This window comes from Malus domestica, chromosome 07 (assembly GCF_042453785.1).
Source record: "Malus domestica chromosome 07, GDT2T_hap1".
Classification (NCBI taxonomy): domain Eukaryota; kingdom Viridiplantae; phylum Streptophyta; class Magnoliopsida; order Rosales; family Rosaceae; genus Malus; species Malus domestica.
The window spans coordinates 31,470,834-31,542,178 of record NC_091667.1 but is presented as its reverse complement, the minus strand read 5'-3'; the positions used below and the strand labels follow the sequence as shown (position 1 = coordinate 31,542,178).

The 71,345-nt window shown below is 37.4% G+C and overlaps 4 protein-coding genes, 4 long non-coding RNA genes and 1 pseudogene across 14 annotated transcripts; 5 read left to right on the top strand and 4 right to left on the bottom strand.

Annotated features, from left to right (window-relative positions):
* Window positions 1-591: 591 nt before the first annotated feature.
* On the bottom strand, window positions 592-3,187 carry LOC103439570 (metacaspase-1-like). Its single transcript, XM_008378130.4, has 5 exons — window positions 2,580-3,187; window positions 1,651-1,981; window positions 1,412-1,532; window positions 1,098-1,301; window positions 592-949 (listed from the first exon to the last, which is right to left on the bottom strand). The coding sequence occupies exons 1-5, from the start codon at window positions 2,962-2,964 to the stop codon at window positions 890-892; spliced, it is 1,101 nt and encodes a 366-aa protein (XP_008376352.2). The 5' UTR covers window positions 2,965-3,187; the 3' UTR covers window positions 592-889.
* Window positions 3,188-12,604: 9,417 nt separating this feature from the next.
* LOC139197465 (uncharacterized) lies at window positions 12,605-13,673 on the bottom strand. Its single transcript, XR_011582908.1, has 2 exons — window positions 12,788-13,673; window positions 12,605-12,652 (listed from the first exon to the last, which is right to left on the bottom strand). It is a non-coding gene; the product is annotated as an uncharacterized lncRNA (long non-coding RNA).
* Window positions 13,674-18,351: 4,678 nt separating this feature from the next.
* On the top strand, window positions 18,352-23,413 carry LOC103428564 (DUF724 domain-containing protein 3-like). 3 transcript variants are annotated; one of them, XM_070824913.1, is made up of 8 exons: window positions 18,352-18,957; window positions 20,177-20,581; window positions 20,714-21,094; window positions 21,724-21,784; window positions 21,994-22,062; window positions 22,170-22,238; window positions 22,354-22,410; window positions 22,480-23,413. In XM_070824913.1, the coding sequence occupies exons 1-8, from the start codon at window positions 18,454-18,456 to the stop codon at window positions 23,193-23,195; spliced, it is 2,262 nt and encodes a 753-aa protein (XP_070681014.1). In that variant the 5' UTR covers window positions 18,352-18,453; the 3' UTR covers window positions 23,196-23,413. The 3 variants fall into 3 exon arrangements, with proteins under 3 accessions (XP_070681014.1, XP_028961838.1, XP_028961835.1); XM_029106005.2 differs by having other exon boundaries at window positions 21,721-21,784; window positions 22,357-22,410; XM_029106002.2 differs by having other exon boundaries at window positions 21,721-21,784.
* A 229-nt stretch (window positions 23,414-23,642) lies between these two features.
* On the bottom strand, window positions 23,643-25,773 carry LOC103439569 (putative casein kinase II subunit beta-4). Of its 2 annotated transcripts, none has more exons than XM_070824914.1 (5): window positions 25,504-25,773; window positions 24,635-24,856; window positions 24,417-24,526; window positions 24,113-24,290; window positions 23,643-23,912 (listed from the first exon to the last, which is right to left on the bottom strand). In XM_070824914.1, the coding sequence occupies exons 1-5, from the start codon at window positions 25,640-25,642 to the stop codon at window positions 23,782-23,784; spliced, it is 780 nt and encodes a 259-aa protein (XP_070681015.1). In that variant the 5' UTR covers window positions 25,643-25,773; the 3' UTR covers window positions 23,643-23,781. The 2 variants fall into 2 exon arrangements, with proteins under 2 accessions (XP_070681015.1, XP_008376350.2); XM_008378128.4 differs by having other exon boundaries at window positions 24,113-24,278.
* An 8,729-nt stretch (window positions 25,774-34,502) lies between these two features.
* Window positions 34,503-36,225, top strand: LOC103440056 (uncharacterized protein At1g28695-like; annotated as a pseudogene).
* A 1,124-nt stretch (window positions 36,226-37,349) lies between these two features.
* On the top strand, window positions 37,350-39,911 carry LOC103440057 (putative pectinesterase 63). The gene is made up of 4 exons (XM_029106000.2): window positions 37,350-37,881; window positions 37,965-38,171; window positions 39,384-39,625; window positions 39,711-39,911. The coding sequence occupies exons 1-4, from the start codon at window positions 37,384-37,386 to the stop codon at window positions 39,874-39,876; spliced, it is 1,113 nt and encodes a 370-aa protein (XP_028961833.1). The 5' UTR covers window positions 37,350-37,383; the 3' UTR covers window positions 39,877-39,911.
* A 16,527-nt stretch (window positions 39,912-56,438) lies between these two features.
* Window positions 56,439-57,146, top strand: LOC139197886 (uncharacterized). Its single transcript, XR_011583264.1, has 2 exons — window positions 56,439-56,806; window positions 56,922-57,146. It is a non-coding gene; the product is annotated as an uncharacterized lncRNA (long non-coding RNA).
* Window positions 57,147-61,649: 4,503 nt separating this feature from the next.
* Window positions 61,650-64,332, bottom strand: LOC139197463 (uncharacterized). 4 transcript variants are annotated; one of them, XR_011582905.1, is made up of 3 exons: window positions 62,611-64,332; window positions 62,522-62,575; window positions 61,650-61,932 (listed from the first exon to the last, which is right to left on the bottom strand). It is a non-coding gene; the product is annotated as an uncharacterized lncRNA (long non-coding RNA). The 4 variants fall into 4 exon arrangements; XR_011582906.1 differs by having other exon boundaries at window positions 62,522-62,660; window positions 63,494-64,314; XR_011582907.1 differs by having other exon boundaries at window positions 62,522-62,635; window positions 63,494-64,314.
* A 4,553-nt stretch (window positions 64,333-68,885) lies between these two features.
* Window positions 68,886-69,611, top strand: LOC103439568 (uncharacterized). The gene is made up of 2 exons (XR_011582903.1): window positions 68,886-69,267; window positions 69,383-69,611. It is a non-coding gene; the product is annotated as an uncharacterized lncRNA (long non-coding RNA).
* The last annotated feature ends 1,734 nt before the right edge of the window (window positions 69,612-71,345 follow it).

The following is a 71,345-nucleotide window of genomic DNA, read 5'->3' as shown; positions in this document are numbered from 1 at the left end:
TCGTTCGTTGGATTTCCAACTGCTAGTTTTCTGGGTCGTTGGATTTCCAACAGTAAAAAAAAATTGAAATTCAAACCAAACGACTAGTGACGTGGCACAATCTGGACAGTTCGATTTTTAGATCAATGATCCATATTTTTCGGCCAAAAAACTTAAAAATAAATAAATAAATAAAATGTCATAAATTAATAATATTTTTTTATAAATAAAAAAATGTCAAAGATTAAAAATAAATAATATTTTAATAAAATTAACTAGGCTATTTAGTTTTAGAAGTGAAGATACATTTGACCAATCACAGATCAATTACTATTCATTTGGGTGGATTAAATGGTCTTTGAGCCAACTTATTTTTTCGGGATGGAGTTGCTCTTATATATTCCAAATTTCCAATGTTGTTAAGATGCCCTTTGCTACAATACTTTGCATCTTGTTCTTCGATTTTATTCTATTCGAGCATACGTTGAAAAATGTCGCCGCTCATTCAAAACCATTCACATGTTGAATTATTTGAGATGCCACAGCTTTTGACTCCGTCTGATGGAAGAAAAAACATAGGGTTTCAACTCTTAACAGGGAAAAAGACTAATGTGGTTCGAACTCCTGCTTACATTGTTTACTAGGTGCAGGTTATACTTGTTCCAGTGCAAGGAAGTTTCAGATACAGATTTTATCGGTTAGGGTCTTGTTCGAAATCGGATCTACACAGCATACCTAACACCCATCGATCAACATCCAAGAACAAGGAAAACACAGTATTGGTAAACAATACATTAAACACAAGCAGATACAAAATTGGGTTTCTCCGGGAACTGTATACACGAATAGGAGGCTTGGGAATGATTAATGAATGATTATGAGAAATAAATTGGCGATCCTGCACCAAAACTTACAAGAAGAAAGGCTTTGCATACACATCAAATGCTTGATGGGCAGTTAACTGTGGTTCCTGCAGCAAAGACCGTTCAAAGGAGAGTTAAAGATGCTAATCGAAACCAGCTTAATTGATATATGATCAAGTTTATCAAGGGTCACATAATTTGGCATGCCATTTCCAATCAAAATACTGCTAATAAACATCAGATTCTGTATCATACCTGTCTTAACCCGCCAAGACTCCCTCCTGTCAAAAGCATGGAGATAAGAGATGTCACAATACCACCTCCAACACCATTATCTGTGTTACGGATGGTAGATCGCATTGCATTCAATATGTTCCCATATGTAGTTCCATGTCCACGCTCGATGGCTTGGATGAAAGCATAAGTCATGGCACCAGTCGAAGTAATCTTGGACAAAGCCTGCACATGTGAAGCGTTAGCTTTGTTTCTTTTAACGGCCTTATGTTAGAAAAGGAGACATTGCTGCTCTAGCATAAATAACAGTTTAAAATTTTTGTCAAAGACTTTACTGAGGTATCGGCAGAGGTTTGATCATCATCACAACCACTAAAGGAAATGGCCTCTCCACCGTTTGTTCCTTTCCAAACACCTGATCTAGGGCGATGATCCTCCCATACATACTTCCCGTTTCTAGATCCACACACCAGAACGAATAAATAAATAATACATACAGCAACAATAAGCACAAAACAGATTGCTGGAGTAACATTATGCACATAAACATAACAGAAGATTGAGCTGTAGTTACCTGTCCATCCTACAGAGATATGGTAAATCTAGCACAGTACCGCTATGACAAGCGTCCACAATTGCATGAAGCCTTGCCCCAGCAGGTAGAGGTCTGACAATTGTCGCATTGATCTCATCATCAACAATCATCCCTTGAGTCTCAAAATCCGAAGGACAAAGCGTTTCATCAAATCCATCCACCTCATCCCCAGTGTAGTTCCTCTGTTGTGATCCATGACCAGAATAATGAAACACCAAAGAATCCCCTGCTTGACAACCTTGCACAAGCCAATACATTGCCATTCTCATATTTTGCTTGGTTGGGCGCCTATAAGGATCAACTTCTTCTTCTGCAAGAAACACTCCACATAGAGATTTAGATTAAGGTCAGAAGTTTGTACATTACGGTTTTAGGAACATTGTACCAATTACATTCTAAAGAAACCATAGTGCATTATCAAAGCAAGTTTTTACTACCATTTCTCAAAGCAGGTTTTTACTACCATTTCACAGAAACACGATTTAGATACGAAACACCAAGTAATGATTTTGAATTCTCAATTGTTATTGTTTTTATACGAGCGATATTATACTCAAACTAATCTAAAATGTGGACGGGAATTCGAGCTTGGGTGTTTAAGGGGAGCACATCCGCTCAAGCTTAATCGTACCTAACCACATAAATGGTAATTGCACAACTGTTCATACTGTAGAAAAAATACCCACTTGACAAAAAAGATCGATGCTTTACAGAAAATTTAGAATAATTCAATGATTTGCAACTCTAATCTATGGAAGATAAGAACGCAAGAACTAGTCTTTGCTGAACCATAAGTTGAAATTTAATTAAAATTAAACAGATAAATACCCATATAATTCAACTCATACGCAACATCAAAAAAGTTTAAACTTTGAAGAATCGAAGAAATGGGAAGCTCAAGAGATTACCGGTGAGCATGAGAATGGAGGACTCGGGAAAGTTGAACTTGTTGACCAGCAAGTACTTCATACACTTGGCGTCGTTAATGCAGCCCTTGAGTTCGTGCCGGGACCGCTTATACGACACGGCGCATATGACGGCCCGCTTCCGCCCGTGCGCCGACGGCGAAGGCACCGGCGGCGCGTGGGTGTAGGGAGAAGGGGATGGAGGAGGTGCGTGGTGGTAAGATGAGGAGGATGAGGAGAAGGAGGAGGAGGAATAAGGGGGAGGAGGAAGAGCGCGGGAGTCGGCGATGCGAGTGACGGCGTGGCACAGGGCGCAGCGGATCGTCCGAGCGCCGGGCGGCAGCTGCAGCGGCGTGTGGCAGCCGGAGCAGTCTACCAACAACAACATGGTGGAAATTGAATTGGATTGAAGGGGAGGATTGTTGTATCGCAGGGAGAATGGAGAGAGAGAGAGAGAGAGAGAGAGAGAGAGGGGGATTTTATTGACTTGGTGGAATGGTTGTGGAGTTGGTAGACTTTGGGAGGAAGGTGGCGAGAAATTTGATGGGAAGAGAGATAAAGAGAACGGGGGAAGAGGAAATTGACAAATTTGAGTTGCTTTGTAATTTTCAATTACACCAATCACAATTTGCCCAATGCCAACAAATATTATGTTTTTTTTTAAAAAAAATATTATTATTGAGAGAAGGGAAAAGTTCGAAACTAATATTATGTTCTTAATTTGATTTTATGTTATATTATACTCTCAATAACCAAAATGCATTAGAAATATATGTATATTGGGGAAGGTAGCTTTCGGTAGAGGGGGACCCGCAGGCTTTCTGAGTACGACGTTCTTTTCTCTTTTAGAAGAAGGTTGGTATCTCGTCTACAACTTTTGACGAAAAGCTAGTTTCACATAATCCTTCTTTGCAAAATTTACTTAATAAAAAAAAAAAAAAGTTAGGTTTCATTTTTCATGTATATTTTGCAATGTGTCTTTTCTCCTTTTTAATTTAAAAGATGGGAATTGAATACTACAATTTAGTGTTATTTTATTTTATTTTTTCTAGTTTGTAAGTGTAGTTTTATATTTGACTTATGTGGATGGCGAGTTTAATATCAACTTATTATAAAAGATGATTCAAACAATTGCTTATAGCGGAGTCTTCTGCAATATTTTTCTTTTTATATCTTCCACTTTTTATACATTACTGAATAAATAAATAAAAAAGACAACAAACTTTAAGTGGTTTGCAATGTTCCCAATTACTCACCTTTCAACTCAAAAACATGTAATTACTCTCGAAATGTAATTTTTTTTATAAAAATATAAAATCAAATTGTAAGTTAATGAGGATATATAAATTTCAAAATAATAAGTTTTATAAAGCAACTATAGAGTTAGTCAAGTTAACTAAAATAATATCATCAACTTTATATAACCAAATTGGAATCTTTTTACATATTTAGATAAATTTAATATTCGTTTATTCATTTTTCATTTAGGATCTCAAATATAAAATCTCACGCAATGAACAAAGATAACATGTCCAACCTTTTGAATTATATAAGCATCATGAAATTGTGTAGAATCTTCCATGATTGGATGATGGAGTGGTTTGGATGGAGTTGGGTTAGTTGGAGATTGGGACATAAAACTCTGCTTTTATTTTATTCCATTTGTGTTCATTTTTTTGGTAAGCCACATTGCATCGACTGCTAAACTAGAAAGACAAAGTTTACACCGTTTAATTTACAATGGCTAAAAACAAAACTCAACAAAACTACGAGACCTAAGAATGAAATTTGGACCTTAGAAGTTAAGACTAGTCATTACGGAGCAAACATTCACCATTTCGCTTCAGATAGTGATGAAAAAATCCACAACAAAAACGACAAAAAGATCAAAACTTTTTCTCTCCTCACAAACTCAAAATACCCCTTCATGTGAGGGTCTCACGAAAATTGACAACAATTACAAGTTACAAACATTAAAATAGAAGACGAAATTGTTGCAATGGTCTCTCAATTTTGACTCAATATGGTCCCTATCCCTTAACTCCTCAAAATATGAAGCTATTGTCATTTTCGTTAACTCTGTCAAAACGAGTCATGTTGAAAGAATCACTGCTATAATTGAGTTCAAGTTGAGGGATCATTGCTCAAATTGGGCTAAATTAAAGAACTATTGCTATAACTTTTCCAAAACAAAATAACAAAATAGACATATTTAAACTACGAGGGCAAAAACCGAACTCAACAAAATTTTGGGGGTTTGCAAATGTGAAATAAATTTGGTCTTCAAACATATACGACCCGTAGTTTCATAGAGCAAATAGTATTTTGCATCAGATAGTATTTTACGACGAAAAGATGACAACTTTTTCCCTCCCCCCACGCGCAACAAAATAAAGGGGACGGGCGGGGGGTTTTTCGGTGCAGCAAACATTTTTTTCTTCAGAGGAAGCTTAGGTGGTGTAGTTAAACTAAAGATTTTAAAGGAAAGTGATAGATTTTATAGGATTTAAGAGGATTAAGGACTCCTACAAAATTCATATGGATTTTAAGAATTTGAATGGATTGTGGTGCATTGTGGTGGAAGGATTTGAAATCCTAAGGGGTGAGGTTGAATTCTTTTTAGTCTTGGTTATATATATTTTTGGCTCTCAAATCCCATAAAATTTACAACTTATTGAAATCTTCCAAAATCTTAATTTTTTTAATACACTTAGATTTAGATGAATTTTAATCTTTTAAAATGTTTTAATTGAATACACCTAGATTTGAATGGATTATAAAATCCTTTAAAATCTTTTAGTTGACTACACTAGGATTTTAACGTCTTTTAAAATCATCTCAAATCCGAATTTGACGAAGAGATATGTCCGTCTAATCCTTCTATACAAAAGAAAGAAGGTAGGTACCATTCCTCATGTATATTTTCCAATGTGTCACTTCTCCTTTTTAAATTAAAAGATGGGAACCGAATATAACGGTTTGGTGATATTATTCTCAATTTGTAAGTGAAAAGTTTTATATTTGACTTATATGGATGACGAGTTTAGTATCAACTTATTATAAAAGGGGATTGAAATAAGAGAATTTTAACGAAAAACTCCCGATGCTGTTATCTTTAAAGAAAAATCACATTTTTACATTAAAAAATCAATTTTAGTACTATTCATTTTACCCTTTATTTTATTTTTATCGTTAAAACTCAAAGTTTTCAAATCATTTTCATAGGTTTTCATTTGAAATAATTGTTTATTGTCAAGTCTTCCCTGTTGTAGAAATGAATGTCCACTCAAATAATGGGCAAGTTGCCCTTCCACTATTTAGCATGTGATTTACTTGTATAAAAACAAGCCTTATGAAACACAACAAAGGCATAGATAGATGTGAGAGGTTCACGGGAGAGAAAGGAAGGAAAAGAAAGAGAGAAATGAGAGGAAGAGGAGAGGAGATAATAGAGAGAGTTATCTTTGTACTCCTATTATTTCAAATTATAATGAAAGCACCACTGCTGCCCCGAGGACGTACTCCAGTCACACTGACTGTAGAGGAACCTCGTAAATTTTGTGTTTTGTTTCATTTATTCCACTGCACCCACAGTCGATTTTACAACACGTTATCAGCACGAGAAGCTCTCATGTCAGTGGAAAGCACAACGCCACAAATCCTGTTCACCTCCTTCAGCTGGAATCTCATAGATAAGAAAAAAAAAATTTCATTTCATCTTCAAATCTCAGTACAATTGATTTTCTTGAAGCAACTATATATATTGTTATATGACTGTATATCATCCTTTGCAGAAACAAAAGAGTAAAAGACTCAAAATTTGTAAGAGAATTTGACAGCCATGTAAATAGCCTCGGAACTCCAACTTGCGGACCTCGGATTGAAATACTTTCTTCTTGAAAGTTGTTCGTCTGCTCAGTATCTACAACATATCAAAATTTCAGAAAATGTTAATGGTGCGATCGTCGCAGATGTCTGAAATACCAAACCCGTTTCCAATTTCCGCAGAAAACTGGGCAGCCACCTTATGAGTACCAAAACTCCATTTCGGTAGTTCAAATCGAAATTGTTTCTTCACGAAAGTTGTTTGGTATCCTCTTATCCATATCATACTAAATTTTGAACTAAATCTAACGGTTTGATCTTCTCATAAGTTGCAGACACTCTTGACTCCAAAACTTATGGGAATCGTTTCGACTTTTTCGAAACTCACCGGAGGAGGAACACCAATTAGAACTTATTGTTACTATTATTTACTGAGTAACCAAAATGACTTCGAACTGTGAAATAATAATAAAAATAAAAGGGATGAAACAAAAGAAGTGGCAGACCAAGAAAATGAAAAAGCAAAACATGAGGACTTAATCATTGCATTTTCTGTTTTGGCATATTTATGTGCATGGTGTTGGTTTAAAGCCCATGTCACAAGTTCTACTTATTTAAAGCAATTTATTTACAGTGGGTAGAATTATTACCCTTTGTTTTAAAGCTTTGATATTTATGTAAATGGTGTTGAATCAAAGCCCTTGTCACAAGCTTTATTTACTTTAAAGCAATTTATTTACCATGGACGGTTTTACCGCCTATTGCTTTAAGTTTTAATGGTGCTGAATTAAACCCTTGTCAAAAGCTTTATTTATTTAAATGCAATTCATTCATTATGGCTGGAATTACCGCCTATTGCTTTAATTTATTTATTGTACTTATCTTTTGTTACAATGAGTATATATAAGATCCAAAGTTCCTTGATCAGATCAGAACCTGCAGTTTCTTGATCCTCATCATATAAAATGATTGGACCCGAAGTTCCATCATACTAAAAGATCAGGCATGAAGTCCTTTGATCCTGAAGATCAGGACATTCCTTGATGAGTACCGTAAGTTTAAAGTGCCGCAGTGCCTCAACTTAACTATAATAAAGGACATAAGAGTCTCAGTTCACAGACTATTAAACAAGGACCAGAAGTTCCTCATGTCCATACTCAAAATGGTTTAGCAGAAGCATTTATTAAGTGGGTGAAATCAATTACCAACGCTCTGCTCATGAAAACGAAATTACCAGTTTTCTACATGGGGACATGTCATTTTACATGACGCATTATTAAGTTCGGATGAGACCAGTTTCCAACCATCAATATTGCTCAGTACAACTCGTGTTTGGGAACTAGCCAAACATTATACATTTACGAGTTTTTGGTTGTGTTATCTATGTGCCTATTGCACTGCCACAACGTACTGAAATGGGCATTGATGTTGAACATCATCTATCATTCAATATTTAGAACCCTTGACTGGGGATATATTTACCGCTTGGTTTGCGGACTGTCATTTTGATAAGACAATTTTCCTGCCATTAGGGGGAGAAAATGATATCGTTCCAGAAGAACGATGAGAAAATATTATTCCAAAAGAATGATGAGAAAAGACAGTTCCAGAAGAACGAAGAGAATTTGTCTTATTTTGATTCACGAAGCAATCAATAAGAAAATGAAATATGAATAATTGAATGACGCAACGAAAGTGATGAAATCATATATACTTACTGCAAATGTGCCTACAAGAATTGATGTCTCTGTTGGATAAAATAATGAGACATTAAATGATTTATCTGTTGCACGCCTGAAGCGTGGCAGATTTTTAAACTCAAAAGGTTCAGTTATTCGAAAGAAGAATAATATGGCACTACTAAACTATTGCATTCCCGAAGCATAACTGTTGCATGCCAGAAGCATGACAGTCGCCGCGTGGATACACGTCCCAGATAGGACAATCCACATACATGGGAATATTGATGTCTCATGCATGAAGCATGATTGACGTATAGGTTCTAAATGACTCAACTCTTGGAAGTGGAGATTAAAATCCAAGCTCTATAACGCTCAAGAAGAGGTTATGATCCGCATTCTCTAAACTATGACTATCCTGGAAGAGATAGTGTAATGCCCTTGAAGAGGCAATGGATATCCAAAGAAATGAAATGCTTTTATGCATGCGCATGCACATGAGAATATGGGATCACGGATTGATGATAACCAATGGTAATTTTGGTTTTTACAAGTAGCTACTAAATTCATCAATGAGCTGTGTTAATATTGAGTCACGTTCTTTTGTTCGTCGACAAAAGGAAAATTATTGGCCAAAATGGAGAAAGGCAATTCCATTACAATTTTGTAAGAACGTGGAAAAATGGACCTATATATTTGAATGTAATACAAATATCCAAAAGATGTTGAACCAAGGAGGTTATATATGGGCATTTGTAATACAGTGTAATACACTTACATGATATGACACAAGGTTGTAAACGAGTTCATATAAATGGAGAATTATATATGAAGGGTTGTGAGTCACCCACATCATATCTCCATAAGTAAATCCCTCAAATATACATGGGAGCAAATTGCTCTGTATAAATTCCAAAGGAAAATGTGTCATGAAGTGTAGAAATCCCTGAAGGATCCAAATTGCTTGAAGTAAGCCCCCGAAGGGTAAAGCATAAATTATGAACTCAATATCAATGGATGATATAAATTGCTTTAGTGAGTACTATCATTATGATATTGTTGCAACATACTAAAATCTCTTGCAAGAGTCAATGACATTAAATTAGAACTCTTGAAGAGTTGATGATATTAAATTGGGACTCCTGAAGAGTCTAGAAAAATTATAAAGTGTTGAAGGAATTATTGTCTCGAGCTGCAGATCGAACAATCTACCAACACGAATCTTATCCATGATATTTATGATATTAAAAAAAAACCATATGGATTGAAGATTATGAGTTGAATACTCATATGATGAAGACACTAAAAATAATCATTTATCTTCGTGAGGGTAAAGATAAATTAATATTTGGTCCAGAAGTACCACATCTTAGTGAAGTATATGCTTTATTATATTTGGCACAATACATTGAATGAAATAAAGCTTATTTATTAATATCTCCAAGAAATTACAGATATATACATACACATGAGTTAAAACAAACAAACAGGATGGAGCCTTCACAAAGGTTACTCATGTGCAGCCTCAGTACTCGAAAGTACCCCAGAAGGGGGAGGCACTGGAGATTGATCATGTGGCACCCCAGTACTTAGCAAAACACCAGAAGGGGAAGGCATAAGTTGCTTTCGGAATCTAGCAACGAACCTCTGGTGATCACTTTGAATCCGACTTTCGGATTCTTGCAGTTGGTCGAGCTTTCTTTTCATGCTCGTAGAGTAACTATTTGCAAGCACGTGTAACACCCTATTCTCGTGCTTGAGCCCTCTGATCTCTTGTTTAAGACTTGCCACCTCCGCCATCAATGATTTAATTTGGCGAGTTTGAGCAAGTAGGCGTTGGCCCATATTGGAAACAGAGCCAGCACACTGAACACTGAGAGCCAAGGAGTCTTGAACGGCCGACTTTTCAGACCGTTCTGAAAGGATCTTGTTATCCCTTGGAGTGAGAAGATTCCTAGCTACCACAATAGCAGTTATGTTATTCTTCATCACAGAGTCCCCAACCGTAAGAGGACCATTAGAAGATAAGAATGACGGGCGCCATATATTATCATGATGCTGCTCGTCTGTATCACTCCTAAGACTCAAATCTAAGCAAATGTTAGATGGGCAAGTCATTTTTCAGAAATGATGAAGGAAAAACAGAGGTCAAATAAAATTTCAGAAGTGCAAGATAGAGGAAATTTCTACAGGCAGCAACTTTCTGAGCATACTCTTGAACACAATTGATGTCTCTATAAAAGAAGAGGCAGCAGAGCCACTTGTTCAAAGATCGAAGAGGCACCGCTCTCCGAATTTCAAAAGCCAGATTTTCCTGAATAAAGTTCGTTGGCATTTTTCAGACGTAATCCCAGCTTTTTCAGATGTCGCGTGCAATTTTGTCAAAGATCTCTGACAAAGTTGAAAACGCGTAAATCTTACTGTTCTATTTACACCACAGTTGCTGACAAGAGTAAAAGCACAGCACCACACTTGCTATTGAGAAATCTCTATATATGTCGACCTCTGTTCTCCATAACAAGGCAAATCTGCAACACTGCAAGAATACCTAACTCTTCCTCATCTCCGAGAATGCATCTTCAACATAGCATCTCGAAATACTCAGTTTTCTTCCTCTCCGAGAATACCTCTTCAAACATGTCACACCAGAGCAAGATTATCACATATCTTCAGGGACCAGAGCAAGATTATCTCATATCATGCAATCTCCCTGTCATTTCCTTTGTCCTTGTTCTTACCTGCAAAGACAAGGATAAAGAAAACAGTATGTCGGAACCTCCACTCAAACTCCAGGTAAGGAACAGACTGCCTGGAACCTTTCCTGATTGCTTACCTAGTATTGCTCTCGAGTAGTCATCTTCAACTGTTGTTGGAGCTGGGTCTCCAGTCACCAAGAAGTGATGAACCATCCAAATGCAAGGGTTGCACTCCACTCCGGCATCAGAGGGCAAATACTGCTGGAGAAGATGCCACACATGCATGGGGGAAAAGTAGGGAAAATACTACTTAAGCAAGGGGAGCAAGTAAGGAAAGTGAAAATGATACATTGAAGCATGTGGAGACAAGCGCAACAAACGCGTGCTGATTCATCCCTGACAAAACTGAAGATCACTTGCCACATGAAGCTCCTCATGGTCCAATTTCATTCAAGATCAAGCATCGAAGGTCCTTGAAGAAATCACAAGTCCGATTCAAGATCAAGTGTTCACTACTCTTGAATCAAATTCCGCTCCAGATAAAATGAGTAAATTCAGACCTTTGGATGCTAGTCTAGCAGAAAGTCCTACAACCCAGTTCAAGAAAAAGCCTGTGGAAAGTTAACAACAAGTAAAGCAACTCTTTCAGCAACTCTTCTTACTAAGAGACTAAAGCAGAACAATTAACAATCAACCTAAATGATTTGAAATCAGGGGGAGATACTCATCAGGGGGAGCATCCAAAACAGATCAAGATTTTAACGAGTCAATCGAAGACTTGTGGCCATCCAATGGGGAGTGTTGTAGAAATGAATGTCCACTCAAATAATAGGCAAGTTGCCCTTCCACTATTTAGCATGTGATTTACTTGTATAAAAACAAGCCTTATGAAACACAACAAAGGCATAGATAGATGTGAGAGGTTCACGGGAGAGAAAGGAAGGAAAAGAAAGAGAGAAATGAGAGGAAGAGGAGAGGAGATAATAGAGAGAGTTATCTTTGTACACCTATTATTTCAAATTATAATGAAAGCACCACTGCTGCCCCGAGGACGTACTCCAGTCACACTGACTGTAGAGGAACCTCGTAAATTTTGTGTTTTGTTTCATTTATTCCACTGCACCCACAGTCGATTTTACAACATTCCCCAATATTTTACTTTTTATATCTTCCACTTTTATACATTATTGAATAAATAGAAAAGAAGACAAACTTTAAGTGGTTGGCAACGTTCTTCACACATATGATTGATGTAATGACTCACCTTTCAACTCAAAAACATGTAATTAGCAATTACTCTCGAAATGTAATTTTGTTATAAAAATATAAAATCAAATTGTAAGTTAATGAGAATCTATAAATTCCAAAATAATTATTTGGGTAAATTACATAGTATCGCTTGAGGTCTATTACAACCCCATACAACATCATTAAAATATTTCACTTTCATACCTCACGTATTATTTTATTTCAAAATAATACATTCGTTAGATTTTCTACCCATTGTTTCGTTAAGAGCTGACGTGGCTGCCACATTTATACCACGTAACTACCACATTTGTGCCACGTGGTAATAATAATAATTTTTTATGAATTTAAAAAAAAAATTAATTACAAAATATATATAAAAAAAACCCTAAACCCATCTTCCCGACTCACTTCTCCTCCACTCTCTTCACCTCCCCTCCCTTCTCTCTCCCACTCCTTCCTCTTCACCTCCCCACCACACCCGCGGCCTCCTCCTTTCCCTCCCACCCCACCAAACCCACCTGCCCAATTTGGGACATCGAAAAAGGGGGTCGTCGAGAACTACTCATACTCGTATATCGTCTTGAAGAACAGAGAAGCACTGATTTACTCAATTGCTTTGCACCACCTGCAAAAATTCCCAGAAATGTCAAAAGCCTTCCCCAAATTCACAAATTTATGCCACTTTGTTTGGAATCCGAGAAAGTGCTGGAAAAATACAAGAAATAATCCAAAACCACGATCTGGGTTCTTATCAGATTACCAAATCACACAACACTTCAGAAGTTTTCAGTGAATCTTGCTCTACTTTTCTTCCCCTTCTCTCTCAACATTTTCTCAGCAACCAAACAACAGAATACAGAATCCATTTGTTCAAGCCCCAAGAATTTTAAAAACAAATTTGAGTAGCTAATTAAGAATGGGGGATTAATTAAGAGATCGAAACACACAATTACAACTGACGGGAACAAGAGGAGCTGAAGCAGTCAAAGCAATTTGTACAATCGAAGAAGTTCAAACAAAAATACACCAAACTCCGATAAGTGCTGTTTGTTTGGGTGTAAAAAAACTTAAGAAAAACAGATTAATCAAGTCGTTTTAATCTGTTGATTTGAGCACGTTATTGTGCATCCAAACATGCCTGGCTACTTGCAACTACAAAGCTGCAACCAGAGTTATTGGAGTTGAAGCTAAAACAAAAGCTAAACATGGCTTTGACAAGCAAAGTTTAGAGAGCCAAGAAAGGAGTATATTCTGCTTCCAATTTGGGACATCGAATTCTTGGTACCAAGAATTTCATCGATCTCCGACAATATGCGAACAAGAACAACGAACGGCAAGTTTCCGTGATCTGGTGCAGCATGTAGGTATTGGAGTGGGTTGGTGCAGAAGGAATTGCAGCAGGATGCGGGTCCGATTTCAGGCAGCAACGACAGGCAGGAGGCGGCTTGGTGGCGCATATCCAGCTCGGCGACTCGACGACCCCCTTTTTCGATGTCCCAAATTGGGCAGGTGGGTTTGGTGGGTTGGGAGGGAAATGAGGAGGCGGCGAGTGTGGCGGGGAGGTGAAGAGGAAGGAATGGGAGAGAGAATGGAGGGGAGGTGAAGAGAGTGAAGGAAGAAATGGGGGAAGATGGGTTTTAAGGTTTTTTTTTTTTTAATTTTTTTAATTAATTATTTTCAAATTTATAAAAAAATATTTTTTTTGGCACGTTATATAAATGTGGTAGCCATGTCAGCTTTTAACGGAACAATTGATGGAAAATCTGATGGATATATTATTTTGAAATAAAATAGTATGTGAGATATAAAAGTGAAATGTTTTAAAGATGTTGTATGAGATTGTTATAGACCTCAAATCTGAGGGTACTATGTAATTTACCCTAATTATTTTCATAAAGCAGTTATGGAGTTAGTCAAATTAACTAGGGTAAATCTCAATTTACTACTCTCAAGTTTCGTGATTTTCAACATTTAGTACATAAAATTTTTTTCGTCCCAGAGTCATACCTAAAGTGTTAATTTCCGTTAGTCTGGCTGTTAAATCTCCCGTTAACGGATGACGTGACACTTACGTGGACAATGATTGGATCCTACGCATCAATAAGGATCCCACGTGAATATTAAAAATAAATATAAACATTAAACATTAAAAAAATAAAAAAAATTACAAAAAAAATGTGTCTTCTTCCTCAACCCCACCCCCGCCGACCTTCATTCCCTTCTCTCCTTTGCACCTACCCAAGTCGCCTCCGCCACCCCATCCCTGGTCGACCCGGCCTACCTCATCCAGGTATGCATCATTCTCTACCAGCAACAGAACTAGCCCGAGTCACGTCTCCACTCGATCCTCAACTCATCTGCCTTCCAACTCACGCATGAGTTCTTCCTTCAGGTCTACAACTCATCGTTTGGTGAATCGCAAGACTTTTCTGATTGCTTTTAGGACGTTGGCCAAGGCCAAGGAGTTGAACTAGTGTGTCGATTTCTTTCACGCCATGAATGGGTTTGTATTTGGGTACAATTTGGGGATTTTGAATGTGGTGGTTGAGGATTTGTGTGGGTCGAAACTCGTTGTTGAGGTGAGTTTTCTGGTTTTGAAGTTAAAGGAATCGATTCAGCCCGATGGGTTTACTTACAGGTGTTTGATTCAAGGTTTTTACGATGTGGGTGATTTGATCGAGGCTTCAAAGATTTGGAATTTGATAGTGGATGAAGGGTTCGACCCGAATATTGGTGCCGTTGAGAAGATGATGGAGACCATTTTCAACACGAATCAGTACGTTAAGGAACATGATGGAGACCCTTTTCACCCACAACAAAATGCTTAATGTCATCGGCAAGTCCAGGAACATCCAACTATTCTGGGACACCCTCCATAAGATGGGGCGTCGTCGGATCCGGTCAAGGTCGAGCTTAATTGGCTCGATCCTCTGCTTTTCTCCAGATTTAGGGTCGATTTCTTGAGATTTGCCGTCAAATCTGGTAGGTGAGGCACTTTCCTTTGAGCTCATAGGGCCGCCGAAGAGGATGAGGGTTGAGTGGGTAGAGTCGAAGACGGAAGGGGAATGATGGAAGTGCAGAGATTGGGTAGGTCCATAGGAGATAAGAGAGGGAGAAGGGATGGGGTCGGGGGTTTGAGGAAGAAGACAACTTTTTTTGTTTGTAATTTTTTTATTTTTTGTAATTTTTTAATGTTTAATTTTTAATATCCACGTGGGACCCTTATTGACATGTAGCACCCTATCATTGTCCACGTGACACCACATTATCAGTTAACGAAATATTTAACAGCCATACTAACGGATGTATGAGACTGTCCCAAAATTAACACTTTAGGTATAATTATGGGACGAAAAAAACTTCATGTACTAAATGTTGAAAACCACAAAACTTGAGAGTAGTAAACTTAGATTTACCCAATTAACTAAAATAATATAGTCACTTTTATAGGGATTTTACCACCTGTAAAAGTAGGGATAAAAACACTTAAAAATACTTGCAAGAGAAACAAAGTTATTGTAGTATAATTGGCTCAAGTAAGATCGTTCTCTACAAGGATTAATTTAAATAAATTAACGTAAAATCAAATCTCAACTAAGTATTTAGAATAAAGTTTTGGAAAATGATGATTTAATGACCTAAATTAAGAAAAAAATGAATTTAATTTAAAAGGTTAACTAAAATTGCAATTTTTAAAGAAGGAAAAATGAAATAATTTTTAGAATTCAAAGTAAGAAGGTAATAGGGTTTCGCCATCCTCTTAACAATCCTACGTAGATTTACTAATTACTTATGAATTATTCATGTAACTTTGAAGGTTAGGTTTTCCTAATGCATATTCTACTCGTGGTATTCAAGCTAGAACGTATATCAAACATGCAATCCGTCTGTGGTATTCAGATCAAATATAAACATGCATGACTCATTACGTTTTGTGAAAACCTCTTGAAAAACCATGCAACCTCTAAGACGTAGTATTCATCATAGGTGAAATTACAACTATTAATCACAAGAAGCAATACTCAATTCCCCGGTGGTATTCCAACCAAATTGCATCCAATTACTTATCTAAATATCCTAATGATCGCGTATCATTAAGACACAAAGATAGTTTAAGCACATTGATTAATAATTCAAAGTATGTATGCATAATATCATAAACAATTAAATAAAAACTACATATTCATGCTAAGGCTCAAGACATCGCCCTAGCAAAAGAAAATTAGTTACGCATATTCATAATTAAAATCAACATAATTGTATTCAACTAAAAAAAGAATGAAAACACCTTGTAGAATAAAGTCTGAAAATCTCTAAACTTTGTCCCAAATCTTCTCTCCAAAGAATTGCATGCGTTCTCTCTAAGAAAAAGCCTAGGTCTGCCAAAAGACTTATTTATACTACTCTAAATAAAATCCTCCTAATAAAAGGTCTTAGAATAAGACTAGGAAACTAAATAATTTAAAATAAAATAGGAAACATAATCTTAAATTGACTAGGTAAATTCGTCCAAAAATCTGCACAGCCACGTTTTGGACCCAAATCAGCTCCAAAACTGGTCCAAGATAGCTGGATTTAAAGCTTTGACTATTCTGAACACTTTTCCAGAATACCACGAACCCATCCGACGTTATATTGGGCTCAAAAAACGCAGTTTAAGCCTAGAAACGTTACTTTTCAACAACGCGTACTGCTCCTTCATTTAATCTCCAGAAAATAACCACTTGGTAGAAATTGCTGAGATTTTGACACGAACAAGCTAAGGAACACACGAACGTTCTCCAATTTGAATCACTCCAAAATTCGTCTATTTGGTCACGTTTTGCTTCAGAGGAAGTCGAATGTATTATGTTGAAAATATAAAGCAAAGTACCAAAATTTTACCAAAATAATTATCAAATTATACTAAGAATATGGTGAAATATATAATATAATTTTGACTCATCAGTTGGGTAGGTGCAGAGGAGAGAAGGGAGGGAGAAGGGAGGGGGGTCGGGGGTTTGAGGAAGAAGATAACTTTTTTTTTTGTAATTTTTAATTTTTTAAAGTTTAATTTTTAATTTTTTAATTTTTAATATCCACGTGGGACCCTTATTGACATGTGGCGCCCTGTCATTGTCCACGTGGCACCATATCATCAGTTAACAAAATATTTAATAGCCAGACTAACGGATGTATGAGACTGTCTCAAAATTAACACTTTAGAAATGATTTTGGGACGAAAAAACTTCATGTACTAAATGTTGAAAATCACGAAACTTGAGAGTAGTAAACTTAGATTTACCCAATTAACTAAAATAATATAGTCACTTTAATATAACTAAATTTGAATCTTTCTACATATTTTAAATGAATTTAATATTCGTTATTCCATCTTTCGTATAAATAATCTCAAATATAAAATTCCATACAATAAACAAAGAGTAGGAGATAAAGGTGACAAGCTTTTATACGAAACTGAGACGAAAGTCCAATTCGAAATTCAAGATAACATGTCTAATTTTTCAATTATGTATGCATGAAGAAATTGTGTAGAATCTTCCATGATTGGATGATGATGGAGTGGTGTTGGTTGGAGATTGGGTCATAAAACTCTACTTTTATTTTATTCCATTTGTGTTCATTTTTCAGTATGCCACATTGAATCGACTGCTAAACAGTCTAAACTAGAATGACAAAGTTTACACAACTTACTTTATAAGGACTAAAAACGAACCTAGACAAAACTACAAGATTTAAAATTGAAATTTGGACTTTAAAAATACGACTAATCATTGCGGAACAAATATTCACTATTTCACTTTAGATATTACCCGGTGATGAAAGAAATCTACGACAAAAATGATAAAAAGATTATAAAAAAAAAATTTCAATCCTCACACGCTCAAAATACCCCTTCTTGCGAGGATCTCACGAAAAAAAAAAAAGGTCGTACCCAGTGCACAAGGCTCCCGCTATATTCAGGGTCTGTGAGAGGTGAATGTCGGCTAGCCTTACCCCCATTTATGGAGAGGCTGCTCCCAAGTCTCGAACCCGAGACCTACCGCTTATGGGCGAAGGCACTTGCCATCGCACCAAGTGCGACCTCTCACGAAAATTGACAAAAATTAAAACCACTAAAATAGAATAACAAAATTGACATAATTCAAACCACAAGGGCCAAAAACGAACCTCAACAAAATTTGGGAGGTGGTTGTGCAAATGTGAAATTTGGTCTTCAAAATATACGACCCGTCGTTTCAGCCGAGCAGATAGTATTTTACTATTTTGCGTCAGCATTGAACAGTGATGCAAGAGATTTACGACGAAAAGATTTCTCTTCCCCCCACACGCAACAGAGTAAAAAACCTTTGACTGATTGAGACCCTACCACCCTCTCCCACACAGTGATTATTTTCTCGGGAAAGTGACGGAAAACAAAAGAAAATGGTGGTCAAGAGAAGTCAATCATCAACCCATTTGAGCAAGGATTCAAAGGTGGAGGTTTGCAGCAATGAAGATGGCTACAAGGGTGTTTGGTTCCCCGCCAAAATCATCGACCCGGACCCCCCGATTCCGGCCACGAGGAAGAAAAGGAAGAGCCTTTCCGGCTGCAGCAGCAGAAGCTCATCCTCCTCCACCAAGGCTCTGGTCCAGTACGAGACTCTGCTCTCCGACGATGACCCGGACAAGCCCCTGACGGAGCTCGTCGAGGTGGGTTTCATCCGGCCGGTGCCTCCGTCCGACATTGACGACAGGCCTTTCGAGCCCGGTGACAAAGTCGACGCCTTTCACCTCGACGCGTGGTGGCCCGGGGTTGTGATCAAGCTCGAGGAGGATGAGTACACGGTGGGGTTTCTGGACCCGCCTGATCTGCTTGTGCTGCGGCGGTCCGATTTGCGGTCGCACTGGGATTTCACAGACGGCATTTGGGTCGGAGCTAAGAAGGAGGTACTGGTTCTGGTTTTTTGGTAATGCATGTGGGTTTTGTTTTCTGATACATGATTTTTCAGGGTTTTTGCTTGCATGGATTTTTTTTGTGTTTATTTATGATTTTTTTTGAAGATTTTTTACCAGGGGTTTTCATGATTAAGAACATGCATGTTGTTTATTGTACATATTTGGCTCTGCCTTTTGTTGTTTTGGTTTAAAAATTCAATTTTTTTCATCTTTTATTGCAATTTTTTAAGAGGAGCTTGTTAAAATGGCTGTTCATGTTTTAATAATCCAAATGTTGTAGTATTGTATACTTCTCATGAGTTCATCGGTTCTCTTGACCACTCTGTTGATGATTTGCCAACCAAAGTTGTTATTTTTATTTATTGCGGATTTGATAATAGACTCTAAGAAAAGGCATGGAGTACTCGGAGCTAATGGAAGACGAGCGCTGTGACGTTCTAGGACTTGTATAGCCGACTCCACTTAGTGGGATAAGGCTTTGTTGGTGGTGGTGTTGTTTTTGCAGATTTGATAATGTGTTGTGCAGACCAGTAGTTGATACTGTTTGTGATTTGTAATTTCTTCTGGGATTACTCTGATAATTTTGTGTTTCTTAATTAAGTTTTCTCCACCTTGAATGCTCGTTTTAGTCCCCAAGTTCATTGTATCTGTGGCTCAACTAAAATTGTATTTCAAGGAGCATTTTGGCTTGCTAAGTTATACAATTTTATTGTGAACCGAATCTTTTACCTTTGAATCTGTGATTCTTATGAAGTTTTACAATAAACAGATAAATTTAGTAATCTGCTTATTAGTATCACATATAGAAAGATCCGGGGTTCTGAGTTTGCTAACAATTTATTTTTGAAGAAAATAATACGCACATTACAACTTGAATGATTATAAGCGTGTGATCCCTTTTAATAATAAGTCCGTGCTATACATGGCCAAGGATGCGATAACCACAACATTTAAATCTGCTGCAGTTTGCTTTTTAATGTAAATATTTATCTCTATGATCCTTCTTTCATTTTTGGTTTTTTAGAGTTTAAGGTTTTGATTTATTGAGTCCTGTACGTATTTTTTTCAATTCAAACCTTTCAACTCATATGTTAATCTCTTTTGCAATAATCTGACTTTCTTCTAATTTTGGGAGAGGATAGACATTTTGTATGTACTACATATGATTGTCATTGACAGAAAACTGATATTTTTCACTATTGGTTCATAGACGATGACAGGACCAAATTTCATTCCTGGGACAGCAGTTGAAGTGAATCCCAGCAAAGTAATACCTTTTTATGCTTGGTTTCCAGCAATTTATCTTGGGCAGCTGGGGATCGACTCTTTCTTGCTTCAATATAAGAGATCAAAGAACTGGGATGTTAAAACTGTAGTGTGTCGCCATCAGATTCGGCCTCAGCCTCCACTGTCGGATGAAAGAGATTTTAGCTTGTTGGATAAAGTGGATGCATTCCATGACATGGGTTGGTGGGTCGGAGAGATTACGAAAGTTCTTGAAGGAAACAAGTACGTGGTCACTTTAAGCTGCACAAGGCAGGAGATGGAATTCAGCATTTCAGAATTGAGGACTCACTTAGTTTGGCACGATGAAAGATGGAGTAATGAATTTGCGGTATGTACATTTTCCTCTTGTTTTATAAAGGGAAAGGTGGGGGGTCCTTACATGTTTCTTATGGGTATGATGGTAAACATGTTTGAAACATTCTGTGTCTTGTGTGACTAAAATTTTGGCAGTTATTTCCAGGAATCTCACTTTAGAAGGGATTCTCAAGTACCAACAAAGCATTCATGTCAGAGTTCCAGAAGTGATTACGAATTACAATCATGCAAGAGTTTTGGAAACTCTGAGGTAGCTACACCACTTCGAAAGAAAACACCTTGTTCTAGGATTTCATTGAAAAATCAATCGAAGCACTTGAGTCCTTGCATGGATAAATTACCTTATGTAATGACGAAAAAGAAATCGAAAAAGTCTCAGCAACCTAAAGATGATGAAACAATTGCATGTTTTTCCAAGAAGTTAAAGGGTGGATACTCAGAAGACTCCTTATCGTTTGAAAAATCAAATGCAAGGAGAACGCCCGCTAAAACTCAAAACAAAGAATCCCCAGTAACTGATGTCGTGGTAAGTGAACTCTCAGAAAAATGTTGTTGGTATTAAATTATTTATTCTCCTATTGCTGAGTGTTCCATTGTGGTAAACAAAATCATGATTCCAGAGTCTTCCCTTTCTAAACCTCATTAACTTGCTATATTCTATGCATTTTACCCAAGAAACCCTGTAATCACAGAGAAATGTGTTGGTTCACTCAGTATTGTTCAACGTACTTGAGTCGGTGAGTTTTATCAGCACTACTTAAACTATTCTGACAACACTCACCAACTCAAGTGATTCCAAGAGCAAGGTTAACTAGTGCTCATTACTGGGGAAATGTCTGCATGATATTTAAAAGGAAAACAACAAAATCTAGGCATCTGTTGCCTCTTTGGTTTGCATGGCATGATAATGCCTGATGGAAATGTTCCGAGAATAAGGTTAGGTTCATATTCTCGGAGGCCTCTTTGCTTGAGTAAGCAGTCCAAGCGGCTTGCCTTATTTTATGTCCATTCAAGGATAATTGGGATCAAATGTTTTCATCTGCATTGTTTGAGGAAGTGCAATACAAAGAAAGCCATGCACTATTTTTCCTCCGATTTTGTTTCTTCTGAAACCTAACGGTCCTGATTAAAATGCGTTCATTGCTCTTGCAGAAGATTGAGAAACCGAAGATTGGACGACTGGATGATCAAGCATTAACTCATTCTAAAAGAAAAGGTAAACCACAAAAATCTCAAAGTGATATCCCATGACCTAGAGTAGGACATGATAGGAGGGGCAGGCCACTGAAATTGCATCGTAAAAATATCGATCGCCTGCATAAACAGACATATACAAGATATATGTCCACACAATCAAGCAAATACTTTCTTTAATGTATTCCTTTGCCTGTAGTTAGTTTGACTAACGTCAAGTTTGTGTCCTAGGTAACCCTTCTGGGACTGCCAACCAACAAAATGAGGATAATGGAAGACAGGTTGAAGCTGGTGTCACAGGTGAGGTGGAGCAACACGACAATCCACATTTGGTTTATGGAAGAAAATTGAATCCATGGATTCCTTTTCCCGTAGCAAGTTTGACTAATTTCAAGATTGTGTTCTAGGTAACCCTGTGGGGACTCCCAACAAACAAAACGAGGTTAACGGAAGACAAGTTGAAACTGTTGTCACAGGTGAGGCGGATGCGAAGCAAAATAACAGTACTTATTTATGGTTTTCCTTTTGCCCTCATATGGTAGTACTTATTTATCCTATTTATTTTTCTCTTGTGTTGTCTAAAATTTCCAGTAGATTGCTCGACAAGAGAACTTAAGGTGGCTGCTGTAAAACCTATAGAGGGCTCAAGTAAGCAAATGTGAAAATTTTCAATAGTTTCCTTTGACTCTAGTTATTTTGATTTACATCTTGTTGTAGGTAGCCCTGCCGAGACTGCCAACCAACAAAATGATGTTACAGGAACACAAGTTGAAACTGGTGTTACTGTTAACATTGAGCAACAAGACAGTCCAGATTTGCCATTTGTGAAATCTTATCCGGAAATTTGGGAGAAAGTTGAATCTATGGATGCATTTAAAAGATATCCGCAAAAACCACATTTTTATCCTTTAGTTAAATGTGGAGAGCTAAGTCGTGAATCATTAGCGGTTGCAAAGATGTTAACCTTTGCCTCTTTGGTAGAGAAGACCTCCAAGTTGAACGTTGAGGATCCTGACGACTTCTTTGATAGCATCTTCGAAGAACTAGGTGATTTGGAAACGTTTGGATTTGATGTCAAGGCAGTACACGATCGTCTGAACTCTTTGCTAGAAATGAAAGTTCAGTTGGGGCACCTTCAGGATAAGTCAAAAGAAGTTCAAATCAAGATCGTGGAGCAAACTCAAGACAGAAAGAAACATAATGAAATAATCAGTGGGGTTGCTAAGCAGATTAAGGACTTGCAGGATCAACTCGTGGTGCTGATGTCAGAGGACGCAGCCAAAGGTTCTGAAATTAGCAGGTTGCAATCCGAAGCAGACGCTATCATTGAAAGCATTCAGAGCATCCGCCGTATGAGACACTGGCTGAAGCATGGTGATCCTCGTGAAAACGTTCATTTGATTACCGCTTTGTCTGCGGAAACTGAATGGTGAAAGTGATACCAAGCTAATCTGTAGTTTATTTTGTAACAGCTCTTAGCCCTAGAAATTCTGGCACCAGGTATCTGTACTGCAATGTCATCAACCAGTATTAGCATATCTATATATAGACCGGGTTTTCAACCCCCATATCACTTTCTGTTGGTTTCCTGTAAAATTTTATGTTCACCTCTTTCTGGTAAATCTTTAGCCTCTGGTTTCCTTTCAGCAAATTTTGAGCTTTCTTGCTACCCATGATTGATGGAGGTAAACTTATACAACTGCAACGTCACGGTAACGGTATCCAAGCCTACCATGTGCTGTCATGTATTTTACCTTTTTAACATGATAACGCGTGATTGGTTTGAGATACCGCGACTTTGGCTGACCAGTTAAAACTAAAGAATAAGAACTTCTACACAAAGAATTGCAAGAGTAATTGATCCACAACCTCAAGCCAAGTAAAACCAAAAACTTTTATGAACAAAACTCAGTGAGTACAACGAAATGGGGCTTATAGGGAACTGCCCCTGTTTCTTTTCTTACAACTCTGCTTGCTTGGACCCCTTTATATTTTCTTCACCAAGAGGGGCAAGATTCATTATTCGTTGCGGACTTTGAAGCCGTGTATTCTTGGAACATAGTTCTGAATGCCCTTCTGCGGCTTAAGATGCCCGTAGGTCAAGAAGAAAAGGTGAGGAAATGTGGTTCCAAAGTATGCCCCATCAATTTCTGAGATTGTTGTCAAGGCAAACATTGAAGAACTGAACTCAAAACATAATTGTAGTCGTAAAAAATTCTAGTTACCATGTATCCCATGAAATTTAACGGGTGAATCTGAGCCACTTAAAAGACAATGTATAATTATGAGATATTCATAGATGTATAGAAGGCACTCGTCATGTCAATTACGAAGCGATACATAAGGATACCTTCTTGGTGTCTGGATTGCGGGGAATAAATGTCTTCACACTTGGGACAATAGATTTTTACAGTGCTTAATCTTGGGATGTCTGACTCACCAACAGGCAGACAATGTTGTTTATTGCAGTTCACTCTTGGACATCTGCCAAAATCATAGTTCCTGTACTTCTCCAACTGAATTGCACACTGTTAAATTAGGAAGCCTCAAATATAATGCCACAGTTCGAAACACGACCGGAGTTTGGGGGTGTGACATCTAATATTTTGAAAGAAAATAAAGTAATATTAATATGTACATTGTAAACACTTTACCATTGCAGACAATCCCTTGGTAGTTGCTATGTATCTGGCATGAATTAAACCGTAGAGCATCTCCGTCGCAGATTCGATCAGATTGTTCTGTTCCTCATCAGTTAAGCCATCTATTGATCCCATTGGAATTTACATAAGAATTTAATAACTTCGTATTGCAATGAAAGCTGAAATCTTCATCAAAGCAATTTTGGCTGATGGACTTATCTGATTCTTACCATTGGAAGACTCAATGTCCAACATTAAATCCAGTGCATAATCATAGAATGGTACGTGGTTTCTTAAACCTGAACGGTTGAAATCATCGAGGATGTAATCATCGTCGACTTCACAGAAGAATTCATTCCCTTTCTGATTGCAGAACCATGATATCCAAGATGCATCTTCATCACCATAGCATCTAACATCTGAATCTTTGCAACTTGTATCAGCTGATTCCGCTGCACAATTGTTGTGGGGAAAACATACATTCGAAAGATTAATTGTAAACACATCAGAAAGAATGCAACCTGGAGTTATGGAATTAAATTAGAACCAAAATTGTTGAACAAAAATGAGCTAGAGATACTACTACATAAAGCAGCAGCTGCCACGGTTTCATGGCATGGGTCACCAAACCTTGGCTTTTTTCACTCAGTAGCCACGGCTAGCTATCGTGGTGTTTGGAAGAAGTTTGTTCCTAATTGTTCATTCCGATTCACTCAATAAAAAGTATCGCCAAACACATAGGTGGTGGCGTTCTAAGACTTAGTGGGATAAGGTTTTGTTGTTGTTGTACATGGATGGAAAAAGTCACTATATATAGCTTAAACCAAATTCAGAAACTCTCTAACATGCACTACTCGATCCATTCAAATGATACTAACACAAATTCATGAGAGCAAATGCCGCGACATGTTGATATGGTTGTATTTCTCTTCCACAATTAATGTTGGAAGTTCTCTGAGTTGAAATTTCCCTTCACATGATCGAAAACAAAAATGCCATGACATGTAAACTTTCGTTAACCATTCGACGATGAACGTTTAATGTGGGATTATGCATGCATGCATGAACGTTGAATAATGTTTGTGGAACTGAAACTTACCCTGATCATAGAATGTATCCGTATCATCGGGATTGGCAGCAAGTGACGTAGAAGGAGCCAAAGATTTGTCTCTGAGTCGATTAGGGTTCAAAGCCGGTTCAGAACGTGATCTAATTACACCTCTCTGATCTTTAGGCATAGTAATTACTCAGTCTCTCCCTTGATCTGTCTGGACCTGGAAGCAATGTGCAGTTTCGGTTTCTGTATCGACGGCGATTTCAACGTACATTTGGATCTGGAAGTGGCAATCAAGGGGGAAAATAGTTTTTATTTTTATTTTTTATTTGATGAAATACTCGATCTCTTTTTTTGGTTTTGGGGAAAATGAAAACGTTTAGAATAATAAAAAAAAATGTTGTGGTCTATTTTATCTGACAAGGAGAGTGAGGCCAGCAGTAAGGAGAAGAGAGAGATATGTATTTGTAGAATTGTAGGGGAATGTGTGTTGTTATCCATCCTATATTGTGCCTTTATTTATAGTAGTAAAATGAGAGAGGATATTTCTTCTTCCCAAGTAATACAAGTTGTAATAGAAAAGGATAACTAGAATCAAATTTAATCTAGGATTTACACAATCATACTTAAACTAGGAATGTCTACAACACTCCCCCTTGAGTGTGTAAATACTCAAGGTAGATTCAACATCATGCAGAGGTTGAGGAAGTCGGCTCGTTGACACTGATTCTAAGGAACAACGCTTATTCTCAATAAGGTAGGAACTTGCATAAGTAGTAAGTCTCACTAAAAAACCCTAAGACTACGGCAAAAACCCGATGAGGGACAAAATCCATAGTTTAAGGAAATATGCGTGAGAAATGCAAAGTCAAAAGAAACGTCTATGAGACGTCATCAGAGATATGACCAGCCCAAGGTGGGTGCCTCGTTAAAACCTAGTTAGGTAGCAAAAACCCATTGGAAAAAATGCTCCTAATCGTAGGGGAAAAGAGTACATTAAGATCAAGCAAGTATCTTCAAGATACTCCCCTTGAGTTTGACACAATTCCAAAGAGAAATAGCAATGTTATAACTAAGAAAGTTTACGCATACCAATTCCCATGAACAAGCTTCTGAAACGTCGTCTTCGGCAATGATTTGGTGAAGAGGTCGGCCAGATTGTCTTGTGAATGGGTTTGTGTGACTTCAATCTTCTGATGCTTTTGTTGTTGATGTGAAAAGAAGAAATTCGGCGTAATGTGCTTGGTGTTGTCTCCTTTGATATAACCCTTCTTGAGCTATTCGATGCAGGCTGTGTTGTCTTCAAAGATCGTCGTTGGGATATCAATGGTGGGATCAAGATCGCAGGAGCTTCGAATATGGCCCACTACTGTTCTCAACCAAAAGTATTCCCGAGTTGCTTCATGTAAGGCGATAATTTCAGCATGGTTAGACGAAGTGGCAACTAAGGTCTGTTTAGTTTAACCTGCAAGAGATTGTGGTGCCTCCAATGGTAAAGACATAACCCGTTTAAGAACGCGCCTTATGCGGATCAAATAAGTATCCTGTGTCGGCATAACCAACAAGGCGAGAATCGACTTGAGAAGCATAAGGTGTGGCATCACTCGAGGATCCATAAGGATAGAACAAGCCCAAAATTTAGTACCCTTAAGGTAACAGAAGATGTCTTTCACGCTAGTCCAGTGTCTGCGTGTTGGTGCATTACTGTATCTTGCCAAAAGATTAACAACGAAGGAGATGTTGAGTCTAGTGCATTGAGCTAAGTACAAAAAAGCAATTATCGCACTTAGATAAGGAACTTCAGGCTCCAAAATCTCTTCATCATCCTCCTTTGGACGGAAGGGATCTCGTTTTGCATCTAGTGATCGAACGACCACAGAAGTACTCGAAGGTTTTGTTTTATCCTCATTAAAGCGGCGTAACACCTTCTGGGTGTAGTTCGATTGATGTACTAGAATTCCATCTGAACAATGCTCTATCTCAACACCGAGACAATATCAAGTCTTACTTAGATCTTTCATCTCAAATTCAAACTTGAGTGCGCGACAGTTCTCGCGAGCTCTTCATGAGTTCAAATGAGATTCATGTCATCGACATATACTGCAACAATCACAAATCCAAAATGTGACTTCTTAATGAGTACACAAGGGCATAGTTTGTTGTTCACATATCCCTGACTAGTTAAATACTCACTTAGACGGTTATACCACATTCTTCCAGATTATTTCAAACCGTAAAGTGAACGCCTCAGCCTAATTGAGAGCCTGTTATGGGATTTGAACCAATCAATGTAAGCCCTTTGGGAACCTTTATATAAATTTTCGTATCAAGATCCCCATAGAGATACGCAGTTACTACGTCCATCAGCTGCATATCCAGTTTTTTTGGAAACTACCAAATTGATAAGGTAGGGAAAAGTAATCACATCGATAACGGGTGAATAAGTTTCATCATAGTCAATCCCGGGGTGTTGTGAGAAGCCTTGTGCAACAAGACGAGCTTTGTAACGCACAATTTCGTTCTTCTCATTACGCTTCTGAACGAAAACCTATTTGTAGCTAACAGGCTTCACATATGAAGAAGTAAGAGCTACAGGTCCAAACACTTTAGGTTTCGCAAACGAATCGAGTTCGACTTAGATTGCTTATTTCCAGTTTGACCAATTAGTTCTATGTCGACATTCATCAACGGAACATGGTTCAATGTCATCATCGCTTAACATGATCTCAGTAGCTACTGCAAATGCTAATGCATCATCAACAATCATCTCATTTCTACACCATACATAATCTAAGCTAGCATAATAGTCCAAAATCTCATGATTCTCGGAAGGAGGATCCGTCTCTTCAAGGACGCTTCCGTAATCCAGAATTTCCTCATAAGTTGGATAGAATGAGTAAGCGATAGTCGGATTCAGGCTTTTCAGGACCTTGTGTTGTGGGTTTCTTCTTCCGGGGGTATGAATCTTTGAACCAAGGGGTCTGCCAAGCTTTTGTGTAGGGGCAGATGATTGGCTAGCCGCTAATGTACGTGGATCACCAATATTGGCGTCCCAGGCCTCAAAGAAGGAAGTCCGTCATGCATTTGATACATCTATCTTTGTAGGCATATTCACAGCTGGAATATGTGATCTTGTCGCACGCGCTAGATCGGTGTAAGCATCTGGCATGCTCTGAGCTACGCTCTGGAGATCTAATATACGCTGCACTTCAGTTTCAGATTGACCGATGCGGGGATCTAAATGAGACAAAATGGGAGTCGTCCACGATAATTCGCGTCGTTCTTTAGGAACGTTGACGTTCTTATATCCCCCTAACTACGGGAAAACTATCTCATAGAAGTGACAATCCACGAAACGCGCGGTAAACAGATCGCTTGTCAAAGGTTCTAAGTAATGAATAATCGAAGGAGAATCATACCCGACATAGATTCTTATCCTTTGCTGAGGCCCCATGTTTATACGTAAGGGCGGCGAGATTGGCACATATACCACATAACAAAAAATGTGCAGATGCAATATGTCGGGTTCGTATCCAGTAATCCACTGAAGGGCACTAAATGGTTGTGTTGCAACAGGCCTCAGGCGGACCAACTTTGCTGCGTGGAATATTGCATGGCCCCAATTAACGATCGGGAGCTTGGTACGTATGACCAACAATTGAACAATCATTTGTAAGCGCTTAATGAAAGCCTCTGCCAGACCGTTCTGGGTGTGAACATGGGGTGATGTTCAACTTCAACCCCAACCGACATGCAATAGTCATAAAAATTTTTAGATGTGAATTCTCCAACATTATCCAATTGAATAGATTTGATCGGATAATCAGGGTGTGAACCTTGAGCTTGATAACATGAGCCAACATTTTGAAGAATGCAACGTTCCTTGTGGACAACAAGCACATGTGTAACCAACGTGTGGAAGCGTCAACCAAAACCATAAAATATCTAAATGGTCCGCATGGAGGGTGAATCGGTCCATAAATGTCCCTTTGAATATGTTGTAGAAAAATTGGAGGATTCGAATGAATCTTGTCATAAGAAGGCTTAGTAATAAGCTTTCCTATTGAACATGTTTGACATGCGATTCTTTGGATTGAACCTAAACTTCGGGTTAATGGATGCCCGTGTGAAGATTTGAGGATACGGTGCATCGTTATTCGTCCAGGATGTCCCAAACGATCATGCCAAAGTGTAATTCTGTGCGCAGTCCCAGTAGTAGGGCCGGCCACATAGTGGCATTCTATGGGGCGTATGGTCGTAGTACACAGACCACTAGGAATACACTCCATCTTCTCTGCAATACGCTTCTGGCCATATTCGTAGGAAATTATGCATATAAATTCAACTTTGTTTTTTACGTGGGTTTCAGCGTGGTAATTGTTATCTCTAATGTCCTTGAAACTTAACAACGTTTTTTTCGAAATGTGGAGAATAGAGTGCCTCAACAATGGTCAAGATTGAACCATTGAACACCATTATACATGCCTTACCGTATCCTTCTATCAAGTTGGATGGGCCTGAAAAGGTTGTCAGATGTGCATTCTTAGGTATGAAGTTAGTGAAATAGATGTGTTCACGCACAACTATGTGTGTGGTTGCCATATTTGCCAGACAACTAATTTTCTCACTAGTCATACCTAGAATGAAAAATTAATTTGAATCGGTCACATGCATAAAAGTTCATAAAAACAAATATCAATTCAAAATAATTTCATTTATTCAAGGATGGTAATGAATTAAAACTTAATATCCAAAAAATAACGAATCACCAACAAATAATCCAAAAATAAAGGAAAAATTGTTCAAAAATCAACCAAAAACAAGGGGGGGGGGTTCGGCCACTAGGTGGAATTTGGCGCCAATGTGCAATTTTAACTAACTAAAATTGTTTATGTCTAAGATTCTAATCTTCCATAGGGGTGGTATCCTCATGAAAGTCAAAAACCTTCATCTTTGTAGTCTCCGGGTCGTCAACTTGCTCAAAGTTTGATTCAAACTTCTTACGACGAGAATGATATTCATTTACAACCTTCTTGGGAGCTCGGTAAACACGAGACCAATAGTCATTTGAACCACAGCGATAACACATATCTGTGCCCATGGTTTCAGGTGCTTTACCCTTATTCTTGAAGTTTGGGGCCTTGAGAGCGAGGTTTGGGCTTTTTGGGCTTTGTTTCCTCCCTTGGATGGGCCTTGACTCTGTTGACCTTGGTGGGATGGCTTTTGGACACCCCTACCACGCCTCTTTTGGCGTTTTGGGCTTTGGTTTGTGCTATAATGTGCTTCAGGCACATCAGTTGCCCCAATAGGTCGAGCTTGATGATTCTTCATCAACAGCTGGTTTTGCTTTTCAGCGAGAAGTAAAAAAGAGATCAAATTTGAGAACTTAGTGAACTTCTGAGCTCTATATTATTGTTGTATGACAATATTATAAGCAGAGAAGGTCGAATATGTCTTCTCCAAGAGATCCTCTTCGGTCAAAGTTTCATTACAAAACTTGAGAAGTGATCGGATTGGACAAACTTCAGAATTATATTCATTCATAGACTTAAAGTCTTGGAAGCGTAAATGTTGCTAGTCATGTCTTGCTTCAGGCAAGAATATATCATTTTGGTGATCAAAACGATAGCCAAAGCGACCCATAGTGCACGTGGATCCTCCTTAGCAAGATATTCAGTTTGCAAAGTGTCATGGATATGTCTTCGGATGAAGATCATAACAGTGACTTTTTCAGCTTCGCCAACAGGGTTGTCTGTATCTTCTTCAATAGTGGGACGTAAGTTCTTGGCAGTGAGGTGGAGCTTCACATCTTGAATCCACTTGAGGTAGTTCCTTCCAGAGACCTCCAAAGCGGTGAAGTCAAGTTTGTTCAAATTTGACATGTTCCTATCACAAAATAGATGAACAAGATGTGGTTAGTGTAATGGAGAAAAATCAATCCATTCAAATAAGGGTAGAACATACAGGTTCTATTAGACATGTATTGGTTTAATGTTGCATGAAAAAACTTCGGGTTTTCATGGGTGATGTTTTTAAAAGAAAAGAAAACTTTAGGTTTTCAAACAAGGCATGTTTGTAAGAAACTTCAGGTTTCAAATTAATTATGAACTTCAGGTTTATATATTCCTGCAAGCAAACACAAATATGTACAGAAATATGCAACAATAATATGCAAGAAATAGATCTTGAGGTCTTATAATTATAAATTAATTATTTGGACTTTGGGCCAAATTAAAGTGTGGGTGAAAAAAATATAAAAACCCAAATTATTTAAAAATATTAAATAATCGAAGCTCGGGGCCCAAAAATATAGGCCAAAAACCCACGGGTGGGTTGAGCAATTTTTGATCCTTGTGTCCGAGGCCCAAAAAGTATAGGCTGGGGTGTCTCGGGTGGGCTGTAGGCTCACAGGGAAAGGGGAACAAACCGGCCCACATCAGGCGAGCCCAAAAGAAAAAAAAAAGGATTTCACACGGGCCGCTTTAGGTAAGCCCAAAATTTCCTTTTTTTTTTCATGGGTTGGAGAAAAACAATTGGGTTGGAAATTGTTATGGGTTGCAGCATGCAAGCCCAAATGGGGTTTTTGGTTTTAGATTGGTTTGAGACCAATCAAAGCCCAAAGGGCTGTGTTGTTGAACCAAAAGAGCAGCCCAGCGCGTGCTAGGTGTGCATTACCGGGGAGGAATGTTGGGATTAGTTAACGGTGCTGTGTCAAGAGGTGTTCCAAGGTCGGGCAAGCCATGGTTCGTAGAAGAACCAGGTGTTTGTCGACGGAGAAAAGATCTCGACGTCTGTGGAGAGAGAACTGAATGAATTCAATTGAATTCGAGCGAAAAAAAAAACCATGAAATTCTTCTAGAATTTCGAGAAATCGTTGGCAAGAACAATGAGGTTGTCTAAATTGCACGACTGCAGGTCGTGTTTTCGTTGAAAAAATCAACGTGGGAGACCTGGGCTTCAGGTCGTGTGTCGGGACGGTGGTGCATTAGATGCATCGTTTTGGTTCAAGGCTTGCGACCTGGGTTTTATATTTGGGTTGGGCTTGCCAAGCCGTCGTAGGCTGCTGGCCTGGTGCTGGTGGCTTGCACGGTATGGCCCATCGCCATAGATGGAGAAGTGCAGGGCGCGAGTTCAAAGAACCCTAGTTTTTCCAATTCCAATTTTTTTTTTAAATTCAATTCATACACAATTTTAATTTGATGCATATACATATATTTGATGCAATTCATGACAAATATCAAATTCACATAATTCAACAATTATGGATATAATGCATACATAATTTATGTAGAATCTAAAATTTGAAAAACATAAAGTTGGGTCATGCATTATGGTGATTGTTCATGTTATCAGGGCTACAAAAATATCGAGATAAAAACCATTGTTTTGAAAGAACCTGATTGCGTGATGATATGGATGAACTGGTTTGAAGCAGAAAAAATTCTTCAACGTCAGATTCCTAAGCGCAACGGTAGGATCGTGCTGATAACGTGTTGTGGTCTATTTTATCTGACAAGGAGAATGAGGGCCGACAACAAGAAGAAGAGAGAAAAAGATGTGTTTGTAGAATTGTAGGGGAATATGTGTTGTTATCCCTCATACATTGTGCCTTTATTTATAGTAGTAAAAGGAGATAAGATATTTCTTCTTCCCCAAGTAATACAAGTTGTAATAGGAAAGGATAACTAGAGTCAAATCTAATCTATGATTTACACAATCACACTTAAACTAGGAATGTTTACAACAAAAAAAATACTATTTGAATTTCTAAATAACTTTGTTTTAAAATTATTTATGCAGTACTGATAAACCCACTAAGGATAATATTGTTTGTCACTAAGCCATTTAATTATAAATAAATGATTGTTGTATTTTTAAGTAACAATTTTTGTTTTGTATTCCTTTGAACTCATTACCTCCTCCAATAAAGTATAGACTCAATGTCATTAGATCATACCAGATTTTTCAAGTAATGATTTTATATATAAACATGGAGATGATTATTTATATGAACTATCTCATTTTATGGTTGGTTATGCTATGTTCCTAGTTATATAATTTTGTTTTTACTTTTCTATTCTTTGTATTTCTTCCAAGTGTGGTAATAGTATAGGAGTCTAGGAGTTAGAAACATAGATTTTTTGTTTCTATTTTAATTTGGTTAGTTTATGTTTGATAAATATTTTTTCTCTACTATTTATGAATTGGGATTTTAAAACTTTGTAACGGCCTTTAACTATATATACTCAATTTTAATTGAGTGACGTCATTCACACACCCCTTTTCATTGAGCATCAAGAGGTCCAATCCACATCATGCCCATGTGAAGCAGTATGGGATCAAATCTTGTGCACCATTTTGTGTGTGACTTCTCTTTGCCCTCTATCATTTGTTGATACGTGTGTAAGTTTATGACGACAAAGTTAAACAGTGGTAAGTTTATTAAGATGTGTTAATCAATGATAGATGTCATAAAGATGTCACACACAAAACAGGTGCACAAGATTTGAACTCTAACATTACGTGTTTGACCTATGAGAAAGTTGGCATGTAGAGAATTTTACACTATATTTGGATGAGAGAAATAAACTTGAGATTTTGACAAAAATCAAAATGTATAAATTTAAATAGTGGTAAGTTTATTAAGACGTATCAATCAATGATAAAGGCTACAAAGATGTCACACGCAAAACGGATGCAGAAGATTTGAACTCTAGCACTAGGTGTTTGACTTCTGAGAAAGTTGGCATGCATTGAATTTTACACTATATTTGGATGAGAAATAAACTTGAGATTTTGACAAAAATTCGAATTTATAAATTTACTGAAATTGGATATAGTAAACACATGGGTGTAAAGAATAATTAGTCCTTGCTATATCTGATACTGTAGTGTTATAGTTGGGATAAGATTAGTTGGGCAAAAGGCCTAAATTCCAGGACCGAAAACCAAAAGTTAGGTAATGACCTTCTTTTTATCTTGTTTGTGTTGATATATATATTCATGTAATTAATAGCTAAACCGTTTTCAATTTTAGAGTTCTCGTATTCAGAATTTAAAACAAACAGTGTATCCCCCTAATATCGTTCCTAATTACTGTGAGTCGCAAAATGCGTGACTCGGTGGTTTCGTGAAATTCTTCAGTTTTTATGGATGGAAGACTACAATATTCCGTGATACTGTTTAGAAATTAAGCCAGCATATAATACAATAAGCCCCTAATCACACCTTAATTAGCTAATAAAGGGTTCTCAGACATGGAAAGTAGACATGCTACAATATTATGCTTTCTCTTTGCTGGTTTGTTACTGTTTTTTATATTCAACCAGACCTCAGATGGATCGATACCACTGTTTGCCTTCCAGTCTAGCCAATACTGTAAGCCCTCTACCCAGGTAATATCAACCATCTTTTTCTACTTTTGTTTTGTTGTTTTATTTTGCTTGATCTATAATTTTATGGTGATTAATATGTTCATATTAAATTTGAAGAGCAACACAAGAAATTATACAGATGCGCTTGAATCAGCTTTATCCGAGGCTTCCATGGCAGACAAGACTGTGATAATTGCAATTGTAAATAAGGCCTATGTAGAAGGAGATAAGCCAATGCTTGATTTGTTTTTAGATGGGTTCTGGCTTGGAGAAGACACAAGAGGCTTGATTCCTCACCTACTTCTTGTTGCGGTCGACCAAACATCTTTTGAACGTTGTAGGTTTCTCCACCTTCACTGATACAAACTCGAAGCAGATGATCACGCCAATTTTGAGTCTGAGAAACTCTATATGTCACAGGAATTTATTAAGATGATGTGGAGGAGAACTCTCTTCCTCAAAGATTTGCTCAAGTGGGGCTACAGTTTCGTATTCACAGTAAGCTTTCTCAACATAATTAATTTGCCTCTATCATCGTATTGTAAAAATTCAATTAGTATTATGTTTTAATTTAAATGATACCTTATTTTTGTGTTTATAGTTCTAAATTGGACTTATAATTAGCTTAAATATATATATCCAATTTCCAATTCCAGGACATAGATGTGATGTGGCTAAGGAATCCATTTCCAAGGCTAAATAGCTTCAATGAGAGCATGGATCTTCAAATCAGTGCTGATAAGTTCAATGGGGATCAATGGTCTGAATCCAACCCCATCAACACAGGCTTTTACATGGTCAGATCCAACAACCGAACAATTTCGTTATTCGAAAAGTGGTACGACAGGAAGAATAACTCCACCGGAATGAAAGAGCAGGATGTTTTAGACAGCATGATGCATGAAGGTGTTTTCAGAGAATTAGGCCTCAGTGTGAAATTTTTAGACACACTTTATTTCAGTGGCTTCTGTGAAGTCAGCAAGGACTTCAAAGCTGTCACGACGGTTCATGCCAATTGCTGCCGAACTATAAGCGCCAAGGTGGCTGATCTGACGGCGGTGATTCATGATTGGAAGAAGTTCGAGAGCTTATCGAATTCGAACCAGACATCGAGTTTGAAATGGACTAACCATGTGAACTGTGAGGATTCCTGGAAAGATTTCAATGTGACCTTGGGCTAGCTAGTTTTGATTGACTTCTAATAAAACATAGTTTAAGCTACTTAGCACTAGGTACGGTCCAGTGATTTTCCTCTTTACTTGTAAGTGAAAGGTCTTAGGTTCGATTCTCGCCGAACCATAGTATTGTTAGTCCGTTGTGAGGCAAAGCTCATCCCCCTCTTTTAGTGTAGATAATATCGTTTGTTAAAAAAAGCATAATTTAAGTAGGATTATATACCTTGTGTTTGATAAATTTTAGGCGACTCATGTGTTTTGTATTTATCTTCACAATAATATCGTTTTGGATTTTAAAATATACAACAGTTAATATATATCCCAACAATACGCCTAATATATGAATCACAAATATTGCTCTCTTGAACTCTTCAGTTTTTGTATGGATAGAGAGATTTTTTTTCAAAATAATTTTTTCTAAAACATCTTTTTCTGTTTTATCTAATAATTATTGTGTTAATTTGATACGCGTAACCAATACTGCATTGGATACAGGATACGGCACTAGATTGACGTGTCCGTATGGATTGGGTCTCCTTCACCTCAAGTAGCTCGTCCAATTGTGATTTCGAGTGCTTCCTTATGCTCCTATGGTTTATTTGGAGGGCAAGGAATGAGCTTCTGTGGAATGGTAAGTATGAAGGCCCTAACTTGGTTGTTTGCCGCTCTATCAGCCGGTGGCAGGAGTCCAAACCTCCCACCGGTTTTCCAAAAATTATTAATGTCGATGGGGCTTTCTTAATTAAAGACCCACCACTTTCCTTCATCCCTCCGTTTTCAGCACACCATCATTAGGACTAAAGATTTAATTGTGCACTCTAAACTTTTTATATTTAGAAAGAAACATACTCTTATAAAGAGTGCATGATTAGATTTTTAGAGTGACAATAATAGTTATCTTAATTAATTTATTTTAATCTTCTATAATATAAACGACATATATAGCATCGCAGGCTATTCTAACGTTCCTTTGACGGAATGAGAAATAGTGAGAGATGAAGTATACTTCTAGAGAATTAAGTGTGAGGAAAAAGAATTTTAAAAGAGATATTAGATGGCATTCGAGTTTTAAGAGTGTTGCGATAAATATATCAATCATAAAACCATAATTATCCATGTTCTTTCTCAAATTAAGCTGTAGCTTCCATAGATAGTGGTGTTTTTGTTTAGTTAACACAAAGGGTGGATATGAAATCCCAGCAAACATGAACCCCAAAATGACATCCAAACTATCCGAAAAGTTCTCCAAGTCTCACATATTTTGGGTAATAACCCCTCTAATAATGCACTTTACCTTAAAGCACCTAATGCTTTGTGGACTATAAAATCAAAACCTTCTACTCACCATTTTAATCAATAGCACCCCAAAAAATAAAATGGCCGGAAAAAACACATGCATGGGCGTCCATGCAGCTCTAATTATGACAATTCTCCTCACCGCCACCGTTGCCACGGCGGACGACAATACACCGATACCATCCGACCATTCCCAAATCAACACATGGTTCGATAACAATGCGAAGCCATACACAGAACGGCAGAGCACGCTTGACCCTGCCGTTGTGACGGCCGAGGCTGGTCAAACAGTCATCAAGGTCATGCAAGATGGAAAAGGAGACTTCAAGACCGTCACTGACGCTATTAATAGCATTCCGGCCGGGAACACGAAACGTGTCATTGTGCATGTTGGCGGAGGAGAGTACAACGAAAAAATTATGATTCCACGAAATAAACCATTTGTCACTTTATATGGTTCTCCATCAAATATGCCAAATTTGACATTTGATGGCACGGCCCAGAAGTATGGAACTGTAAACAGTGCTACAGTGATTGCAGAATCTGACTACTTTGTTGCCGCTAACCTTCTTATTAAAGTACTAACTAGATCATATCACGTGATATTACCGTCACACAATTATTTTTCATTAACATTCTCTTGGTGGATTGGTTTGTGTAGAACTCTTCGCCAAGGCCAGATGGGAAAAGAGTGGGAGCGCAGGCGGTGGCATTGAGGGTGTCGGGCAACAATTCAGCCTTGTACAATTGCAAGTTGGTTGGATTTCAGGACACCCTTTGTGATGACAGGGGCAATCATTTGTTCAAGGACTGCTACATTGAAGGCACTGTGGATTTCATTTGGGGAAGTGGAAAGTCTCTCTATTTGGTAATGTCTCCCTATCTAACACTATAATTCCCAAATAAAGCCGGTGATTTTAATGGACGAGTCTCACCGTAACGGTGTATTTTACGTACATGTTGTGAGAAAAAAAAAAAGTTAAATATGGTTGACTCATACAATTATCTTTTTCTTTGTAAAAAAAAAATAGAAAACTTCATTTTAATCCTGGCAAAGATGATTTTTTGATTAAAACCATGAGTAAGATCAAAATCTAATTTTAGTCTCTTGATACATTAATAACCTCATTTATTAATTATATTTTGATTTTTTAATTATTTATCTTTTTCTTTCTAATTTTTAATGTATTAATGTTATTTCATTATAATTTTTATTTTCATTTCATTTATCGTAATATATTTTGTTGTGAACATTTAGATAAACTAATTTTTGTTATACAATTTATTTTGATGTACTTTATCTTCTTTATTTAGGTATATTAAATTCATTATAATACATTTCGGTGCATACATTTAGGTACACACATTTTGGTACATACATTTCGATACAAACATTTAGGTACATTAATTCAATATAATACATTTTCGGTACTAACATTTCAGTGCATACATTTCGGTACATACATTTAGGTACATTAATATTATGTTAATACGTTTCGGTGCATATATTTAGGTACATACATTTTGGTACTAACATTTAAATATATTAGTTTAATATAATATATTTCGGTACTAACATTTAGGTACATTAATTGAGTCTTTCAAGTTTGAAGAATGTTAAATAAAATTAATAAATTAAAAAACTCTTTTTTGGTCAAAAAATAAATTAAAATTTGTGTATTAATAAATTTAAATATTTAATGGGAGACATTAAATAAAATGCACATTAATTATTTTGAATTAAGGGCACATTAGGGACTAAAATCAATATTTAATCTAACACCAAGATTTTTTTAAATTTTAATCTTCTTGAGGGATTAAAGTTCAAAAACCCCTAAAAAAATTATGTATGAATTCAGGTCATATATAGGAACGACATTAGTGAAGTGGGTTGTGCGAGTCTCACCATATAAACATTGGATTCCAAGATTGTTCCCCTTCCCCCTTTCAAAACATAATTTGGGTGGATTAACAAGAATATATATATAGTTAATCTTTTTGTTTGTCGATATAAGTCATATTGGTTTTGAACTCTTGATGGTTGGTGACTAATAATGTAACATATAATTAATGGGTGCAGAACACCGAGTTGCATGTGCTGGGAGATACTGGAATAACAGTGATAACAGCACAAGCAAGGGACTCAGCTTCGGAGGACACTGGATACTCATTTGTTCACTGCAACATAACTGGGATAGGCAGTGGCACATATTTGGGTAGGGCTTGGAGAGTTAGACCTCAGGTGGTGTATGCTTACACCAGCATGACCGAGGTAGTTAACCCTGCCGGTTGGAGCAACGATAACCACCCCGAACGTGACAAGTAAGCAGATTACGTTAATTAGTACATGATTAAGCATTTTCATATAATTGGTTTCGAGAGTTAATAATATAATTTGAAATTGCAGCACTGTGTCCTACGGAGAGTACAAGTGCATTGGTCAAGGTTCAAGTATATATAATAAGAGAAATTTGAGCAAAGAACTAACAGACGAACAAGTCAAGCCTTTCATTAGCCTTGGATATATTCAGGGTTCCAAATGGCTGCTTCCTCCTCCAAATCCAAAAGTGTAGTTATATATATATATATATATATATATATACATATATACACATAGTACGTGTGTTTATGCATTCAGTGGCGAAACCAGGAATTGTCGTGGGAAGGGGTGAAAAGGGGTACTGTTGACCAACACCGTAGAACGATTTCTCAGTCGTTGCGGTAGGCAACTGCTTAGTGCCTAGATGAGATCTAAGCAGTGCTGGACATGGATTTTTGAAATAATGGCCAAACCGCCAGCTGAATATTTTTGTTCACAAAATTATATACAAAGTCTATTTCAATTGCATTAATCGTATATATAAATCAAAATATAAGAACAAAAAATAGAATTAAAAATAGGGCGAAGTGTCGATTTAGTCTTTGAACTATCTCAGTTAAAATTAGGTTCTTAAATTATTTTTTCGGTAAAATTAGTTCCTAAATTCATGAAAATTTGCTAATTTCATCCCTATTATTATATTCAAAGCAATTTTCCGTCAACTTAAGTCACTTGACACACTTTAGAGTGTAATACCATCAATTTTTCGCCTATAAGCCCTTAACATTTCATATAGGTTGCGAATCTAATGTTTAATTTACCATCCAAAGTTAACTCTATACATTATTTCTTTATGAAAAATTACCAATCTACCCTCCAATGAGTATCACATGCAAACAATATGACTTAAATTGACGGAAAATTGAATATAGTAGCATTGAATCTAATATTAGGGATGTAATTGGCAAATTTTTATAGTTTAAGGATTGTTTTTTCTGAAAAATAGTTTAGGGACCTAATTTTCACTTAGATGATAATTCAGAGGCTAAATTGGCCTTAAAAATAATTAAACACTTATTTTATTGGAAACTGTTATTAGCACTCCAAAAATCTTATTTTATAGTTTTCACAAGTGTATTTTTCTTTCTAATTACAGAAAATTTGAAGTGCAAAATGAGATTTTGAGAGTACCAATTTCCATTTTATTCTTTAACCTAATTCAACATCAGTTGCATCTTTCCAATTCAAATTTGTTTGAGGCTAATGAAAAAACATTAGCCCATGCCTACAACTCTACAAGGTATGACCAGCCCAATACAAGAAATCCAAAAGCACAAACTACATTGTGCCATGGATTTCCTCTTCCAGGGGTGTGAATCCTTTGAACCAAGAGGTTTGCCACGCTTTTATGTAGGGGCATATGATTGGCTAGCCGCTAATGTACGTGGATCACCAAGATTAGTGTCCTAGGCCTCCAGGAGGGAAGTCCGTCGTACATTTGGTACATCCATCTTTGCAGGCGTATTCGCAGCTAGAATATGTGATCTTGTCACGCGCTAGATCGGTGAAAGCAACTGGCATGCTCTGAGCTATGCTCTGGAGATCTAATATGCGCTGCACTTCAGTTTTAGACTAAGCGGTGTGGGGATCTAAATGAGACAAAGTGGGGGTTCTCCACGATAATTCGCGTCATTCTTTAGAAACGTTGGCATTTTTATCTCCCCCTAACGACATGAAGACTGTCTTATATAAGTGACAATCCGCGAAACGGCGGTAAATAGATCACCTGTCAAAAAGTAACAAATAATCGAAGGAGAATCATATCCGACATAGATTCCCATCCTTCGCTAAGGCCCTATATTTGTACGTAAAGGCGTTTAGATCGGCACATATATCGCATAACAAAAAACGTGTAGATGCAATATGTCGGGTTCGTATCTGTGAACCAACTGAAGGGCACTAAATGGTTGTGTCACAACAAGCCTCAGGTGGACCAACTTTGCTGCATGCAATATTGCATGGCCCCAAGCAGTGATCAAGAGCTTGGTATGTAGTAAGCGCTTAATGAAAGCCTCTGCTAGGCCGTTCTTGGTGTGAACAGGGGGTACGAGATGTTCAACTTTGTTTGTACCATACTTGACCAATCCCGAAACTACTGAGCATCGGTCAACGTTATACCGTCAAGGACCCAGAAGCGTTTCCCTCAAACCAGAAGGCTAATCACAATGCGACACGTGTTGACATCAGAAGCCAATCACAGCATGACAAGTGTCAACATTAGAAGCCAATCACAACACGACACGTGTCAATGTCAAAACAAAGCTAGAAACTCTTCTATAAAAGGAGATCATTCTCCCACAATATTTCCTAATGTCATTTGTACTAAATCATTCACTTGTACTCACTAAAAGAGAGCTTGAACCTATGTACTTGTGTAAACCCTTCAAAATTAATGAGAACTCCTCTACTCTGTGGACGTAACCAATCTGGGTGAACCACGTACATCTTGTGTTTGCTTCCCTGTCTCTATCGATTTACATACTTATCCACACTAGTGACCGGAGCAATCTAGCGAAGGTCACAAACTTGACACTTTCTCTTATACCAAGGTCCTCACTGATTTTGTGCATAAACATTTGGCGCCGTCTATGGGAAACAACACTTATTCCCACTCTTTTCAGCTTTGCCAAGCTGGTTTCCACCATGCGTACACTCTCTTTTGACCAGACATCCTTCTCCAACATGGGGAGCGAAGGAAGCCATATCACACAAAATGACACCCATCTTGCACCTAGTTTAAAACAACGAAAGAAGGAAGGAACAAGGGTTGCTCTTCAAGCTAAAGTCGATGAGTTAGAAGCTCAGAACAACAAGATAGCAATGAAGAATGATGTCCTCCAGGAGCAGTATGAGAAGCTCTTTGAGACGCTCCACGAAACTAGGCGTACTCAAACACGCGAGCTCGTTGCCCCTGTGGACATCAACCATCATTTGGGTGCCTCCCAACACGGAGAGTCACCTTCATTCGACATGTGTATCCCTGATGAGGAGCGAGCAAATCATCAAAACATTGATCAACATGAGACTTCTCTCAACCCAGATGCTTCGACCCGAAGTAGGAGAAGTGGAGGAAGACACCTCCTTGCAGAAGGGTTGGAAGGATCGAAAGCCGTTTATCGTGACTGCCGAGGCTTCCTAAAGCAACGTCGAGAGAATCCCCTCCACATATGCTCGAAGATCAATAACCCAAGGGTTACTGAAAAACTCAGTCCTATCCCACGACCCAGGCCATCTGCCAATCTAGGGAAGGAACGACAGGTCCCAGAGGAACATGAAGGTACATGTGACTCTGAGGTATTCCAATAAACTCGCCCTAGAAGTCAGTACGACGAGTCTAAGGAAAAGCCACACGCCATTGCTCAAACTTTCCTACTTCCAAGAGGCGATGGAGACTTACGAAAGAAAATTCCAGTGGTACATGACTCCACTCAGGACCCCGTTGTCCTACAGCTCATTGAGGAAGTAAACAAGTTGAAAGCCAAACGTCAGGCCGAGATACCTGACTGGAACTAACCAGGCCTAACCCTCTCACAAGGAGGATCCTCGACACCCCCTTCAAGCTAAGACAAAACAAAATCTTGGTTTACAACTCTATACTGGAATGGAGGACCCAATTGAACGCCTTAACCTCTTTGAGTCCACCATGGCATATCAGATGCATACCGACGAAGAGCGATGTTTTCTCTTCCCATCCATCCTCTTTGGTGGAGCTCTAAACTGGTATTACCATCTTCCACCTGAGACAGTAGACTCATTTGAGGAACTGAGGAAACTGTTTGTCTCTCAACACATCTTCTAAACTGATCGCTTGCATTCTGTAGATGACTTGTACACTATTCGCCAGAAGCCAGACGATTTACTACGAGAGTATACCGGTGGCTTCAGCCATGAGTATTCTCGTTGCGCTAAGGCAGATGACAAGACCGCCCTTAAGGCCTTCACGGCCGGTCTACGTGATTGTTTCTTCAAGTACATGATCAATGCCAACGCTTGGAAGACTTACTCTGAGGTGATGGCACATGCTTACAACCACGCCTCCGCCGAAACAAGAACATACCAAGGGAACCCCTATATGGTTAACCCCTATCAACAAGTGGGAAGTGGAAATCAAGTTCTACCAAGTGAGGAGATCTTGGCCATTCAGACACCCATTGCATCATCTCCTACCTTATTTAGCTACTCGCTAAGTCACCAAACGTATCTATCTCTTAGTAAGAAGAATGATTTTTACTCTTAGCAAGCCCATTACAATAAGAGGGATAAAAGTTCGTATCAAGACAACCAGGGGTGAACGTACCGTCGACTATTATGACTATGGGGCCAAGCCTCACTCTTTCAAAGTGGAGGACTAGGTACTGAAGGAAATGCTATAATAAGAAGACATACACATTACAAATGTTTTGACTCTTAATCATTTGAGATCTTTTGTCACACAAGCCATTTGGTAAATATTTAAAGAAAATGGAATTTAGACAACTTCTTCTGAGTCTTTTGAGTTCCTAGCACTCGAACACTTGGTCTACACTGACCTACCCTTATACTTCAACTCAAAGCTTCAACATCCGTACTTTGACACAAAGTATGTGATACTAAGTGTTACAACCAACATGGTTCACATATCAAAAGCATGGATCCCTCCATGAATATCAAAACATTCATAAGCATCACTCATATCAATCAACATAAATATCATACATTCCAACACATTCATACATAAACATCATACATTCCAACACATTCATACATAAACATCATACATTCCAACACATTCATACATAAACATCATATATTCCAACACATCCATACATAAGCCAACTGTGATTCGAAAGGGTTCAACATACTTTATGTCATTCGACACTCGCTACAATATGCCTTGACACCTTGCCCTTATTCTCACCAACCAGGTGATGAAATGTGAAGAATGAACTCATCTTCATGCCACCAACCAGGTGATGAAATGTACAACCTGTACTCTCCTTCATGCCACCAACCAGGTGAAGAAGGAACTCATCTTCATGCCACCAACCAGGTGATGAAATGTACAACCCGTACTCTAATATCATTTGGCAACTTGCCACTCATGCCACCAACCAGGTGAAGAAGGAACTCATCTTCGTGCCACCAACCAGGTGATGAAATGTGATGAAAGGTGATGAAGGAACTCATCTTCGTACCACCAACCAAGTGATAAAAGCAACTCACCATTCATTCCACCTACCAGAAGATGAGTGGTACAACTTGTACATGTGAACTCCTAGCATTCACAAATAATAAAAAACCCTCAATGGGGGGCAACCACAATTCTCAAAAGCTTCATTAATAGAGGGCAACCACAATTCTCAAAAGCTTCACACTCTTGATCAAGACATTGTGAAGCAAAACCAATTTATGGTGCCAACAAGAGCTTTATCAATGGAGGGCAACCATAATTCTCAAAAGCTTCACACAATCTTGATCAAGACAGTGTGAAGCAAAACCAATTTATGGTGCCAACAAGAGCTTCATTAAAGGAGTTCAACCACAAGTCTCAAAAGCTTCACACACTCTTGATCAAGACAGTGTGAAGCAAAACAAATTTATGGTGCTAACACGAGCTTTATCAAAGGAGTTCAACCACAATTCTCAAAAGCTTCACACACTTTTGATCAAGACAGTGTGAAGCAAAACTAATTTATGGTGCCAACAAGAGCTTCATCAATGGAGGGCAACCACAATTCTCAAAAGCTTCACACACACTCTTGATCAAGATAGTGTGAAGCAAAACCAATTTATGGTGCCAACAAGAGCTTCATCAAATGAGTTTAACTACAAATTCTCAAAAGCTTCACACTATCTTGATCAAGATAGTGTGAAGCAAAATCAATTCATGGTCCTAACAAAAGATTCAACACAAAAGCTTCACCTACAAAGCTTCAACTCCAAAGCTTCACCTATAAAGCTTCAACACAAAAGCTTTACCAACAAAAGCTTCACCAACAAAAGCTTCATCAATGGAGGACAACTACAAATTCTCAAAAGCTTAATACTATCTTGATCAAGATAGTGTGAAGCAAAATCAATTCATGGTACCCAACAAAAGCTTCAACACAAAAACTTCACCAACAAAAGCTTCATCAATAGAGGACAACTACAGATTCTCAAAAGCTTCACACTATCTTGATCAAGATAGTGTGAAGCAAAATCAATTCATGGTAACCAACAAAAGCTTCAACTCCAAAACTTCACCTACAAAGCTTCAACACAAAAGCTTCACCAACAAAAGCTTCATCAATGGAGGACAATTACAAATTTTTAAAAGCTTCACACTATCTTGATCAAGATAGTGTGAAGCAAAATCAATTCATGGTACCCAACAAAAGCTTCAACTCCAAAGTTTCACCTACAAAAACTTCAACACAAAAGCTTCACTACAAAAGCTTCACCTACAAAAGCTTCACCCATAAAAGCTTAACCCACAAAAGCTTGACACACAAAAGCTTCACCTACAAAAGCTTCACCTCATAGAAGCTTCACCCACAAAAGCTTGATCCACAAAAGCTTCACCTACAAAAGCTTCACACACTCTTGATCAAGATAGTGTGAAGCAAAATCAATTCATGGTACCCAACAAAGCTTCAACCTCAAAGCTTCACCTACAAAGCTTCAACACCAAAGCTTCACCTACAAAGCTTAATATATATATATATTCAGAAATTCGAAAATTCAAAAATTCAAAAATTCAAAAATTCAAAAATTCAAAAATTCAAAAATTCGAAAGAAAAAAAAATCGAAAAAAAAAAATTTGCCTAGGCCTTCTATTCTTTGAACCTAACAACTTTCATAACAAATATATATGAAGGAGGAGTTTTGGGCTACCACTTAGAGAGGAAAATGGTGAAGTTTTTTTACTTTAGAAGCTTGGCTACTAACAAGACACCTTTTTCATCAACTCCCTCGACCGAAGGCTTGGGGGACTCCTACCATATGCTATTGCACCTTGATACTCAAAAGTCTCACGACCACTCAGTGACTTGGATTTTTCAAGTCTCCAACCGAGAAGTTTTCCTCACTCGGGAAATTAAGGGAACACTACCTCAACCTACATGCTTCACTCACAAAGCTTCAACATACAAGAAACAAAAGAAAAAAAATTCAAAACACTTAGTGAAGAAGACTTTGGTGTATTTCACACAATATGTTGAAATGAAGCAAAGCTTATTTATTGATATCTTCGATAAGTTACAAATATATACATATACATGAGTCAAAATAAACAACCAAGAGGGAGCCTTCACAAAGGTTGCTTATGAGAAGTCTCAGTAGTCGGCAGAACCCCAGAAGGATGAGGCATCAGAGATTGATCATTTGGAGCTTCATTACGCGGTATAGCCCCAGAAGACGAAGACAATAAATGCCTTTGGAACAAACCCACAAACCTCTGATGATCAAGTAAAATCTGACCACCAGATTCCTATATCTGGTCAAGCTTCCTCTTCATGTTTGTAGCATAGTCATGTGCGAGCCTGTGCAACTGTTTATTCTCATGCTTGAGCCATCTAATCTCCTATTTGAGACTTATCACTTTAGCCGCCAATGATTTAACTTGGCGGGTTCGAGCAAATAGGCGTTTGGCCATATTAGACACATAACCTGTACACTGAACACTGAAAGCCACAGAATCCTTAACAGCCAACTCATCAGACCGTTTGGAAAGTAGTCTGTTATCTTTGGGAGTGAGAAAGTTTCTGGCCACCACCGCAGTGGTCATATCATTCTTCATCACAGAGTCTCCAACGGTAAGAGGACCAGTAGGGGATAAGAAGGATGGACGCCATATGTTTTCTTGAGGAGACATAGCTGCCTCTTCACCAAAGTTTAAGTCAAAATGACGGTCGGATGGGTCAGACATTTTCAGAAATGATGAAGGAGAAATGAGGTCCAATAAATCTCTGAAGTACAAAAATAAAGGGAAAATTCCTACAAGCAATAACTCTCTGAATGTACTACTTGTACACAATTGGTGCCCCTATAAAAGAAAGGGCAACATGGCCATTGGTTCAAAAATCAAAGAGGCACCACTCTCCGGATTTCGAAGAGGCACCACTTTCCACACGCAACATCAGCTCATCGGGGTACCACATATAACTTTTCCAAAGATCTCTGACAAAGTTTAGATACATAAATTTTGAAGGTCTAGCTACCCTACTATTACCCACAAGGGTAAAGGAACAGTATCACTGCTTGATAACTGGAAAGTCCTTATGTATGTTAACCTCCGTGCTCCGTGCTCCGTGGCAAGGCAGATTGGCAAAAATGCCCAACCTTTACTCACACTCCCAACAAGATTGCTTGCTCAAAAATCGAAGAGGCACCGCTCTCCGAATCTCGAGATCCATACTCCCAACAGGATTACTTGCTCAAAAATCGAAGAGGCACTGCCCTCCGAATCTCGAGAGCCAAACTCCCAACATGATTACTTTCTCAAAAATCGAAGAGACACCGCTCTCCCAATCTCGAGAGCCAGACTCCCAACAGGATTACTTGCTCAAAAATCAAAGAGGCACCGCCCTCCGAATCTCGAGAGCCAGACTCCCAATAGGATTACTTTCTCAAAAATCGAAGAGACACCACTTTCTGAATCTCAAGAGCCAGAAGCCAGACTCCTAACATGATTGCTTTCTCAAAAATCGAAGGGGCACCATTCTCCGAATCTCGAAAGCCAGATCCCCGACAGGATTGCTTGTTCGAAAATCGAAGAGGCACCGCTCTCCGAACTTCGAGAGCCAGATTTCCTTGGATAAAGCTTGTCTGCAATCTTGACACGCAACATCAGCTTTCCAGATACCACAGACCACTTTTTCAAAGTGCTCTGACAAAGTTAAAACACGTGAAGCTTGCAGCTCCCATTAGATTGTTATGACCAAGAAAGGTAAAAGAATAACATTACTACTTGTTATTAGGGAGACTCCTATATATGTCGACCTCCATCTTCCACGGATAGGCAGACCTGCAAAAATGCTCAACCATTCCTCATATCTGAGATGGCACTCCCAACAAAGCCTCTCGAAATACTCAGCTTTCTCCCCCCCAATAATACCTATGCAAACCAGCCACACCAGAGTAAGAGTATCTCATATCATCAGGGTCAAAAGCAAGAGTATCCCATATCATGCTTTTTCCATGTCTTTTCCTTTGCCCTTGTTCTTACCTGCAAGACAAGGAGAAAGAGAGCAATCAGTCAGCACTTAGAATCAAGCTTCCAGTCAGGAACTGACTGCCTGGAACCCCTTGCCTGATTACATACCTGGCATTGCTCTCGAGTACTCATCTTCAACATCTTATGCTTCCAGAAAATATACCACATCTGCCTGAGGAACAGATAAGGCAAGTGTGAAGGATACAAGGAAGCATGTGGAGACAAGCGTAATGGAACACATGCCGATACATCCACTACTTTGTCAACAGAAAAAGTATCCCATATCAGCAGGGTCGAACGTACTCTAGATTTGATGAACTTGTTTTGACCCTCAAATTCTTGAGTCGGCCTTATACTCTGGAGGAAACCAGAAAACCCTCCAGCCCAGTTCAAGAATAAGCCTGTGGAAAGTTACTTCTTCAAAAGCAAAAGTATCTCATATCATCTCTTCTCATTTTTCTTCTCTTTATCCTTCATGCTGCCTGCAAGATAGGGAGAATGAGAACAATCAGCCGGAACTCGAAGTCAAACTTCTGATCTGGGACTGATTGCTTGGAGCTCTGATTGCTTATCTTGTCTGTCACCTCTTTCAACAGATCTCCTAGCTCGACGACTTGGGGGACTCTTACTATATGGTTTGTATCGTGCTTGACCAAGCATGAAACTACAAGTAAGCTTCAAGTGAAATTGATACATTACCTTGTGCATCTCCACCGGTTAAAGATACCACCAATGGATGGAGGAAGAGTACTTCCAGAGAAAATATCACATCTACCTATGAGATAGATAAGGCAAGTGAAGACGATACCACACTTCAGTACTTAAAAGTGTCGTGATTTCTCAGCGGCTTGGATCTTGCAAGTCCCCAACCGAGGAGCTTCCCTCACTTAGGAACTTAGGGGAGCACTGTTTGTACCATACTTGACCAATCCCAAAACTACTGAGCACCGGTCAAAGTTATACCGTCAAGGACCCAGAAGAGTTTCCTTCCAACCAGGAGGCCAATCACAATGCGACACGTGTTGACATCAAAAGCCAATCACAGTGCGACACGTGTCAACATCAGAAGTCAATCACAACACGACACGTGTCAATGTCAGAACAAAGTTAGAAACTCTTCTATAAAAGGACATCATTCTCCCACAATATTTCCTAATGTCATTTGTACTAAATCATTCACTTGTACTCACTAAAGGAAAACTTGAACCTATGTACTTGTGTAAACCCTTCACAATTAATGAGAACTCCTCTACTCCGTGGACGTAGCCAATCTGGGTGAACCACGTACATCTTGTGTTTGCTTCCCTGTCTTTATCCATTTACATACTTATCCACACTAGTGACCGGAGCAATCTAGCGAGGGTCACAAACTTGACACTTTTTGTTGTGCCAAGGTCCTCACTGATTTTGTGCATCAACAAACTTCAACCCTAACCGACATGCAATTGTCATCAAAAGTTTTAGATGTGAATTCTCCAGCATTATCCAATTGAATAGATTTGATTGGATAATCAGGGTGTTGAGCCCTGAGCTTGATAACCTAAGCCAATAGTTTGGAGCATGCAGCGTTTTTTGTGGACAACAATCACACGTGTGACCAACGTGTGGAAATGTCAACCAAAACCATAAAGTATCTAAATGGTCCGTAAGGAGGGTGAATCGGTCCACAAATGTCCCCCTTAATCCGTTGTAGAAAAATGGGAGGATTCGAACGAATCTTGTCATAAGAAGGCTTAGTAATAAGCTTTCCCATATAACATGTTTGACATGCAATCCTTGGATCAAACCTAAACTTCGGGTTAGTGGATGCCTGGATGATGATTTGAGGATTCGGCGCATCGCTATTCGTCCATGATATCCTAAATGATCATGCCAAAGTGTAATTTCGTGTGCGGTCCCAGTAGTAGGGCCAGCCACATAGTGGCATTCTATGGGGCATATGGTCGTAGAATACAGACCACTCGGGATACGCTCAATCTTCTCTAGAATATGCTTTTGGCCATATTTGCAGGAAGTTATGCACATTAATTCAACTTCGTTTTCTATGTGGGTTTCATCGTGGTAATTGTTATCTGTAATGTCCTTAAAACTTAACAACATTCTTTCAGAACGTGGAGAATAGAATGCCTCAGCAATGGTAAAGATTGTACCATTGGACAACATTATACGTGTCTTACTGTATCCTTTTGTCAGGTTGGATGGGCCTGAAAGGGTTGTCAGAAGTGCATTCTTAGGTATGAAGTTAATGAAATAGATGCATTCGCGGAAAACTGTGTGCATGGTTGCACTATCTACCAGACAACTAACTTCCCCATCAGTCATACCTATAATGAAAAATTAATTTGAATCGGTCACATGCATAAAAGTTCTAAAAACAAATATCAATTCAAAATATTTTCATTTATTCAAAGATGGTAATTAATTAAAACTTAATATCCAAAAACAAATCACCAACAAATAATCCAAACATAAAGGAAAATTGTTCAAAAATCAACCAAAAAACAAAGGGGGTTCGGCCACTAGGTGGAATTTGGCCCCATTGTGCAATTTTAACTAACTAAAATTGTTTATGTCTAAGATTCTAATCTTCCATAGGGGTGGTATCCTCTTGAAAGTCAGAAACCTCCATCTTTGTAGTCTCCGGTTTGTCCACTTGCACGAAGTTTAATTCAAACTTCTTACGACAAGAATGATATTCATCTACAAACTTCTTGGGAGCTCTGCAAACATGGGACTAATGGTCTTTTGAACCACAACGATAACACACCGCATCCATGGCTTCAGGTGCTTTTCCCTTATTATTAAAGTTCGGGGCATTGTGAGTGAGGTTTGAGCGCTTCTGGGCTTTGTTTCCTCCCTTGGATGGGTCTTGACTCTGTTGACCTTCGCGGGGTGGCTTCTAGCTGCCCCTACCACGCATCTTTTGGCATTTTGGGCTTTGATTTGTGCTATAAGGTGCTTCAAGCACATCAGTCGCCCCAGTAGGTCGAGCTTGATGATTCTTCATCAACATCTGGTTCTGCTGTTTAGCGATAAGTAAAACAGAGATCAAATTTGAGAACTTAGGGGACTTCTTAGCTCTATATTATTACTGCAGGACAATATTAGAAGCAGAGAAAGTCGAATAGGTCTTCTCTAGGAGATCCATTTCGGTCAAAGTTTCGTTACAAAACTTGAGAAGTGAGATAGGATTCGACAAACTTTAGAATTATATTCATTCACAGACTTAAAGTCTTTGAAGCGCAGATGCTGCCAATCATGTCTTGCTTCAGGCAAGAATATGTTTTTTTGATGATCAAAACGATTAGCCAAAGCGATACATAGTGCATGTGGATCATCCTCAGCAAGGTATTCAGTTTGCAAGACGTCATGGATATGTCTTCAGATGAATATCATAGCATTGGCTTTTTCAGCCTTGCCAACAGGGTTGTCTGTCTCTTCTTCAATGGCGGGACTCAAGTTCTTTGCAGTGAGGTAGAGCTTCACATCTTGTACCCACTTGAGGTAGTTCCCTCCAGAAACCTCTAAAGCGGTGAAGTGGAGTTTGTTCAAATTCAACATGTTCCTATCACAAAATAGATGGACAAGATGTGGTTAGTGTAATGGATAAAAAATCAATCCATTCACATAGGAGTAGAACATACAGGTTCTAATAGACATGTATTAGTTTAATTTTGCATGAAAAAACTTTGGGTTTTCATGGGTGATGTTTTTAAATGAAAACTTCAGGTTTTTAAACAATGCATGTTTTTAAGAAACTTCAGGTTTCAAAATATTTATGAACTTCAAGTTCATATATTGGCTTCAGAGGATAGTGAATTTTCGTTTGTGCATTGCAAAATATAACTGGCACCACGTATGGCCTTCAGACATATTTGGGCAGGGCTTGGGGGAGCAGCCCCCAACGTGGTGCTTGCCTACACCGACATGGCTAATATTGTCCACACCCTGAACGTGAATTGTTAGCAAATTCTTTCTCATTGTTTTCCCCAGTTTTTGTAAATTAGGGCTTTATTATTCTTGGAATCCATTTAAGTCAATTTTATTTATGTGGTTTTTTGCAGCAATTTGTTTTATGGACAGTACAACAATTGGGGTCGAGGGTCAAATATAACCAGTCAAGCTTGCTACACCAGAAAGCTAAGCGGTGCAGAGGCAAAACCTTTCATCGCCTTGGCTATATTCAGGGTTCCAATTGGCTTCTTCCTCATCAAAGTTCTAGGTCTAGACACAGTAGTTTTGTTTGAAAATATATAGGAAATTATTTTTTACCTATTTAGGTGAAGTTAACAGAGCAAGCCTATGTATCGGTGTTCTTAAAAGGCTTGCCTAGGGCTGCTTAGGCGCTAGGCACCACGATTAATTCTTAGACATTTAAAAAATAATAAAGGATGCCTAGACTTACCTAGGCATCCGCTTAGATTGTGACTCTCATAAAGGAAAAAAATAGATAACTTTCATTTTGAATTTTATTTTTTCAATAAGTTGTAAAAAACTTGTTGGATACTTGAATAAACACTCATTACATGTTTGTTCCCAATGTTTTCAATATGCTCTAGTACTTTATAATTTAATGTCAGTTTATTTTGCAATTTAATATATTAGAATACAATTATGTATATTTTTTTAAGTATAAGTCATTTATTTATATGTTATATTAAATTTAGTTAAAATTGAAAAAGTCTCCCTAAGCGCTAAGCTCCTACTCATTGTTCAACTAGCGCCTAGCACATTTTAGAGCCTTAATATATATTAAGTTACAAACCAAAAGCAAAACATAGTTTATAAGCAAAAAAGTGCACGCAACCAAAATAAAGCTTAAGTAAGCTCATCCCCTTTCGCCCCTTTCGCCCCTTCCCTTTGTTGATGAATGACCCGTTGCTGTTGATGGTGGACCCCTTCCTCTTGTTGATAATCGAACCCTCATTCCTCTTGGTGTAGATGCTCTTGAAATGGGTGGTCGCGAAGGTAGCAATGGGTGGCGTTGAACTTGAGGTGGTGGAGGAGGTGACATTTTACTTTGTGTGAGATTCTCCTCACCTCCCAAATTAGGCAACTCTAAAACAATAAAAACAATAAAACACAAAATATATTTAGAAAGTGAATGTATAAATTATACAACTATAAATAATGAATATTAAGAAAATACAAACATGAAATCAAATACTTCCCTTACCCTTCTCCAAGTCTTCAAGTTCCTTGTAGAACATGAGGTTGTCGATTGTAGGCTCCTTGTAGAAGGACATTTCATTCCCCCTTGGCCAAATACTTGGACACTTCAAATACAAGTATAAACCGCAGCCACCTTGTGCCTATTTGGAAGCTTGTACTTTGGATTCAAGTCATGGATCCAATCTCTAAAGTCCACTTGATCAACCGCCCTAAAAGGCATCTCCGCTTTTATTATCCATTTCACACATTTCATATCAAGTCTTTTTTTATTGAAAGTGTGAGTGACAACTTGACCCCCCATCATCCTTTGTGACAACAATGGTTGTTTCGAATAAACATAAACATAATCAAACACATCAATTTCACTGATTCATTCACATAAACATAATCAAACACTGCAATTTCACTGATTTATTCACATAAACATAAACATAATCAAACACAAACACATAAACATGATCAAACATTGATTGAAGGTCCTATTTCCACCATCCCCTATAATTTTATTCTACAAATTCGTGCACCCACCCTCCTAAAGGCATGCAGGCCATGCACTGCACCCACCCTAATATGAAACCCACAATCCTCAAACCCTCAAACATTCGACAAAATACTCAGAAATTAAGTTAATCAACATGAATTTTGACCCTAAATCCTAAAGAACAAAAACCCAGTGAAAATCAAAAACCCTTACCTGGATTTTGGGACTCGATTGGTGTCGGATTCGCGTCTTCCTGCGTCTCTGTGTGTGTGGCCGGATGAGCACCGTTGAAGTGGATGGAGGAGCGGCGTGACTTGATGAAGGAGCAACGTGACTCGATGGAGGAGCGGCAGGAGCAGCGTTCAAACTAGTTTTTCGAGAGAGTGAGCAGCTGAGAGAGAGTCTGAGGAAGTGAGAGGAATACAAAAGACCTAACTCACAATGGATGCTTGGATTAGATCTTAACCAATCCAACGGTCCAAGTAATTTCTAATTAAAAATTAAAAATAAATAAATAAATAAATTTATATTTATAATATTCGGTTCGGTTCGGGATTACCGAACACTTTCAAAGATGTGACCGAATCCCAAACCAAAACTTTCGGGATAGGTTCGGTTTTGGGTACTGAATTTTTTGGAAAATTCGGTTCGGGCATTTTTCGGTCAAATTTTTGGACGGATTCAGGATGGTTCGAGATTTTTGGGAAAAAATTTCACCCCTAGTTTGAATAGCATTGCAAAATTCTACGACGAGGTGAACACGTTCACATTTATATTATAAGCTCTGACATCAATGGCAAGTCTCTCCAGGTCAATTTCATAGAAGGGCACATGACACGCATAAATATTAAAACCCTTCAAATTTTTAAGCACACTGCACGTCAATTTTAATTTGGAGCCTATTACCCGTCAGTTTTTTCTACAGCATGTGACATTACTAATTTCCTTTTTCCACGTTGCTAAATGCGCCGCTAAGAGAGGAACAAGAACTCAAGAAGTCATCTCGCACATTTTCTCTTCCACGTGAATACAGCAATTGAACAGGTAATAGTCATGCGTACACATTGCCGGCTGAACGATTTTTGAAAAATGGTTAGCTAAAATGATGAGGAAGTGAATTTGAAATTGGTGAATTGATTAACATAAAATATCGACGACACAATAATTAAATATTTAAATATCGACAACATAACAATTGAGATTTTAAAACTGATCATTTCCCAAGATTCATGGCTGGTACCCAATGGCGGAGCCAGTATTTTCCAATAATGGGACCATATTACCAACTAAAAAAGCTTTATCGGGTCATTTCGTCCAACGCCTAGTTATTTGTTGAGGCTTGTCAAGACTGAATGTAGGATAGGGTGGAGTAAATGTTGAAAACTGCAAAAGACTTGTCAACTAAAGAACAACAAGAAGAGAGAAAAGAAAAACAAATATGATAGAAGAAAATAGAGGAAGCAGAAGATGAGGTTGTAATTTAGTTTGTTTTCTTTGTTTATAAAAGTCAAATACAATATACAAACAAATATACATGAAGTTTGTGAAGTTTGTGAAGTTGTTGGAATCAAAAGCAACCAATGGTCCCGTGTGCTGGCTGTTGTTACTTAACTCAGGATGAGGAAAATATACTACATTTAGTAAACTTTTCCAAAAATCATGCATTTTTAATAATAAAACAAGAGAGATTATATTCACACACCTCAAATTACTTCTCCCACACTCTTTTTAATTTTTAAATATTTTTCTATTGGTGTGCAGAAAATATTAAAAAATTTAAAAAGTGTGGAAGAAGTAATATGAAATGTGTGAATATAATTTCTCTAAAACAAAAGAGTCACAGTCGGTACTCAGACACAAGTGGGTGATTTATGACTCCATCTGTAAAAAGGGGCTGTATCTACTGCTAAAATGCACAAGAGCAGCAAAGAAGGAACTCAAACAATAAAGGAAAAATATCAGGGAAAATCATGAGGGCAGCAGGCTCATTCTCAGTGGCCGTGATCATATGCTTGTTATGGTGTGGTGTTTGGGAGGTGGCTCCGATGGCGAAGGCGAACACGTCGCCGAGCCAGTGTAAGCAGGAGGTGGGCCGTCTCCGTGATGAATGCAGGAGCGCTATACTTCCAGGACGTAATCCTTCTGCGCTCTGCTGCCAAATTGTTAGGGCTGCTCATGTTGAGTGTGTGTGCCCTTATGTCACCCCCAAGGTGGCCAATTTTATCCCCGTCGGACGTACAATTAAGCAGATTGAAGGTTGTGGAAGAAGTGTCCCTCGCAACTTCAAGTGTGGGAGTGAGTTCTCTCCACGTCTAAACTCTATATCTGATCCATATTAACTAATTAATTTAAATTATATTAAGTATTTTATTTGCTTAATAAATCTTTCTCCTTTGATTTTCTTTTGCAGGCATCACCACCCCGCCATGAGCATCAATCCCACAAGAATAAGTATACTTAAAGAATAAAACGTCTCCTTTTATTAGCTAGCTTTCTTGCTAGCTAAATGATGGATAAACTTACATGCAATTTAAATTATGAAGGGATTTATGTACCTATGCTTATGTAATAGAGAGTGGGACGGAGGGACACAGATATATATTACTTTTAAAAATCATTTGATAATTATTTTGTTTTAAGTTTTTACTATCAATAATGTGGGTCAAATTCGTTTTTGGCGAAAATCGAATCTAACACCTCTCACTTGCAATCGAATCTAAGGCCTCGTACTTACAATTGTTCCTATTTACAATTGAAAACCTTGATAGACTTGTGGTTTGAACTTTGATACGAGTATATACAGAACAACAAAACAAAAGGAAAATTTTATTTGAACTCAATAGTTTTATCTCTGCACCCAATATTTTTGGTATATTTTATATTCCAATTCTATCTTGAAAGAATTGGGTGTAAAGAGAAAATTGGTAAATTACCTACCTACCTACCACCGAACCCAACCCAATCCATTTTGTTCCAATCGGAAAAATGGATTAGGTTTGTTATATTAACACCTCATCTATTGTTGAATACACCTTACATTCTTAATACATCCTACATTTAATTTTTTTAATTAAAATGTATCTTGATACATCCCACATACTTTCCCATAATACCTTCACACCCCAACTCTCAACATGTACATTAAATTCCCTATATGCACCCCACACTCTTCACATCTTAAGTGCAAATACATAAGATCATCGAAAGATCCTATTTGTTTCTTCGAAGAGGGATTTCTACGTTGTTTCTCCTCCCTTTCAAATAATAGAGATATAAATTTGAGAATCCATCATTAACAAAAGAAAAAAAATGAGAATCCATCACCTTGTAGCAAAAAGGGATCTAGAAATGCATAACATAATGGTCATGCATTAACTTCATAACTACTATTTCTGGATTGCTTCATACTTTTCCATAAGCTAGCCTACTCTTTGATAATGAAAAAACCATGAAAAGTTCGGCAAAAAGCTACAGAAAACTACTATAATATTCGGCACGAGATTGCCTAAACCTTTTAAAATTTGCTACTTCCCTCCATTGCTTCACAAAATTCTAACCACATCAAAAGAAATAAAACATTATTATTAGTTTCCTCCCTTGTCATTAGAACTTGATTACAGTAAAACCATGTTTACCCAATTATTTTTTATTAAAACCAATAATAAAATAAATCATATATAAAAGGTTGTTGTTGAATGAAACATTCCGCGTTACTTATAAGGTGTGACCAATAAAAAGCCCAAACTAACCTTAAAAATTTGCAAATTAACAATTGTATGCTATTTTTACAAGTCTAATAAGAACAATTTTTTTCTTCTGATTCTTGTTGCAAAGCTAAAGGTTTCTGGCGAATAAGCTAGCATGTCTCATTGCGAAACTTGAGACCGTAATTTAACAGGGTAAATTGTTACATTTGAAGAAGGTGAGAGTGGTTTTGAAAGTTGAAGAAGATAATTAATCTTATGATATACATGTTAAAAGTAATTTGAGGTGTACTTAAAGTTTTTTTAATTTTATTTTTAAAACTTTATAAGGCCAAAATTATCATTTTATATTAAGGTATATAAATCATTTAATATTAAATTTGAAGTGCAGTATATTCAATAGGCTAAATAGCCAAAATGGTCCATAAGATTTGCATAACACATCACTTTGGTCTCTGAGATTGAAAATCAATAGAAATGGTCCCTGAGATTGTCCACCATCCATCATTTTGGTCATTTCGTTAAAAACTCTTTGGGCAATTTTCAAAGCTTCGTAACTCAATCATTTCTTAACCAAATTCGACTCATAATATATCAAAATGAAGATAGTAAAGTGTAGAATAAGATTATAACTATTTGGAAGCCCAATGGTTATTGGAGATGGCCAGAAAATAGCCTCAAAGATGACTGGTCTGTGGGAAAACTGAAAAACTCGTAGGAAATTGGGTAAACTTTAAACGTTCATAACTTCTTCAATAATCAACGAAATCGAGTGATTCAAAAACGAAAATCATACTTCTAGATGAGAAAAAGAGAATGGTTTCTTTCTCAATGGCTAACTTCCCGTAGTTTAGCCGGAAAACGGCTCGAAAGTGGTTAACTCGAATTTCCTCAATTTTAGACCTAAGAAACGTAGAGATTTTGATTGGGTTTTGTGTGTTTTGCAGGTATGGGAGTGGCGTACGGGATGAAGAGCAGAGTAGGAGCTGGTGATGAAGTCAATCGTGCAGGTGATTATGGCTAGCAGAAGCTTCCGCTCTGGGTCAAGCTTGTTAGTGGCAAAGCATCTCTCTAGGAGCTTCACTTCGTCTTGGGTTAGCCTCTTTTTGTTGTGTTGGTATTGGTTTTTGTGGTTTAAGAAGTGGAAAAAATCCATGATTTGGTTGATCTTACTAGCTAGCTGTAGATTTACCTAGGCACCCACCTAGCCCGCCTAGATCGCAACTTTTACATAGGTAGGAAATAGATAACTTCCATTTTCCATTTTATTTTTTCAATAAGTTGTCAAATACTTGTTGGAATGAACTCTTATTATACGTTTAATAATGCTATTCTTACCATCTTATTATACCACATTTAGTATACCATGTGATGTGGAAGCTTAGGTGTCAACCTAGGTGGAATTTTTGTTTATTGTAATTTAATTTAATTTTTGCTTAAACCCTTACCCGTTCAACTTCCCTGTTAGATACGTTTCATCTCTCCACCTGATCTGAGTCCAACAGATGATAATTCCAATGAAAATTCAAGCCAAAACCTTCGACAACATCCAGATATAACATGGAATGAAATTTTCATTCCGATAGAGGATTAGGAAAAGATTTTGGTGCTAAATACAAGTCTATGAAGAAAGAAGAAAAGAGGTTGTCTTCCAAATCTTCTTCCATTCGGAAAATCCTCAGCAATAGAACGGAAAGGAAAATATCGTATCCAATCCTTTTCATATTTTTTTTCAATGTTGTTGAAATTAAGAAACCTATGAAATCCAACGTTTGGCTAGAAGGCATAAACCATTAAAATTGCAAACTTGATTTGGTGGTAGAGCAAAACAATCACTGGGAGCACCATCAGGATATTTGGCCAATTGGCAGTGATGAAGGGGGTCGAGCACCATCAATCGTCGGTGAAGTAAGGTGAAATTGGAGAGCGAAGAGGGAGGAGACCCAGCGGTGAGGCTTGAAAACGGGAGCAAGTAGGTTTCATTATTATTTTTTAATTATTTTATTAATAAAAATCATTGAGTAAAATCGTAAATATCCACCTTAGCTGACATGGGATTTTTTTAACTGATGTGGATGTCCATCTCAATTGCCACATAATAAAATTATAATATATTTAGATGGTAATAAGAATAGTATTACTCTTAAATGTTTGTTCCCAATGTTTTCAATATGCTCTAGTACTTTATAATTTATATGTTAGTTTATTTTGCAATTTATGTATTAGAGTACAATTATGTATTTGTCTAATTAGAAGTCATTTATTTATGTGTTATATAATAAATTTAGTTAAAATTAAAAAAAATCGCTCAAGCCCCCGCCTCTCCTTAAGCGCTAAGCTCCTACTCACCGTCCGACTAACGCTTAGCGCATTTTAGAGCCTTAATATATATTTCACGTAAAATTGATGTGTTAAGACAAAAGACATTGTGGATTTGTAATTAGTGATTGCCGTGAAATTTTCCATTTAATTGGGGTTTGAAATTTTCCATTTTATTGGGGTTTGAAATTTTTCATTTTATTGGGGTTTGAATAACATTGCAAAATTCTACAACGAGGTGAACACGCTCACATTTATATTACAAGCGGTGACATTTCTTCATCTAGAATCCTAACCCCCCAGTACCTCCTCTCCCCTCAAGAATTTCTAAAACCATTTAGGTCGGCTAGATGAAGTCAATGGCAAGTCTCTCCAGGTTAACTTCATAGGACCCATGACATGCATGAATATTAAAAGAGAGTTTTAACGAAAAGTCCGCGGTACCGTTCACTTTAACGAAAAACCATATTTTTACACTAAAAAGTCAAATCTGGAACTATTCACTTTACCCTTTATTTTGTCATTATCTTTAAAACTCAAAGTTTTCAAACAATTTTCATTAGTTTTCCTGTATTAAAAGCCTTCAATTTTTTAGCCCATTGCACGTCAATTTTGTGTAGGAACCTATTACCCGTCAATTTTAATTTGGAGCCTATTACCCGTCAATTTTTTATACAGCATGTGACATTACTAATTTCCTATTTCCACATTGCTGAATGGAATAAGATAAGGGTGCGCAGGCAGTTGCATTGTAGATATTCGAGAATAGTATGTAGTTACTAGTAAAAAAAACACTTTGCACGACGTACGTGCATTCGTCGCGCAAAGTCAAAAATCGTTGCGCAAGGGTTTGCGCGACGCAACCTTGGTCGTGCGCTAACCGTCGCGCCAAGACAGTGACGCTAGGGTTTGCGCGACGCGCTTCCTACATCGTGCAAAATCACTTTGCGCAATGCACGTCCTACGTCGTGCAAAGATACTTTGCGCAACACATATCCTAGGGCGTGCGTCGCGCAAACCTTTTTTTTATTTAGTGAAAAATAATTTTTTTTGTTTTAGTGAAATTTTTATTTTTTTTTGATAAATATTGTAATTAAATTCTAAAGAATAATGAATTAACCAAGCAAAAGTATTTAATTATAAAATATATGAAAATGTACATACAAGATGTTCGAACAAAAAAAGAAAAAACTACAAGTGAACTAGGTTTAATACATCAGGCTACTGGGTATCGGCAGAGCGAGGTGGCTCTGAGGTCAAAGGTGAAACAAGATGAGGTGCTGGTAGCGAGATTTTGAGGCCGGACATCTGTATGGCTTGTACAAGGTCTCTCACCATCCCGGCATAGGTCCTCATCTCCTCGCCCTGGGCCCTCAGCTGCGCCCTCATCTGCTCTTCCTGGATCACAAGCTGACCTTTTAGGGAACAAAGAGAACAAAGAAGGTTTTACCTCATTCAAAAGAAAATCTGAATCATACTGGCTAATTGAACACAATTGGTTCGTATGTCTTGATTTTGAACTAAGGGACAGAGCAACATCAGGATGAAGCAGAGTTTCAATGAACAGAAGCATTAAGATAAGTGTTTGCAAAAAAAACAAAAAACATTGACATCGTAAATGCATATATGAAAAGGTAAATGGAGAAAATTCATTTTATGACTACAAATAGTTGCTTTCATATGCAGATGTATGCATGCCAACTGTCCATGGGATGCCGATTCCTAAAGGAAATAGTAGTTCTGATAGATAGCCACTATTGGGCATTTGGATGGAAAACAAATAAAATGCTGAAGCACATCGTTGAAAGGTGAACGTTTCAAACAGATTATATGCGATTTTCTGGATAGAGAATCAGCAGCTATCTCAAGAACTCATGACTGCTATATGATATGGTTTATAGGTTGACCTAAGAACTAGACATTCATAGCTAGTTTGATTCCATACATCATGATCAAACAACGGTGAACATGAATAACAGTATGATACCTATAATTGAAGTTCTTCACAACAAAGTATAGCTTATTGGCTAAAATAGTCCACCTGCATCCGAGAGCTTATTGGCTAAAATAGTCCACCTGCATCCGTGCTCGCATTACGTTCCTAGTAATGAGATGACTGTGATTCTCTAATCATAGAACAATAAACCCCATTGCATATATATTCTGAACTCAATCATGTTTTCAATAATGATTCTTTTGAGTCACCATTTAGTTAAATTACACAAATCATTCATTTCTGTTTCTAAATGAAGCCTTACGTTCACAACAATTAGGAACATCTGACAACTTATTGGATCAATAACTCTAACACTAAAGTTGCAGGGAAGAAAGCTTTCTCCTTTTTTTAATTCGTTTTTATATTTCAAAACGACAACTCTCTTTCTAGATTATGCAAATACTAAAAGCATAAAACATGGCCAGAAGAAGTTGCTGCAGTTCCAACAAGGTAGTATTCAAAGTGTGAAACTGTGTGTATGGGAAAGAGGGCGGGTGTTCGTGTTCAAGCTTGAGATAGAGAGACACATAGCAAAAAAAAGTCCAAACTTAAGACAACCAATCAAACTTAAAAGAAACCAACTTCTACAAATGAAATATTAATGAATTTCCATGAGTCATGCTTTCAGGGAAAGGGTAAAAACATTAAGCTGTCCAGATGAAAGCTTGATTAGTTAAAGTGACCAGAAATTCATAACTGATTTAGTGAGTACCACCAATTAGTGATAATAACATATACACCGTAAACCATTAGAAGAAGATGCACCTCTAACCAAAGGAAGAGCAGTTATATGAGAAAACAAAGACCAAGAAGCTGACCAAGAATAACAACAACATCCATCGTTTCAGCAGCGACAATAGTAAAAGTATCATCCATTTTCCCTTTTCCCTTTTCGTCTACAATATGGGATTAACTAATGAAATTTAATTTTTTAAAAAAACGCTTAAATTACATAGTATTTACCTGCTGGTAAAGAGATGTGAAGTGCTTTGCAAGTCGAACTGCAAATTCCTCCACTGAAAGTGCCTTTACATATACATGTGTTGCAACTAGGATAAATCCCAAAGGCGAATAGCAATCAAAATGATGGAAACATAGCAGATTTCTAGTACTGGGAAAGCTATCAAACATAGATGTCTAATTGTCTACATACATTTTTTTCTTTTGTGACAGTAGGACATTGTATTTCGTATCATCGTGTTAACTGGAACTTGAGTCCATAAGCAGTCACGTTAGTTGCTAAGTTCTTTAATCACTCCTGCATTCTTTTCCTTTATGCGTCTTTTATTTTTATGGATTGAATTGAGGAACCAATTTCTTCGCCCGTAGTTTCAACCGATATTTTTGCCATTTGGTGCAAAAATATGAACTTGTAAGAATACGAAATTTGTGAAGAAGCAGACCAACCCACCACCCTAAAATTCGATTTAACACTAAAACCCTAACATTCCTAACCCTAAAATTCGATTTAACACTAAAACCCCCAATTTCTAATTTAATTTCCCAAATTGAATCTAATTACAATACCAAAATCTTCAAATTAAGGCATTAAAGCTTGATTCTGAACTTAGAAAGAAGAAAATTAAAGAATTAAGCTTGATTCTGACTTGGGTCTATACCTGCTGTGCAGTCGGGAGAGGATGATGAGAGGATGAGGAGGAAGTCGATATGAGTGAGAGGGAAGAGAGATACCGAGTGAGCGAGAGGGAGAGAGAGGGTGATTCACCTGCGTGAGAGGATGAGGGAGACCGAGTGAAAAGAAAGAGTTCAATGAGAAGAGAGAGTTCGGGTTTATCACAGATAGCGAAAATTTAAACAAAGCGCCTATTTTTAACAAGGGTACCGCCAAAATTATCACACATAGCGCGACGCTTGTTTACCTTTCCACGTCGCGCAAAGGGTGTTTGCGCGACGACTACACAGTGGCGTCACGCAAGGTATTTAAAAAAAAAAATATTATAAAATGTATTGAAAATGTGATTTTACTCCTTTCAAATTCAATTTTTTTTTTACATAAAACCCACAATAATATATTTTTATAACAATTACAATAAATATAAAGCTACTTAATAAATATATATATTTTTCAATTTCTTAAATGTTATACGTACAAAATAAATAAATTTAAATTTACGTAATATATATACACATACCATTAAAATTGATGGGATACGCATTGTGCGAAAATAGTTTGAACGATCCAACCGTCAAACTTGTTTGTATATACTTCGAAATCGCATATGCCAAAAATTGCAAAAAACAAACATTCGAAGATCAAGTAACGAGACAAAACTTTCCGACGGTTATAAACGAAAATCATGATTTAGCAATAGTTTTAACTCCGATTTTAATGATTTTTTATAGCTACACTTCTTGATCCTATATGAATACAATGAACTAATTCGATCGTCAATTTAAAATATTTACACAAGTGGATACCACAAAATCTTTATGTTATACTTAATGAAAGTATAAATAAACTCTAAGTGTTAGTGAATCTATTGTTTTGATGGGATACGCATTCTACGAAGCTAATTTCAAGGATCCAACCGTCAAACTTGTTTGCATATACTTCGAGATCGTATACGCCAAAAATTGTGAAAAATAAACATGCAAAGATCAAGAAAGGGATAAAACTTTTGGACGGCTATAAACGAAAAAGCACGATTTAACGGTAGTTTTAATTCCGATTTTGATGATTTTTTATAGATACACTCCTGGATCCTATATGAATACAATGAACTAATTCGATCTTCAATTTAAAATATTTACACAAGTGGATACCACAAAATCTTAAGTTATATTTAATGAAAGTATAACAAGTGTTAGTTAATCTATTGTTTTGATGGAATACGCATTGTACAAAACTAGTTTCAACGATCCAATCGTCAAACTTGTTTGTATATGTTTTGAGATCGCATAGGCAAAAAATCGCAAAAAACAAACATTCAGAGATTATGTAACGGGACAAACATTTTCGACGGCTATAAACGAAAAATCACGATTTAACGGTTATTTTAACTCTGATTTTGATGATTTTTTACAGCTACACTCTTTAAATCTATATGAATACAATGAACTAATTCGATCGTGAATTTAAAACATTTACACAAGTGGATACCACAAAAGAAAAAGGCAATGCAAGAACCCCAAAAGAAAAGCAAAAGGAAAAAAAAAACTTTGTGCAACGTAGGTACAACTGCGTCATGCAAAGTTGGGAAAAAGCGGTTAATCTTTCTTGGTTTGGCGCCAAAACTTTGCGCGACGTCAGTCTTCGTCGCGCAAAGTGCAGTCGCGCAAAGGCCATTTGCGCGACGTTTTGTTTTTGGCATCTCACAAACAGACTTTGCGCGATGAAATTTGATGCGTCACGCAAGTTTCCATTGTGCAAACATGTTTTTCTACTAGCGCGCTCACCGCAACAATCACTTGAGTGCTTAGACGGGTGACCACTCAAGTGACGTTGTGAAAATTGGATTTTTTGCCTGTTTGTTCAGGTTTGTTCGGAAGCTCACAATTAGCAGTGGCATGGAAATCTTGCACTGGCATTGGCATGGAAATCGTGCATTGACACTGGCATGGAAATCTTGTACTGGCACTGGAATTGGAATCTTGCATGGCACTGGCATTGGAATCTTGAACTAGCATTGGCATTTGAAATCTTGCACTTGTATAGATGAAATTTGTATTGAAATTAGCATCAGAAGTTAGCATAACAGAGCTTGCATCTACATCGTCGGTTGGCAAACTCATGTCATGTACCGCCATGAGTTTGACGATGGGTGTAGGAAAATATTAGTATTTATTTTTATTTTAATGTTTGAGTTTTGCTTATTAGTTTATGAATTGGGCCTAGCCCATCCGAGTTGGGGTTTCTTAGGTGTTCTCTATAAATATAGCTTGTAATTTAGTTTGAGAAATAAGTTAGTCAAGATCTAGCATCTTCGGTTCATGTAGCTTTCTTGGCAATTCCGTTTAATAAAGTTTTATATTTAGTTAGTTCGTTTGTTCGTTGCGTACTCTGATATTCAAATTAGCATCGATGAAATTTGTATTGAAATTAGCATTGGAATCTTGCATGGCACTGGCATTGGAATCTTGCACTAGCATTGGCATTTGAAATCTTACACTTGCATCGATGAAATTTGTATTGAAATTAGCATCGGAAGTTAGCATAACAGAGCTTGCATCGATCGTCGGTTGGCAAACTCATGTCATGTACCGCCATGAGTTTGACCGGGGGGTGTTGGAAAATATTAGTATTTATGTTTATTTTAATGTTTGAGTTTTGCTTATTAGTTTATGAATTGGGTCTAGCCCATCCGAGTTGGGGTTTCTTAGGTGTTCTCTATAAATATAGCTTGTAATTTAGCTTGAGAAATAAGTTAGTCAAGATGTAGCATCTTCGGTTCATGTAGCCTTCTTGGCAATTCCATTTAATAAAATTTTATATTCAGTTTATTCGTTTGTTCGTTGCGTACTCTGATATTCAACTAAATATCTCTACTTAGTATGGAATTGATGGCCCGTGAGAAATTGTTCTATCTGAACGTCACATTGCTACGTAGAGTTTACATAATCAACTTATATTATATTATATAACAAGTTTTTTATTTGTTAATGTTATATATTAAGAAGTATAAGTAACCCATATTATACTTTCGATCCTCTGCTCATTAATTATATATGGTGCTGAACATTGAGATACATGTCGTAGAATGGAATTTGACAGTGATGACGGCACAACAAAGGAACACGGCTTCAGAGGATAGTGAATTTTCGTTTGTGCATTGCAAAATATAACTGGCATCACGTATGGCCGTCGGACATATTTGGGCAGAGCTTGGGGGAGCAGCCCCCAACGTGGTGCTTGCCTACACCGACATGGCTAATATTGTCCACACCCTGAACGTGAATTGTTAGCAAATTTTTTCTCATTGTTTTCCCCAGTTTTTGTAAATTAAGGCTTTATTATTCTTGGAATCCATTTAAGTCAATTTGATTTATGTGGTTTTTTTTGCAGCAATTTGTTTTATGGACGGTACAACAATTGGGGTCGAGGGTCAAATATAACCAGTCAAGCTCGCTACACCAGAAAGCTAAGCGATGCAGAGGCAAAACCTTCCATCAGGATGTTCGGGATTTTCGGGAAAAAATTCCACCCCTAGTTTGAATAGCATTGCAAAATTCTACAACGAGGTGAACATGTTCACATTTATATTATAGGCTCTGACATCAATGGCAAGTCTCTCCAGGTCAATTTCATAGAATGACACATGACACGCTTGAATGTTAAAACCCTTCAAATTTTTTAGCACACTGCACGTCAATTTTAATTTGGAGCCTATTACCCGTCAATTTTTTCTACAGCATGTGACATTCCTAATTTCCTTTTTCCACATTGCTGATTGCGCCGCTAAGAGAGGAACAAGAACTCAAGAAGTCATCTCGCACATTTTATCTTCAACGTGAATACATACAGCAATTGAACAGGTAATAGTCTTGCGTACACAATGCCGGCAGAAAGATTTTTGAAAAATGGTTAGCTAAAATGATTAGGAAGTGAATTTTAAATTGGTGAATTGATTAATATAAAATATCAACGACACAGTAATTAAATATTCAAATATCGACAACATAACAATTGAGATTTAAAAACTGATCATTTTCTCAAGATTCATGGCTGGTACCCAATGGCGGAGCCAGTATTTTCAAATAATGGGACCATAATACCAACCAAAAAAGCTTTATCGGGTCATTTCGTCCAACGCCTAATTATTTGTTGAGGCTTGTCGAGACTGGATGTAAGATAGTGTAGAGTAAATGTTGAAAACTGCAAAAGACTTGTCAACTAAAGAAAAACAAGAAGAGAGAAAAGAAAAACAAATATGATAGAAGAAAATAGAGGAAGTAGAAGATGAGGTTGTAATTTAGTTTGTCTTCTATGTTTATAAAAGTCAAATACAATATACAAACAAATATACATGAAGTTTGTGAAGTTGTTGGAATCAAAAGCAACCAATAGTCTCGTGCTGGCTGTTGTTACTTAACTCATGCAGGATGAGAAAAATATACTACATTTAGTAAACTTTTCCAAAAATCATGCATTTTTAATAATAAAACAAGAGAGATTATATTCACACATCAAATTACTTCTCCCACACTCTTTTTAATTTTTAAATATTTTTCTATTGGTGTGTAGAAAATATTAAAAAATTTTAAAAAATGTGGAAGAAGTAATATGAGAAGTGTGAATATAATTTCTCTAAAACAAAAGAGTCACAGTCGGTACTCAGACACAAGTGGGTGATTTATGACTCCATCTATAAAAAGGGGTTGTATCTACTGCTAAAATGCACAAGAGCAGCAAAGAAGGAACTCAAACAATAAAGGAAAAATATCAGGGAAAATCATGAGGGCAGCAGGCTCATTCTCAGTGGCCGTGATCATATGCTTGTTATGGTGTGGTGTTTGGGAGGTGGCTCCGATGGCGAAGGCGAACACGTCGCCGAGCCAGTGTAAGCAGGAAGTGGGCCGTCTCCGTGATGAATGCAGGAGCGCTATACTTCCAGGACGTAATCCTTCTGCGCTCTGCTGCCAAATTGTTAGGGCTGCTCATGTTGAGTGTGTGTGCCCTTATGTCACCCCCAAGGTGGCCAATTTGATCCCCGTCGGACGTACAATTAAGCAGATTGAAGGTTGTGGAAGAAGTGTCCCTCGCAACTTCAAGTGTGGGAGTGAGTTCTCTCCACGTCTAAACTCTATATCTGATCCATATTAACTAATTAATTTAAATTATATTAAGTATTTTATTTGCTTAATAAATCTTTCTCCTTTGATTTTCTTTTGCAGGCATCACCACCCCGCCATGAGCATCAATCCCACAAGAATAAGTATACTTAAAGAATAAAACGTCTCCTTTTATTAGCTAGCTTTCTTGCTAGCTAAATGATGGATAAACTTACATGCAATTTAAATTGTGAAGGGATTTATGTACCTATGCTTATGTAATAGAGAGTGGGACGGAGGGATACAGATATGTATTACTTTTAAAAATCATTTGATAATTATTTTGTTTTAAGTTTTTATTAGTAATAATGTGGGTCAAATTCGTTTTTGGCGAAAATAGAATCTAACACCTCTCACTTGCAATCGAATCCAAGACCCCTTACTTACAATTGTTCATATTTACAATTGAAAACCTTGATAGACTTGTGGTTTGAACTTTGATACGAGTATATACAAAACAACAAAACAAAAGGAAAATTTTATTTGAACTCAATAGTTTTATCTCTACACCCAATATTTTTGATATATTTTATATTCCAATTCTATCTTGAAAGAATTGGGTGTAAAGAGAAAATTGGTAAATTACCTACCTACCACCGAACCCAACCCAATCGATTTTATTCCAATCGGAAAAATGGATTAGGCTTATTATATTAACACCTCATATATTATTGAATACACCTCACATACTTAATACATCACACATTTAATTTTTTAATTAAAATGTATCTTGACACATCCCACATACTTTCTCATAATACCTTCACACCCCAACTCTCAACATGTACATTAAATTCCCTATATGCACCCCACACTCTTCACATATCTTAAGTGCAAATACATAAGATCATCGAAAGATCTTATTTGTTTCTTCGAATAGGGATTTCTATGGTGTTTCTCCTCCCTTTCAAATAATAGAGATATAAATTTGAGAATCCATCATTAACAAAAGAAAAAAAATGAGAATCCATCACTTTGTAGCAAAAAGGGATCTAGAAATGCATAACATAATGGTCATGCATTAACTTCATAACTACTATTTATGGATTGCTTCATAGTTTTCCATAAGCTAGCCTACTCCTTGATAATGAAAAAACCATGAAAAGTTCGGCAAAAAGCTACAGAAAACTACTATAATATTCGGCATGAGATTGCCTAAACCTTTTAAAATTTGCTACTACCCTCCATTGATTGAATTGATCGTATAAAAAGACATAATTTAACAGGGTAAATTGTTACATCTAAAGAAGGTGAGAGTGGTTTTCAAAGTTGAAGAAGATAATTAATCTTATGATATACATGTTAAAAGTAATTTGAGGTGTACTTAAGTTTTTTTTAATTTTATTTTTAAAACTTTATAAGGCCAAAATTATCATTTTATATTAAGGTATATAAATCATTTAATATTAAATTTTAAGTGAAGTATATTCAATAGGCTAAATAGTCAAAATGGTCCCTAAGATTTGCATAACACATCACTTTGGTCCCTGAGATTGAAAATCAATAGAAATTGTCCCTGAGATTGTCCATCATCCATCATTTTGGTCATTCCGTTAAAACTCTTTGGGTAATTTTCAAAGCTTCGTAACTCAATCATTTCTTAACCAAATTCGACCCATAATATATCAAAATAAAGATAGGAAAGTGTAGAACAATATTATACCTATTTGCAAGCCCAATGGTTACCGGAGATGGCAAGAAAATAGCCTCAAAGGTGACTGGTCTGTGGGAAAACTGAAAAACTCGCAGAAAACTGAGGAAACTTTAAACGTTCATAACTTCTTCAATAATCAACGAAATCGAGTGATTCAAAAACGAAAATCATACTTGTAGACGAGAAAAAGAGAATGGTTTCTTTCTCAATGGCTAACTTGCCGTGGTTTGGCCGGAAAATGGATCACAAGTGGTTAACTTAAATTTCCTCAATTTCAGACCTAAGAAACGTAGAGATTTTGTGTGTTTTGCAGGTATGAGAGTGGCGTACAGGATGAAAAGCGAAGTAGGAGCTGGTGATGAAGTCAAGCGT

Bases quoted from the DNA above. Each gene is read 5' to 3' on its own strand.
- LOC103439570 (XM_008378130.4), bottom strand. From the start codon at position 2,964: ATGTTGTTGTTGGTAGACTGCTCCGGCTGCCACACGCCGCTGCAGCTG. The intron at 1,533-1,650 runs GTAACTACAGCT...GTGTGGATCTAG, and splicing joins TATCTCTGTAGGATGGACAG to AAACGGGAAGTATGTATGGG. The intron at 1,302-1,411 runs GTAAAGTCTTTG...TCACATGTGCAG, and splicing joins AAACCTCTGCCGATACCTCA to GCTTTGTCCAAGATTACTTC.
- LOC103428564 (XM_029106002.2), top strand. From the start codon at position 18,454: ATGGTGGTCAAGAGAAGTCAATCATCAACCCATTTGAGCAAGGATTCA. The intron at 21,095-21,720 runs GTAAGTGAACTC...TTGCTCTTGCAG, and splicing joins CCCCAGTAACTGATGTCGTG to AAGATTGAGAAACCGAAGAT. The intron at 22,239-22,353 runs GTGAGGCGGATG...TAAAATTTCCAG, and splicing joins AGTTGAAACTGTTGTCACAG to TAGATTGCTCGACAAGAGAA.
- LOC103439569 (XM_070824914.1), bottom strand. From the start codon at position 25,642: ATGCCTAAAGATCAGAGAGGTGTAATTAGATCACGTTCTGAACCGGCT. The intron at 24,527-24,634 runs GTAAGAATCAGA...TGGGATCAATAG, and splicing joins GGACATTGAGTCTTCCAATG to ATGGCTTAACTGATGAGGAA. The intron at 24,291-24,416 runs GTAAAGTGTTTA...CTAATTTAACAG, and splicing joins CCAAGGGATTGTCTGCAATG to TGTGCAATTCAGTTGGAGAA.
- LOC103440057 (XM_029106000.2), top strand. From the start codon at position 37,384: ATGGCCGGAAAAAACACATGCATGGGCGTCCATGCAGCTCTAATTATG. The intron at 37,882-37,964 runs GTACTAACTAGA...TGGTTTGTGTAG, and splicing joins CCGCTAACCTTCTTATTAAA to AACTCTTCGCCAAGGCCAGA. The intron at 39,626-39,710 runs GTAAGCAGATTA...TTGAAATTGCAG, and splicing joins AACCACCCCGAACGTGACAA to CACTGTGTCCTACGGAGAGT.